Genomic DNA, 67,551 nt, shown 5'->3' on the forward strand with positions numbered 1-67,551 from the left:
CATATTGCAATCAAACCTTCATGTTCCCAGCGTGTTTACTGGTTTTTAATACAGATCTTTTAGTATGCATACTGCACAACCTTAACCAGAGAATCCATTGGGGCGGGAGGTGGTACTTATTGCATGTGCCTTCCCCCCCCCCGCCTCATAACTACAGTCACAACTTAATATCTGCATCAGTTATAAAGTGAAGTTCTTTCAGGGGAACTACCTGTGGTGCAGTGTGCCATTTAGGACAGCTAGGTGATGCCTGTCTACTTGTATCGGGGTCCGCACAGTCTAAGGTTTGCATTCCGTGCGGCTGGTTATTTTACCAACAGATAAGAGCCGATTCCATTCAGCCAATGCTATTACAAAGAAGTTTAATCATTACATTTTCATTATACTGGTTGGTTATTAGCATTCTGCCCAAAACTGTATTGAAACTTATTCCTTTGGCCTTCACCTATAGCCTTGGTAGCCCCCTAATACTTTCATGGAAGGATATCTTCTCCCCAAGCTAGTAGGGGGCCCGCTTCTGGTACATCAGGACGGGTCCTAATTGTCGCATTTTCAATTTGTGGGTGTCTTTCGGAAATTGCTTTTGGGGGCATTCCTTCCGTATTGGGGCAGCCACGGAGGCTACCTGGGTCGGTTTGCCCGATTCCTCGGTGCAGCGTGTTGAGCGTTGGTGCTCGGGGCGTTTTAGGTCTTACGTTCGTTTGGATATGTCTGCTTAATGTTTTCTGTTTTGTAGGTACGGTTCTTCCTCAAGTTTGGCTCATCGGAGACTCATGCGTCTTCTGAGCTAGGGAGAGGACGGGGTTCGCCCGAATGGGGCACAGTTGGGGTTCTCCCCTCTGGGGGTTGAGGTTTGGGAAGCGGGGGATGCGGTGGGTTCATCTCCTTTCCGAACTTATCCAGGCTGTTAGGTTCCCTGTCAGTTCTAGTGATTCACCTCGGGGGGAATGATCTAGGGGTGGTCCTGGTTAGCTCCTTAGGGGATATGATTCTTAGAGATTTGTCTAGGATTCTGGTGTTATTCCCGGAGGTTCAGCTGGTGTGGTCCGAGGTGGTGTCTCAGAATTTCTGGTGTCAGGCGACTAGCCAGCTGGCGTTGGAGCGGTTGCAGATTAAGTTGAATCGTTGAGTATCTAAGTTTGGTGTTAGTGTTAACGATGTGCCAGTTGGGCACAGGGTGTTTGAGAGGGACGCCGCTAATTTGTTTTGGAGCATTGGTGTTCGTCTCAATGATATTGGTTTAGATATTTTGAAATTGGCACTGCAGGAAGCGATCGGTCAGGCCATGGCTTTTGTTGGTGGGGGCCCCCGCTGATTTAAGGGGTTAAACAGCGGGGTTTGTGGCGGTTTGTGTGTCCTTGCCGGTCTGGTTTTGGTAAGTGATGGAGTTTGGATGCTGGTGTGAAGGAAGGCTCAATCCTCCCCTAACCTCTGGTGTTTTTTATTGGACGTGCCCACCGAGCTTATGGTCGGCTGGTGGTTAGCATTAGTTCTGGGACAGCGGAAGTTAGCTGTCAATGTTATTGGACGTGCCCACCGAGCTTATGGTCGGCTGGTGGTTAGCATTAGTTCTGGGACAGCGGAAGTTAGCTGTCAATGTTATTGGACGTGCCCACCGAGCTTATGGTCGGCTGGTGGTTAGCATTAGTTGTGGGACAGCGGAAGGTAGCTGTCATTTTTGTTTGGACGAGGGGGGAGGTGAGTACCTGTGGTCTGGATTGTACAGTGGTGAGCGGCCGGCAAGGACGGGGTTAATTCAGTTCCTGTGTTGGCTATGTTTGAATGTATTATGTGTTATGTATATTTGTATATTTGTATTTAGTATTTATTGTGTGGTTTATTGTGTATTTATGTTTATTGGTTTATGGTGTTTAGGCCAACACAGTGTTTGTGGTTATTCTTAATAAAATATGCTGTGGCCTGTTTTATCCAACTTCAGTCTCTGTGTCGTTAATTGGTGGGGTTTAGGTGGTAGTTGGTTTATGATGCACGGTACACACTACCCACATACAAGGCCCCTGGGAATCAGCGTAGCTAAATGGACAGGGAGCATGTATGTGTGTGGGTGAGTGCATGCTTAGGGGATGTGTGTTTTTGATTGGGGTATGTAAATGTAGGGGCGGGAGTCACTAGGGGATAAAGGGTGCCCTTTGGGTGACCCCGGTCACTGTCATTTTTCCAGAGACAGTCAACAGACTTACCTGCTTCCCACCCTCCCTCCCTATTTTTTGTGTACTAACTTTCTTTCTTTTGTCACAGCTGGCGGTTTATGTGTCCTTGCCGGTCTGGTTTTGGTAAGTGATGGAGTTTGGATGCTGGTGTGAAGGAAGGCTCAATCCTCCCCTAACCTCTGGTGTTTTTTATTGGACGTGCCCACCGAGCTTATGGTCGGCTGGTGGTTAGCATTAGTTCTGGGACAGCGGAAGTTAGCTGTCAATGTTATTGGACGTGCCCACCGAGCTTATGGTCGGCTGGTGGTTAGCATTAGTTCTGGGACAGCGGAAGTTAGCTGTCAATGTTATTGGACGTGCCCACCGAGCTTATGGTCGGCTGGTGGTTAGCATTAGTTGTGGGACAGCGGAAGGTAGCTGTCATTTTTGTTTGGACGAGGGGGGAGGTGAGTACCTGTGGTCTGGATTGTACAGTGGTGAGCGGCCGGCAAGGACGGGGTTAATTCAGTTCCTGTGTTGGCTATGTTTGAATGTATTATGTGTTATGTATATTTGTATATTTGTATTTAGTATTTATTGTGTGGTTTATTGTGTATTTATGTTTATTGGTTTATGGTGTTTAGGCCAACACAGTGTTTGTGGTTATTCTTAATAAAATATGCTGTGGCCTGTTTTATCCAACTTCAGTCTCTGTGTCGTTAATTGGTGGGGTTTAGGTGGTAGTTGGTTTATGATGCACGGTACACACTACCCACATACATGAAAAACTGGTAAAAAAAATAAATAAATAAATAAAAAAAAAAAAAAAGGGAATCTCACCGCATTTCATCATTCCCACTTCAAAGCATTTCCGCAGCCGGCACGCTTGGCAGCTTTTGCGTCTGTTTTTGTCTATCGTGCACTGGTTCGTCGCCGGACAAATGTAGTCGTTGTGCCCTGAAAAAAAAAAAACAACACAATCGCGATGTTCATTTAGAACGGCAAACCTCGCTTCAACAACAGAAAAAGAGCTTTCATCTTCTAGCCAGATCCTTAAAACCTGAGGCAAAAGCAGAAGTCTCACTGAGAAAACATAAATATAACCCCCCAGCGCTGTATACAGTAATATAACCCCCCAGCGCTGTATACAGTAATATAACCCCCCAGCGCTGTATACAGTAATATAACCCCCAGCACTGTATACAGTAATATAACCCCCCAGCGCTGTATACAGTAATATAACCCCCAGCGCTGTATACAGTAATATAACCCCCAGCGCTGTATACAGTAATATAACCCCCCAGCGCTGTATACAGTAATATAACCCCCCAGCGCTGTATACAGTAATATAACCCCCAGCACTGTATACAGTAATATAACCCCCCAGCGCTGTATACAGTAATATAACCCCCAGCGCTGTATACAGTAATATAACCCCCCAGCGCTGTATACAGTAATATAACCCCCCAGCGCTGTATACAGTAATATACCCCCCCAGCGCTGTATACAGTAATATAACCCCCAGCACTGTATACAGTAATATAACCCCCAGCGCTGTATACAGTAATATAACCCCCCAGCGCTGTATACAGTAATATACCCCCCCAGCGCTGTATACAGTAATATACCCCCCCAGCGCTGTATACAGTAATATAACCCCCAGCGCTGTATACAGTAATATAACCCCCAGCGCTGTATACAGTAATATAACCCCAGCGCTGTATACAGTAATATAACCCCCAGCGCTGTATACAGTAATATAACCCCCCAGCACTGTATACAGTAATATAACCCCCAGTGCTGTATACAGTAATATAACCCCCAGCGCTGTATACAGTAATATAACCCCCCAGCGCTGTATACAGTAATATAACCCCCAGCGCTGTATACAGTAATATAACCCCCCAGCGCTGTATACAGTAATATAACCCCCCAGCGCTGTATACAGTAATATAACCCCCAGCACTGTATACAGTAATATAACCCCCCAGCGCTGTATACAGTAATATAACCCCCAGCGCTGTATACAGTAATATAACCCCCAGCGCTGTATACAGTAATATAACCCCCAGCGTTGTATACAGTAATATAACCCCCAGCGTTGTATACAGTAATATAACCCCCAGCGCTGTATACAGTAATATAACCCGCAGCGCTGTATACAGTAATATAACCCCCAGCGCTGTATACAGTAATATAACCCCAGCGCTGTATACAGTAATATAACCCCCAGCACTGTATACAGTAATATAACCCCCAGCGCTGTATACAGTAACATAACCCCCCAGCGCTGTATACAGTAATATAACCCCCAGCGCTGTATACAGTAATATAACCCCCAGCGCTGTATACAGTAATATAACCCCCAGCGCTGTATACAGTAATATAACCCCCCCAGCGCTGTATACAGTAATATAACCCCCCCAGCGCTGTATACAGTAATATAACCCCCCCAGCGCTGTATACAGTAATATAACCCCCAGTGCTGTATACAGCAATATAACCCCCAGCGCTGTATACAGTAATATAACCCCCCAGCGCTGTATACAGTAATATAACCCCCAGCGCTGTATACAGTAATATAACCCCCCAGCGCTGTATACAGTAATATAACCCCCCCAGCGCTGTATACAGTAATATAACCCCCCCAGCGCTGTATACAGTAATATAACCCCCAGCGCTGTATACAGTAATATAACCCCCCAGCGCTGTATACAGTAATATAACCCCCAGCGCTGTATACAGTAATATAACCCCCCAGCGCTGTATACAGTAATATAACCCCCCAGAGCTGTATACAGTAATATAACCCCCCAGCGCTGTATACAGTAATATAACCCCCAGCGCTGTATACAGTAATATAACCCCAGCACTGTATACAGTAATATAACCCCCAGCGCTGTATACAGTAATATATCCCCCAGCGCTGTATACAGTAATATAACCCCCAGCACTGTATACAGTAATATAACCCCCAGCGCTGTATACAGTAATATAACCCCCAGTGCTGTATACAGTAATATAACCCCCAGTGCTGTATACAGTAATATAACCCCCAGCGCTGTATACAGTAATATAACCCCCCAGCGCTGTATACAGTAATATAACCCCCAGCGCTGTATACAGTAATATAACCCCCAGCGCTATACACAATAATGTAGGTCGGTATTGACAAAAAATGGTTTTATCTCATTTTGTTCTAATAAACACCACACCGGGTTGCTTTATGGCGATGCTAATGAAGTCCTCCATAAGTCAGAGAGTCCGGCTGTGTGATTAAGACTGAGCCATTCTGTTGTTTCCCACAGGTAGTATGATAAGGGGTCAGGGTGTCTCGTAGATCGGAGCTCAGATAACGGAGGGATAATTCATACAATTAATAACATGGAGTGTTTGCAAGAAAAGGGAGAAACCAGCAAACCTTGAATGCTTCTCTTGAAGAAAGCCTTGCACCCCTCACAAGACCACACGCCGTAGTGATACCCGGACGCGTAATCGCTGCAGACGGCACAGAAGTGGGTGTCCCTTTTAGATCCCGGATTGCTGACGACGTGACTCTGGCAATCGCCGTTCTGAGATTTTCTTTTCAGGGTTTCTCTGCAACCAAATCGACAGCCAAACTCAAATAAAGCAGCGAGCTACATGTTTAACGTCTACCACTTCTGCTGGGAGTCTGTTTCACTGATCTACCACCTTCTCCGTGAACTAAATAAGTGGTGTGCTCAGTGTTATCCGGAATTCTGAATTTAGAACTAAACGCATCAGTGGAAATTTGCTAAAATTCCAGAGTTTTAGCCTAAAATTTCTCAATCCTACTTTTTTTGACGCATGAATTTTTTTTTTATTATTATTTAATTTTTTTTTTTTTTTTTTTTTTTTTTTTTACACATTTATGAAATTAGCGGTCACGCTGAAGCTTGTGCTGGCGGCAGACCGGTTCATATATAACGCCGTAAGGCAAGTATGCGTTTGTGAGCGTAGCGACGTAGAAAAGCATCCAAATTCTTACATTAAACGCAGACTTTTTCATAAAAGTTTCTTTTTATGCAAATAGAGACCTTTATGAAGCGGTTACTCGGCACCGAAGATAACTCAAACAAATACAATCACTCTCGCTTATATTAAAGGTTTCTCTGTTGTTGCCACGGTTACATGATTTCACAAGAACGTTTAATCTTTTGACCTGAGGCTACGGCCTCGCGTAACTAAAGCTTTTCTGTGTAAAAAGGGGATTATTTTCTACCTGGTTAAAGCGCTATTGGCCTTATTTTGTACGAACCGACCCTGTCCAAAAATTCCACAGATTCTGTTGTATTAAACATAGAAACCCAGAACCTGCCGGCAGATCGGCCCCATCCGGCCCCCGTCTAGTCACCCGTTTCTCCTGCTGTAAAGACTCAAACCTTAATCAGTCGTTGATCTCGTCTTAGATTCAGGAGCCGAATGGCTATCCCATGCATGTTTAATACCCTCACTGTATTACCCTCTACCACCTCTGCCGGGAGGCTGTTCCACTTATTTAACACACTCTCAGTAAAGCTTCTTTACATTACATTTAATCCTCTGACCCTCTAGTTTTAGAGTATGACCTCCTATTTGCAGGACGCATGCGGTTCCATTCTTGGAAGCGTCTGTGATACAATGTTACAGGTCCATAGAACACTTGGGATCCTTCCCCAAACCATGTATTGTTGAACGGCATTGTAGGTGTCATTCTAAAGGAAGTTGTGTATGATTGGATGGCGCGCCTTGCATATTGTTTAGCCGATTATATTGTGTTTCACTATTATTAGGATTATTTTTTATTATTATTATTATTAATAGGGTGTTTGTAGGTGATATCGGGTGGTGATTTGATAAAGTTGGGCTATATTCTTGAGTTTTCTTCAACGAACCCTTGATTTGGGAGAGGTGGGACGTAACATTTACCCACTTGACGTCTAGGTGTGTTCTTACCCTGATGGGGTATATTATTACCTGTGGACAGTGTACTCTATTCTAAGTGGGAGGGGCAGGTGCTATCCCACCGGATTCAGAGACCGGGGTATGTTCTCACCTGTTGAGGGGCAGGATGTGCTCCTCAGCCTTCGCCTCAAACCACGGGCTCCTCGGCGGCTCTGCGTACATCAACGAAGACGGGCAATGCAAAGTCACGGGGGACATATGGTCCTGCGCGGTCCAAAGTAAGCTCGGGCTGACGGTATGCCTCATCACCGGACCCTCCGAGTCGCTGGAGTTTCCAGGAACGGTATAGTTCATGGCCGGCGGGCTATAAAACGCCAACGCCGAGTAGTCGTGCCTGTTGTCCGCGTACGAAGACTGGATGTAGAGCGGGCTCTGGTCCACGGGGGGGGCGCCGGGCTGGTTGGCGCTGTACGGAGCGGGCGGCGTCACGTCGGACGGGGAGCTTTTCATGTCGGCTTTTCCGTGCCCGACGTGCTGCAGCGGCTGCAACTGGGAGAAGTCCTTGTGAATAAATCCAGACATCTCGAGGGACGACGACCGTCTCGATCTCTCAAGCCTCGCGTGGTTTTTCCATTCACTGGGGAGAAAAAAAAAATTAAAAAAAAATTAAAATAAATAAAAAGACAGAAATATGAAAAACTCTCTTAATGGAAATTTTACGAGGAATAAAGACTTCCTTTGGCTTCCGTTCTATGAAAGTTGGATTCCGTTTGCTGCGAATTTCTCCCCCGGGGTTCCGACGAGAATGTTTTGCGGAATTTATTATTTGTCTCTTCTAAATCTTATGTATTCTATACGGATGTCTAGAACGTCACGGAGGTCTACTTACAAAAAAAAAAAAAAAAACTTGGGTTTGGGTTCTTGAGCCAACAGATCCTAAAAATAAACTCAGAGGAGCTCCGTGACCACATCTCACCCGGGTCACATTATTTATAGAGGAGCCCGGCGCGTTCTGCTGGGAAACGCGGGTGATTGAGAGCAACGCTGGGAGAAAATCACACCACTCACTCACCTGTAGCTCACATTTGCCCCTCCTCACACGCCCCCTGGGGTGACTGAGCGCCTCCATAATTCCAAAGACCCCCTTGCGTTCGCCTTCCACTAAGTCTCATCAGAGGGTTCATGCCTATCAACGATATCGGGCCACCAGCCCCCCGGAGCAAGCAGAAGTTCCCGGATCTTCCAAGAGGGTCCGTGTTTTCAGCTCAGTCCCGCTTACATGGGAAACAAAAATAACGTTCAGGGGCAAAAAAAAGCGGCATCGAGAACAATAAACAAAGCAAACATTTCAACACTTAAAACGTAACCATTACCCGGCCTCGTCTTAGATTCAGGAGCCGTATGTCTATCCCATGCATGTTTAATCCCCTCACTGTATTACCCTCTACCACCTCTGCTGGGAGGCTGTTCCACTTATCTACCACCCCCTCAGTAAAGACCCCGTATCCATTCCTGATAAATTTTTTTGCCGCAAACCATTCACCATTTTTCCTAGACACCTGGGTAGTTACGGTACATCCAACGTATAACCAGATCACAACAACGGTAAATTGTACAGGAATCTGTATTTCAACCCGGGTTTAATAAAAAAAATAAAAAAAAATTAAATAAAATTGATTAATTCCTTCTTAATAAAATGATATAATAATGGAACTGAATAACTGAATATATGAATTTATTTTATCCAGATAATTTCAACAACAAAAAATATCCCCTGCTCCTTTTTTCTGTTCATTCTTATCTGACCATTTGTTGGTTAAAAAAAAAACAAAAAAAAAACCATTTGGTAATTAAATAAAAATGAATATAAAACATTACTAAAAAGTCCAGATATCGATTCTTTTCATCAGAACTGAAGAAAAATAAAACAAAAAAAAATAAATAAATGACGGAATCTCTGATTGCAGGGTAGCAATGTTTTTTTTTTTTTTTTTTTTTACGGTCCCGCAGAAAAAGAAAAATCTTTACGCATCCCAAGTTGGAGGGGAAACGAGGTCGCTTGTTATTAAACCAAACTCAATAGGGGCTTGTTTGGTTTCTAAATAAATTCTGACCTTGTGCGCTTTCGCCGACAGTCTGTACCCGACGTTCGGTTGAGCGGAATATGGATCCTTTCATGCATAACAACGAGGTGATTACCGTAACAATTACAAGAAGATCAAGAAACGCGACATTCTATCTCCGAGCGGAACATCCCAGCGCTTCCTTACGGGTCTCTGTGAATAATCTATTTCGATGCGGACTTTGTATCCAGTCCTTGCTTTTCTGACCCCATACGATGGATTGTTTATAGATGGAAGGATACTTTGTTTCTAGGTTTTGTTTGTTGTGTTAAACTCAGGTGTAAAGTTTGTAAACCGAGCGATTTTTCCTGTAAGAAGATGGATTTTATGCGGCCGGCGTTGAAGAAGAAGCGGTTTATGCACCTATTAGAGGCATTTAGAAGAATAGTGGGGTTTATTTACCCCGTTTAATTTATAAAGCCGTTCCTATACACATTATCGGGGCTTTTAGGGCTGTAGAACCCTGCGATCCCCTCATACCCAGCAAACATTCTGACCTCCTAGGAAAGAGGGGCATCGGGGAGGAAAGAGGGGCATCAGGGGAGGAAAGAGATATTTCAGAGGAGGAGCGAAGGGCACGGGAATTTGGGACCCAGAGAGGGACTGGCCAGACTGAACAGGGACACTTGGAACATGTGCCGGATCTACACATTAAGGAATTCCTCATTTTAATTTTCCATGTAGAATTTATTTAATGAAGGCTCATAGAAGTCATTTAAAAATAAACGGGGCATCCTACTTAAACACCTGGGGGGGGTCAGGGGAGGAGAGAGAGGGGTAAAAGATGGCCATCAGGGCATGGGAGGGTTGGGGATCCTAAGAGGGACTGGGCAAACTAAACAGGGACACTTGGGGAGTATGAATCCTGGTGGAAATCCGAGCCACTGACTCAAGCGCGATATTCCTAGATACAATTCAGTTTATTTAACCCCAAATCCCCCACCCCCCTGCAGTGATCGGTAATTATCAGTATAGTATGAATGGACCAATGTTTCCGGTGACGTGGAGGCGCTGAAGGGGTTAAAAATACACCCTATATTAAGGTGGGTTGTAAATGGAATGGTTACTAGACAGTTGACTGTTTGAGTTCTGAGCTGTGGATGAGTTTCTATAAAATTAGGAATGGGCTGGAGCCTTTTCTGTTTCTATGGCAACAACCTATTAGTACCTACTTTTCTGTCATGTGACAATTAAGTGCTCCCAGTAAAAATATGAAATAAAGCGATACTTTACTTGATTCGAGGGATGTTTCTGGGAAGGATTTTCGGGGTTCTTCTGTAGCAGTTATGCTGTTTTTGGGGTAAATTCAGAACTTTGTCCTCGCCCTGAGATATCTGTAATAATAGCGTTACGGAGGGACCTAGAGGCTCCTGAGCCGTCCGCTAAAACAACGCGGGGAGAGAACAGGAAGCGGCTTCCAACTTCCTGCTCGGGCTGACCAACGGGATTCTGATACAGTCTGGACTGAGGGATCATGGGAAACTGACGGGAATTTGCATGAAATGTCCTGGCTGTGCCCGTGTTGGCAGATACAGTGTTAAAAATAAAACTTTACAAAAGTGATACAATGAGTGGAAGCCATCTATCTACTCTGTGGGTGTGAGCGCATGGGAGAGCCTTACAGAATGGGTAAAGAGGGGGCTTTAAGGGCCTCGCCCCCCCCTTTACCATGAATGGACCGCCGGAATTCTAGAATATATAAAGAACCGACGCTTTATTCTAATTAGTGGGCAATAAAGCCCTTACAGGAGCAGGAATGGGGGGCCGTGAGATTCCCTTCCCTCGAAAGCGATGAAAGAAAGGCAAATAATATGAATTATGTTATAAAGAAAGAGCGGAGCGCCGCGCCACGGAGACGCCACGCCGGCTACACACCGAGCGTTAACTTTATGAACGTTGGTTTGACAATGTCTGCCGCTGTGAAGGTTCTATCAATAAACCCCCCCACCAGCCGTATGCACTAAACATCTCTATGTATATCAGGAAGCAGAAACATAAGAGCCATCCGGCCCATTTAGTCTGCTGAAACCTTAATCAGTCGTTGGTCTCGTCTTAGATTCAGGAGCCGTATGTCTATCCCATGAATGTTTAATACCCGCACTGTATTACCATCTACCACTTCTGCTGGGAGGCTGTTCCACTTATCTACCACCCACTCAGTAACGTAAAACTTCCCTATTTCATTCCCTCTCTTCTCTCCTCGTACCTATTGAGATCCCTATTTTTGCCAAGAACTCCCAGATTAGCATGTGACCCAGCAATTAACATTATGAATCACTGAAATACCCGGGAAGTGTTATTCGGAAATCTTGCTGTGCGCGCACTCCTCGCTGCCCCGGTCTTACTATACGGAGGAACAGATTATATATATATATATATTTTCAGGAGTAAACCGTAATTAATTAACTATCCCAAAATGAACAAGATTTATTCCCTTCTGATAACCGGCAGGTTTTTTAGAAGTAAAATGAAAAGTACAAATCCCCTATAGATTGCTGCATTGATTACTTTTTGTTATTTCAGAGTAAAATAATCTTAAAGTTCTACGTGAGTTCTCCTTTTTTACTGGATTACTCTCTTTGCCAACAACATTCTGGAATTCATCACCAAATAGTAAAAATAAATCAAGTCTGTTATACATATTTATCATAATTTGTAGCAAAATAATTGTTATATACATATATATACACACACACATTATATATATATATATATATATATATATATATATATTCTAATACTAAAATGAAACAAAGTCACAGAATCAACCTTTTTTGTCTATTGAAGAAAGATTTTTTTAATATATATTCCAGCGCTACGGAATTTGATGGCGCTATGTAAAATAAAAAATAAAAAAAAATATATATATATATATATATATATATATATATATATATATATATATATATATATATATATATATATATATATATATATATATATATATATATATAAAAACACCAACTCCTGCAAGTTACAAACCTGCACAAAGCAGCTTTAAAATTCCAAACTGGATCAAACAATAAAATCAACTGGAAAGAATTGCCCGAGACCTTTATACGGTCAGATATCAAGTATTTCGTAATACAAGGTGCAGCAATCCCTGCAAAACTCAGCCGTTAACATTAATAGACATTTCCTTCTAAAACGATCGAAGATATTACAAAAGGAGAAAAAACACAGACACACAAAAAAAAGCTAAACCGTAACACAGATTTTTTTTCACCAAATGCCGGTAACTAAAACATTGGATATTCTACATAAAGATTTTCCCCATAAAATCATTAAAGGTCCCGGAGCAATGACCTACCTTATCTGTACGGGGGGGGGGGGGCAGTCGCGTAGAATAAGTCGCCCTTTTTTTAATCTAATTTCCCAGAATTCAGGATTTAAGAATTCTCAGCCGTTCTTCTCGTGGCTCCTGGAGGAATTTTCTCAGCCACCTGTGTATCAGAGTCCATGGCTTCATCTCTTCTGGGTGAGCGAACATATGGGCTCTGATTTTAGAGCAAGTGGCCTGGTCGCCATCTAGTGGTGAAGAGAGGGAAGGACGCTTTCACGGCTGGCACCTGCACAGCGTCAGCTCTTGGAGAAAGAATACAAAATTGGCATGTTTCCTGGAAAAAAAAAAGAGAAAAAAGCATAAAAGTGTTGTCTCGTCCATGATTTAAGGTTTTTTGTTGGCTGTTTGAGTAAAACAAAAGATCTGCAAGTTATATTAAAGCTTATTCTTATTTACGCCCGTTCGGATGTTCTAATGCTGCATAAGAAAATGGAACGTTAAAGAGAAACTAGAACCAAAAAGAACAATTGAAGGACACGATAAAGATTGAAATGTAAGACACTTGATTAGATGTGAGTTTTTCAGCAAGTCGGGGGAAGCGATTATGTGTTGCACCCTTCACTTCCTGTTGTATCTGCAACTTCCTGCTGAGGGAGAACTCAGATGCAAACCTGATTACCCCCTCAGACTTTATAGTCTAGTAAAAAAAAAAAAAAAAAAAAAAAAAGACTATTAAATGCGCTCTATAACATGTTAGTCTAATTAAATTACGTAGATCGGTCATTTCAGATTTTTAATCACATACAAACAGAAAAGAAAGGTTTCAAAAGTGTCTTTTCAGTTTCTATGGCAACCTATCAGTACGTGCTCTTGTATCACATGACAATTAAGCATTCCCTCAGAAAATAGGAATGCAACATGGTTTTACTGCATGGGATCATTAATTAACCTGGAGAAGGTTTGAACGTTTACCAGAATTAGAAATGTTTCTTATTATACACCAAGGCCGCCATCAGAGGGGGTAGAATCAGTATTTGTAAAGGGGGCCCCGGCAAGCAGGGGTAGCTTGGGCTCCCAGATGTGTCATTGACCCCTGTGGCACCGTAATGTTTGGGCTTGTAAGGAGCCCCATCTCTGAAAGCCTATGGTCAACATACCCAGAGAAGCATCTGCCGGTAGAATGCTGATAACGGGGAAGCAATAGGCGACGCACACCCCTGCTGGGAGTAGTTATTCGTATTCTACTAGAAAAGGACCTCCAAAGATTGCTTATTCAAGAGGGACATGCCCCCTCCGGCCCCAAAAACCACCTTTATTCATGCAATACAATATCAACGCCAGTAATTGTGCTTTTTCATGCTTTTCATCAGATGGTTCCAATTTCTGGGCCGTTTTACCAAATCCTTTCATGGTTCGAGTAAAATCCTTTTTTTTTTTTTTCCTTCTTTTTGCCAACGGATACAAATTATCTTCCGCTGATATCCAACGGCAAAAAAACCCACCTTACTGAGAGCACAACATTACTAGATAGCCATCATTCTTATATTAAGCCTTTTGGAGCTCCTTACACCCGAAGAAGAGACCTCTGAGGTTCCAAAAGCTTTTAGTAACCGTATCTACGTTTGGCTTCAATTAAAGAGAATTAGAAGCCAGGACGAGATTGTTTTGCAGTGGTTGACGGATGAGAGGAGAACATATAAAGGATACAGACAGGCAGCGACTCCACGAGGCTGGTTTTAAGGAGACCTTACCTGAGCTCCGCGGCGATTCCGTCCGGCCGAGCCAACCTGGGTCCCAGAAGGAGCCCGAGACCTGTGAAGGGTGGTTAGGTATCGATATACGCTGAAAGGAGACCTAAGGGAGCCTCAAAGCGAGTGGCACTCAAACTAAGGGAGGCAACCAAACACTGATTAAGGCGGAGTATGGAGAGGAAACCTGATTAAGAGAGTACAACGCACCTGGCCTAGGGAACACCTGCTGGTGCTTAATACAAATGACCAGTAGAGGGAGCCCGTGAGGCTGCAAAATACAAATGACCAGCAGGGGGAGCTCTCGAAGGTGAATAAAAGCGACCAGCAGAGGGAGCTAATAACATGAAAGGGGCATTTGGTGCAAACTTTGAAAAGTAGTGTTATCTCCATAGCAACCAATGGAACATCATAAGGATAGCGTGTAACGTTGTACAAGGAAGCAAATGACCTTATACAGTAGGTGGTGGCCTCCAATTGTGTGCTCACCTCTCACAGCAGAGACAACGAATATATTTCATTATATATGGATATGAATATATTTCCATCTGCATTTGCACCCAAAACACTCCAAACATAAACGCGAGTACAGATTCCAACTGAAATTGACTGAAGTTAGAAAAATATAATCGGAGAGAACTTCCATGAGCTGGATATGCCCAGCTGTACTGTACGTGAGACAAAAAACCTAGCGTGCCGCCGCGCATGTCCAGCCGTCAGCCGCCGCGCACGTCCAGCCGTCGGCCGCCACACACACACCCAGCCGTCGGCCGCTCTCATGTCATCAGACAGCTGCTGGCCTTAAAGCTCCAGGGCCGCGGAATCATCGCCATGATCCGTGCCCTCCAATGAGTCCAAGTAAAAAATAACCAGTGCGTAAGAAGGCATTTTATTACAAACAACACACTTTTCAAATAAATACATTGCAGGTAGTCCTATACTGCAGAAAATATCGATTAGAGTGAATAACAGGCAATTTAAATCAGATGATTATCATTAGCACGGCTGCATTCAATCAAAAGCCATGATTTATTATCATCAGCATTGGGTTAATATACAAAAACAACATAAATATACATATATATAATTATATTCATTCAAATGTTGGATCTATTTCCACACTAAAGTTGAAATTTGACTCTTTTTTTTTTAATTTTAGTCTCAAAATTCACCAAAAATCCCTGGATCTGGTTTCTCGTTATTGATAAATATAGGCGGCGTCGGCCGATCTATATATTTTTGAGGATTATTTTAATGAAAAGCTCTCCCGTCCCTGGGGTTTTTATACGATGTTAAATGCTGAACCGTGTACTCGGGTTCTCCGTCGCCTGTCCTGAAACCGTACGGCAACTTGGTCCGATCCATTCTGCCTTCGGGCGCCGCTCCGCTCGTCCGTAAAACGCGCTTCAGTTGCTCGAAGACCTCGTGGTCCGGCACGGCCAAGGTGTTGATGCTAAAACCCATCATCCTGGTGACGGTTTCCCTGAAATCAACCAGCTGTGGAAGACAAAAGGACAAAAAAAAAAAAAAGAAAAAGAAAAACTTGAATTAAAACTTGATAAAAAAAACACCTCTTCACGGTTACTTCATCGTTCTGCCTTAAAAGAAAAAAAAAAACCAATAATTGCATTTTAGGGAAAAAAAAAAAGCACAGTTCCTGTTATGTTCTCTTGTGAAGAGAAATTTAAAGCCCATTCTCCCATGAAGGCAGCTTGCAAATTTATGGCCCAAAAAAACATTTTTTTTTCTCTTTCAGGCTATTGTGCAAAGTCTCTTAACCCCTTAATGACAAAGCCCGTACATGTACGGGCTCAAAATACATAGTTTTCAATGGGTTTAGGGACCGCCCATTGTCCTTAAGGGGTTAAACTTCTCGAGTACCTGCACTGGGAGCCGAGTCGCAACTCCGAACTATTAAATCATTTTTTTTTTTTTTAAGGAGTTGCTAAAAAGATACTAATGAGTCCCTTTAACCCCTTAAGGACAACGGGCGGTCCCTAAACCCGTTGAGAACAATGCATTTGGAGCCCGTGCATGTACGGGCTGTGTCGTTAAGGGGTTAATGGCGAGGAGCGTACCTGCTTCTCCCTCCTTGCGACTTCCTCGAGTGCCCTCTTCGTGGTGTGGAGCTCATTAGCGACTGAATCCACGAGGTGTTGGCTTCGCCGTTTGTCTCCGGCGTGCTCGTGTTCGCTGTAATCCAGCTCCGTCTTCAGGCTCACCACCTTTTTTGCCGCTTTCTCCTTAATTTTCTCGAGTTTTTCTAAAGATCGGCTCAGCTCCTCTATGGTTTTTCGCTGCTGGATGCTCGTCTCCTGAAACGAAGAAGACGATACAATGTGTCCATCGATGGCTTTCGCGCCGACCCCCTAAACCCCACGCATTCTCCCCAAAATAAGACCCATTGGCAAAAAATCTGTCATTTTTAATATTAAAAAATAAATAAAAAATCATAATGAAAAGAAGTAAATGACGCTCTTTGGATAGCAATTTTCTTTCTAGGCTGAAATATTCCTCAATGTCTTCTCCGTCAGCTTCGACGGTTACAACGCAGCAGGCGATTTATTAATTAATGTATCTAAAAAAACCAACAACTTTACTTTCCCATGAGTTTATTCTCACTATTATTTGTCTCGATTTTCGCTTAACCCCTTCATTTTCGCTTAACCCCTTCATGACAAAGTGCTCACAATTCACTTTTTTTTTTTAAATGGGTTGAAGGACAACCCATTGTCCTTAAGGGGTTAATTTCATGTGTTTCACCGCTGGAAAGTCCAGAGAATCTTCCGGCCCTTATAGAGGACGATCCCTGACCGAACCGGAGGCTGAGGTCTCTTCTTCAGGCGCCGTCACAAAGGACCTCTGCAGTCTTTATAGTTTATGTGACTGCATCTTACTTACTATTGTTGACCGGCTAAAAGACATCACGAATCATAGAAACAAAGAACCTGCGGGCAGATCGGCCCCCATCCGGCCCCCGTCTAGTCGCCCGTTTCTCCTGCTGTAAAGACTCAAACCTTAATCAGCCGTTGGTCTCGTCTTAGATTCAGGAGCCGTATGTCTATCCCATGCATGTTTAATACCCTCACTGTATTACCCGCTACCACCTCTGCTGGGAGGCCATTCCATTTATTTACAAACCCCTCAAATCTGTTTGGGACCAATACAAGATATTCATTTTTGTGACTTTAAAACTAGATTGTGTTTGCCATGTAAGCAGACTTGGACTGCTTGGGGCGAGCCGTCCGAATGCCAGGTGGGTCTGAGGCTGATGGCTCTTTCCAAGCACAAAGGTGTAATAATGTATCCATTGGGCATGTCATTTTATTGGCCAATGGCCTTAAAGTGCCAGAGCCGTTTATGAGTCCCAGTCGAGCCATGTCTGTAAGTATGGTTACTTCTGTAACGTAGACAATGGGCCTCATGTGGCATCCAAGGCGATAACACTAAACTCCGACGTACAGACCAGTAAAACCCAAATGAAATACTTCATCGCTCTCTCGGACGCTCTCGCTCTCTCCTCGGCTCTCCTTCTCTCCCGGACGCTCTCATTCTCTCCCCGGCTCTCATTCTCTCCCCGGCTCTCATTCTCTCCCCGGCTCTCATTCTCTCCCCGGCTCTCATTCTCTCCCCGGCTCTCACTCTCTCCTCGGCTCTCGTTCTCTCCCGGACGCTCTCATTCTCTCTTCGGCTCTCATTCTCTCCCCGGCTCTCGTTCTCTCCCGGACGCTCTCATTCTCTTCCCGGCTCTCATTCTCTCCCCGGCTCTCATTCTCTCCCCGGCTCTGGGTTTTTAAATCTTTGTAAACCACTATATCATTTCTTCACTAAACTTCCTAAAGTGCCGCGCTCACCTTTAGCTCGTTCCGATCGACGAGCTGAGCCGTCAGGTTCTGATTAGCAATTTTCATGTCGCCGAGCTGTCCCTGGAGTCTCTCGACCTTCCGCTGTAATTTTTGGGCTGTCAGATTTGCCGGATTCTCGACGCTCGCAAACAGTTGTCGCTCTTTCTCCTTTTCCAGCTCTTTGATTTTTTTCTCAAGTTGCGCGACTTGGGAAGATTTTAACTCCGCTTTCTCCATCAGGGAATTTACCTAAAACCACAAGAAGCATTTAACGGTCATTTAAACAGACGGTCAAACATTCTCATTCTCCGTGGCCGATGATATTAAAGGCAAAATATCTAATAGATAAATAAATAAATAATAATAATAATATAATAATGTGTAAAATCCCAGCCGTAAGGGAAATAATTCTCTTTTTATAAAGTCCAAGACGCCAGATAAAGAGGTGAAGATCTACATGGTCCTACGAGATCAATTCCTACGAGACATGGTCACTATGTCCCCCCAAATATTAATTGTGGTTCACTTTAATCTTAGGCTGCTGTGAGTCCAAATCAAAGTCTCCATTTTTTTCCATTGTTAAATATTTTGGAGAGAATTGCTTTAAATCATGTAATTTAAATAATTTATTTTTTTTTTTTAAATGGTGGCTCTAATTTAGCACTTTTTTTTTTTTGTTCGCCAGTCATACCTAATCTTGTATGCGCTGAGCCAGACCACAATAAAACATCAGCTCCACTCCTGTATAACGAATAAAACTATAAACTGATAATAATAAATAGCTAATAAATCTATGCATGATGTCATCACGTTTTCATTGGTCGGCACATATTTAAGGACAGATTAGGAGGGTTTAATATTCAACATTTAAAATTTTAAATTTAATTGAAATGTTTCATTTTAAATTATTTTTAATGACAAAAAAAAAACTGAGATTTTTCTCTCTCCGTCCGACTCTTTATTCTCCTGCTTTTTAACCCCTTAAGGACAATGGGCGGTCCCTTAACCCATTGAAAACAATGCATTTTGAGGCCGTACATGTAAGGGCTTTGTCATTAAGGGGTTAAACATGTTAGGAGACGTCTTAAAACATACTTCACGTTGAATACTTTGTACCCTTTAGCAGGAACCTGTAAGAATAACGCCGGCGCCGGGATGATTACGTTTCTACTTATCGTCCTTACCTTCTTTTGAAGACTGTAGACGGCGGTTTTGTTCTCGCTCCCAAAATCTTTGTTCCTCTTAAACAGCTCTTCAGCTCTGTTCAAAAGCCGTTCGTATTGAGATCCCAGGCTTTCCGAGGCTACGTCCTCGCTTATTTGCAACGTTTCCGCCAGCTGGGTTAAAAACTTCTTGAGCTGTAAGGACATATTGGACTATATTATTATTATTATTTATTATTATTAATAATAATTTATTATTATTAATAATAATTATTATTATTATTATTACTATTATTATTATTATTATTACTATTATTATTAATACTATTATTGTTATTATTATAATTAATTAATAATAATACTAATAATTATTATTATTATTTATTGTCTCATATAGCGCCGTCATAATCTGTAGCGCTGTACAAGGAGTAGACAGGACATAACAAGTAGTATATAACATAACAATTTGACTTACAGAAACAACAGGTGAAAAGGGCCCTGCTCAAAGAGCTTACAATCCATAAGATTTAGCGATAGTAAGTAGGGGTGATATGATGTAGTCAGTGGGTGGGGCCAGTAATGCATGGGTGGGGTTTGAACAGGAATTTGGGTGAAACCGGACAGGAAGTAGAGTCAACAGTGCAGTGGGAGGAGCCTAAAAGAACAAAAAATGTATCAATCATACCTTCTTTCTTTCCATATTAAAACCATCTTTGATCATCTCTTCCGACGCTAGTTTGCCCTTTAAATGTTTCAGGGTGTCCTGTTCTTTTTGAAGCATTTCTTCCGTTTTGTACGATTTCGTGGCCGCCTCGTGGTACAAATCCCGTTGCTGGTCCAGCTGCTTCGTCAACTTGTTTACCTTCTCCTGAAGCTCGTCGCTTGTCTGCGAACAAAACGCCTTTCATTAAATAAACACCCGCTTTTGTAAGCAAAGAAGAAAGTTCTTCTCCAGAAGAAACGTTAAGTCGGTTAAAAAAGTCACGATCGTGTCATCGTCTCCCGTGACGTGGGATACAAAGTATCTCCGTGGGTCTATGGCATCCATTTTGTGTCGGTTTAGTAAATAATCTCTCTAAGGAGATATTGTGTAGAAGCTGGATTTGTTTCTAGACCTTGAAGAAAAGCTGGAGAAACTTCTACTACAATAAGTTATTATGGTGGCCTTCTCAGCTCATTTAATGCCATGACGTGCCAGGCACGTCATCGGTCGTTAACTGACTGCTTTTCCATGTTGTACCTGGCATGTCATTGGTCATTAATGGGGGATGCTGGGGCTATTCTATTCCAGTCTAAAATATTAGAATGTCCTTTAATTTACTCCCTATCCATACTCACAGACTTCCATTTCTGTTCACGGCCGTAGATCTCCAGGATCCGTTCTTTGATGGCTTCCTCTGTCTCGGGGACGGTTATAAACCCATTGCTCAGTATGGTAGCCAACTGACTGATAAAGTTATGGTGCAGGCTGTGAGAGGCCTTCGCCTCGTAGCCCGAAGTACGTATAGTAAGGTCCAACTCTTTGATTTTCTTGTCTTTCTCCAGCAGCTCCTTGTGGACGCTTCCCCACTCCTTGTGGCTGTCTTTCAGTTTCTCCAGAAGAACCTCCTTCTCTCTCTCGGTGTTTTTCTTGGCCAGTACAGCTTCGTCCCGCTCCTGCATACAACTTAATTTATCAGCCACCGACTCTTAATATTTCTATTTATCCTAATAGTAAACCCCGAGTTTAATTTCTACACTTGGTAAAAAGGGGGAATAATGGAGATTAGTCCTCTGTGGACCGCGGGGTTTGCCCAGCGGTCTAGAATTAGTCTAGAATTAGAATGTTCCGAGACCCCCGTAGCTGAACGCTCCAGTAAATTTTCTCGTTCACCCATAGGGGGCGCTTTTTAGGACCCCTAGTATCAAGTTTTGCCTTGATTACCGTTTGGCTCATCCATTTATTAAGCGTTAAATAAGAAATTGGCTAAATATTAAAAAGAACAATTGCGAATATAAAATAGTTTTCCATGACCGCCCCTATTTCTTATTAAAAATGGATAAATATCACGAGCGACCCGACAAATCAAACTGAAGGCTGCATACGTGGTTTTGCCATAAGATAACGCGGCGGCGGCGTGTAATGCGACCTTGTAAAATAGAGGAAAACAGTAAAATTGGGCATTTATCTGGTGACATCTATAATTCATGCTCCACCGGAGGTTAGACAGACCCTTTGTGTCAATCAATATGTAAACGACACACTGCTTTGCTTTGGGTCGTCGCGCATGGAGTAGTGACTGGTGCTCGTCGGGTTGGTTACGGACAACAAGGATAAAGCAGCCCTCACCCTCTTCAATGACTTCATTTCGGCCGCCATGCCAGCCGCCGTCTTCTTGTTCTTGTCGGATTCCGACACCAGCTGCACGATGGCGTCTCTGCCGGCTTTGGACTCCGCTTCCCGGCCGGCCAAGGCGTCTTCCAGACTTGATACTTTTGTCTTTAGCAGGAAATACCCGTTTACGAGTTTCTCCACCTTGCAAACAGTAGAGACATAAAAAAAAAGTTGGTGGAATGCCAAAGACTTTGGGAAAGAGGTGGTGGCACCACATGAGTATCTTGGAACGTTGGGCACTGATCTACAAGGAGACACTCGTTCCCCGGATTCTGAGATTACTGAGATTACTTCACAATATGTATTTTTTTTCTAAAATGTCTATTATGAAAAGTTGGCCAGAATGCGCTGCTATGTTTACGTAACGGTCACATTTCTTTACGTTAAGATTAATTAACAGTAATTAATAATTAGTCGTACCTTTGGTAGTAAAACGTTTAGGGGGTCTGCCTGGTTCTCAATATTTGTGTTTAAGTAAGAAGCCAGTTTTTCGACGCTCTCCTGCAGTTTTTTCTCCAGACTGCTGCTTTTCTGCTCTGTTTTCTCTCGTTCAATCAGGTGGATCCTGTATACAAAATTCACCATAAATTATAGGAGAAAAAAGCCTTATATATATATAAATCTGAAAATCATACTTTTTCCAATTGGAAGACAAATAGACTTATTTCATAGTTTATTCCATAAAATAATCAGCCAGAGAATTATAGATTATCTTTATGGCAATGTCAGTGAAGTCCATCCCTCCATAGACTTTCATTAGTCAGAGAGTCCGACTTGGTGATTAGGACCGAGCCATTCTTTTGTTGATTTTGTATGATACTGAACCAGGCTTTGAACTAGTAGATAAGAGAACTAGATCACATGCATATACCAGGTATTCACACAACTGTCAAGATATAGTAGTATAGGAAAGCTAGAATTATGTGTGAGTTTGCCTACATCCCTTACTTGAGTCGACTTTCCAGCTCTCGAATTCTTTCGTTCAGCTCTTTATTTTCTGTCCCGAGAGAATAGATCTCCGCTTTAGTTTTCGTCTTCTCCCCATTCACAGATGAGCTCATTCGTTCGTATTCCTGTACGCGGCTCTTCAGGTATTGGACCTGTGCGGCCTGGCGGGCATTCCCCTCCTTGTAATCGGCCAATTCCTCCTTCACTTCTTGCAGGGAAGCGTCTTTTATGGCCAGGCTGCTCTTTAGCTCAGACACCTTTAAAAACACGCGGATCAAAGATAAAAAAAACAGGTCTTTCTGTATAAAATAATAATCTCCCTGTGGGAAACAATAGAATAGCTCAGTCTTAATAACCCAGCCAGACTCTCTGACTAATGAAAGTCTATGGAGGAACAGACTTTTTTAGCATCGCCATAAAGCATCAGCTCAGTGTGGTGTTTGAGCCGGGGAAAGTCACCCAAAATATCACATGACTGACAGCAACGGCGGCTGCAGGTCTGCAGATAAAGGGAGTTTATGGGGACAAAATGAGATAAAACTGGGTCAGTGCAGTGTTTTATTACCCCCTCCCCACTTAAGTTGCTGATTGTAGCTGATTGGTTCGGTAAGCCCTTCATGATGGGGGAGAGAACGTTAGGACGTTAGGAAATTGATTGGATAATGCTAGATAATGTTAGTTGCCTTTGCATTCGCCTGTATGCTTTTTGTATACCTATACCTCGGCTACACGTATCTTTCTGCTATCTATGGAGGCAGAGCCGCGAACGAGTGCCAGAGAGGCACAGGAAGGGGTTAAACGGCCCAATCTTTTTTGTCAGTGTCTATATTGTTCGGCGGGGGGATTAGGCGATGAAGCGACCAGCGTGCAGGCGGGTGCCGGAGACGGGGAAGGGTAAATTTGATTTTTACTTGACATAGTGAAAGTCCATCCGCTTTGCGAACAGCAAAAGGTCAGAAAGATTTTGTTATTGCGGGAAATTGCTCTCGTAATAAGCAGCGCTATCCCAGTCGGCAGAGGGGGCTGGAAATACGACCGGCCACTCTCCCCGACCGGCGCTTCATCTCGGAGCATTAACCCTTTCAGCGCTGGAGAGAGGGGTCAATGCATTGAGCGTTCCTATAGCATCTATAGGCGTAAGTGGGACGTAAGCTATTTAATTTCCATTCCTGTGTATTGATCTACACGGAGCAGCTCCGAGCCCCAGAAATCTGCTTTATGCTTCCGGCATGTGTGCCCTGTGTCCTGCATACTTAAATATGCCTTGTTTTTTTTTTTTTAGGACAACGAAAGGCTAAGAGTACCTGCGCAAGCAAGGAGCTGTTCTTCACCAGTAATGCAGCGTGTTCACTCTTTGCAGACTCTGCAGTCCTGCGGATGCGCAGCAGCTCGTCTCTAGAGCCCGATATTTCCGGCGATGGGTCATACGTGAACTGAAACAAAACGCAAAAATCGGGAAATGAAATGGTTAAATAGCTTCCGTGCAGCATGTAAATACATAACGGGTGACTTTCCAAGCTCAGACACCACACTGAGAGGATGCTTTACGGCAAAGCAAATGAAGTCCCTTCCTCCATAGACTTTCATTAGTCACGGAGTCCCACTGTGTGATTAAGACTGAGCCATTCTATTATTTTCCACAGACAGACAGGATAAGGAGTCGGGGTGTTTGTTTAGTAGATCGGGGCTCAGATAACAGAGCGAGAACTCATACAGACGGCTGAAGACATTATATTATGGGGCAAAATCTACAGCTAGTTCAAAAAAAAACAATTTTTTGAAAAAATATTTTTTTTGCCACTTGAAATAATAATAATGTATTTCCTTGGTTTTTAGGGCATTCTTCAAGAAGCGTTCCGTGAGGCCCCACCACCACAGACTGACCGCTCTGAAAGGCTTGTTATTTGTGCCTCAAATGACGGGGCTGGTAAGGGCTCCATCCAGAAGTCCTCTGCCTCAAGCAAAAAAACCGTTAATCTAAAGAAAAGTACAATACATTCTGTTACCGATAAGAACGAGGACACTTCACGAAGGTCTGATCACATCTAGAGTGTTGCTGTATTCTGCACAAGTGCCCGTTCCTCCGTGTTCCGTGCACCAACTGCGCTATTATTACCCCCAAAAAAGTGGACGTGTTCTGTCATTTCTGTCAGATAGTTACTTCTCGGAAACAGAATTATTTGTCTTCATCCACGCAGCGCAAATAGTTTAATGAAAGATCCGTAGCACCGATCTCGCTCCCCGTCCCTGGGGACGAGAAGCAGCCGAATTGCTGGTGAATTTAAAGCGCATTTGACAGCTGGAGTGTCCCTTTAAACCGGTCCAAAAAAATATCGATATTTCACAAGTTCAAAAAACAAACGCCAAACCTTCTTGCCCCCCCCCACAAAAAGTGGGAACACTGAAGGGAATGTGGGAGCCCTTGGTTTTGTGGGAGTTTTGATATAAACCTCCCCCTGTTGCAATGAATGCAGGAGCCGCCATCTTGTTGCCCCGTCACAGGGTATAAATCGCCCCCTCCCCCTGAGATATCTGTGATAATAGCGTTACGGAGGGACCTGCACGGCTGGAAACAATCTCTAGCGCTAGAGGCTCATGCGCCGTCCGCTAAAACAACGCGGGGAGAGAACAGGAAGCGGCTTCCAACTTCCTGCTTGGGCTGACGGAGGGAGAGAACAGGAAGCTGCTTGGGCCGACCAATGGGATTCCACCGCCGTCTGCAATGTGGGATCATGGGAAATGGGGGGGAGTTTGTATAAAATGAAAACGTTATTACTTTGGTGGTAGACATGATGTCAGAGTTGGAACGCATTTATCTGAATAACTTAAAAACAGAACATTAAATAAGAATAACAACACGAGAAACGGACGGCTTTCAGCGCTGGATTCAGTTTTGGGACAATTCCTTTTTAACGATTCCAAAAATAGTTTTCTCGCCCCACTAGCAACTCCCATCACTCAACATAATAACCGGGTACATCTGAGGTTCTGAGGACACGTCTACCACCCAGTGACTGGCGCTCGGTCCAGGGAATCGGATAAAACCAGGGAAAATCTGCTCTGACTGTTTTTTTTTGTGCAAAACTGGAATATATGAAAGAAAAATGATGTTCATGTTAAATTTAATCTTCGCCTGTATGATTAACCGGGCAGAAGATGTTCTTTCTTCTTCTGTAATAATCCGCCAGACTTAACTGTTGGCCATTATGGCCGCGGTATAACCTTGAGCTGCTGAAAGAGCGATATTTGATGTGCATTTTCCGAGTTGAAAGACTGTGATTTTGTTAAAAGAAAAAAAACATTTCAAATACAGGGGTACCATCTAGTGGCTGAATTTTCCGACTGCGTCTACCATGTAACGTTTCTCTTTGCTGTCGGAGGTTTGGCGCCCCCACACAGGTCTCTAGGGGGTCCCAGGGGCCAGGTGTTTGGAACAGGTTATTTGCCCCCAACTTCACCAAGCAACATGTCCCACAGTGCCACTTTTGCCCCTAAACAGCTTGCAAGTGCTATATTATCCCGCAAACAGCCTACATGTGCCATATTTGTCCTCCGCCCCCCCAAACAGCTTGTCTGTGCCGTCTTTGCCCCCAAACAGCTTGTCTGTGCCGTCTTTGCCCTCAAACAGCTTGTCTGTGCCGTCTTTGCCCCCAAACAGCTTGTCTGTGCCGTCTTTGCCCCCAAACAGCTTGTCTGTGCCGTCTTTGCCCCCAAACAGCTTGCCCATTGTCCCATCCAATATACATGCTGGCACACATGTACACACATTTACACATGCTAACACACATACACATGCTTACACATACTCACTAACACACGCTTACACACACAAAACATACAGTAACGCATTACAACATGAAAAAGAAAATCCAGAAAACCAAAAAGAAAAGCCAATGACATTAACACATAATCCTGTGTCTCGCTTGCTTACCTCGGGTTCCCCGAGGCTGTCGGAGAAGTCATAGGTTGGAATGTGCCTGGGAAAAAAAAAGTCATAATTACAAAATATTAGTTTTGTGTACACAAAACATGAGTTTCTTCCCAGTTTCAAATGGAATGTTTTGGCAACTTAGTAACCATTTGCCTGTTTGTGAACTTTGAAAAAAAATAAACAAAATTGTAACCGTGTTTACCTTTTATTGCCGAATTCTTACCATTAAATCAGCCATGTCCCCGCTTCAATTCATTTTTCCATTATTATTTTTTTCTGGCCCCCAGGTGTTATTCTTTTTTTGGCACCCGGTTACCCATCTCAACGAGACTATGGGTGATGTTTGTGAGCTGGTTATTAGCAACCCCGCACCTTCACCTTTCACCCGCACAACACACGTCGCGATGCTGTTAGTGAGATGGCTTTATTTGCCCGGTACAGACACCGACCCGGTTGCCACACAAACAGAGTTGGATAAACTGGTCGGACAGGTGAAGTCACCTGGACTAGCAGGACTTTACCTGTCATCGCCAAGCTTACAGTGTACTTGGCTTCCCCATTCATGGGATCTTTTCTGGTCTGGGGTGGCAAAGCCAAATGATTTTTCTTTTATTAATATATATCGCCAACAGATTCTGCGGCCCTGTACGATGGGTTGTGCAAATAAAAGCAGGCAGAAGGTGTGAAGGACCCTGGCCGTTGGACTCTACGATCCAGAACGGCCTGCATTGTCCTCAGTGACTCCAATCTAAACCCCGTCTCAGCGCCAAGCCCTTGCCATCACACGATGATATCTCATTATTATCCATCAGCTCCATGATCGGCCATTTTTTTCCTGCTTTGGCAAATTGTAGGCTGTCAGGTGACTTGGTGAAGTTACCCCGCAGCATAACCATGGAACGTTTGTCTTTAGATGGACCTCAGATCTCGTCAGAAGGCAGTACTGGTTGCCTCTACCGCAAGCCCCAGATTGTGTTAGATGTCCATATCTAAGGACATTTCACTGCTTAAGTTATGCATTCTGCAGGGCTAGCTTAGCTCTTACTGCTGGAGAAGCTCACCAAGATAGGCCCTTCATAAAGCATAGTGCATAGGTGAACCGAAATAGTGTACGTGATGCGGGGACTGTCTAGGACAGGGCTGTCCAACCTGCGGCCCTCCAGCTGCTGCAGGACTACATCTCCCATACTCCTCAGCCAGCCCATTAGCTGGAAGAGCATTATGGGAGATGTAGTCCTGCAGCAGCTGGAGGGCCGCAGGTTGGACAGCCCTGGTCTTGGATAAAAACGATGTTCCGGTCCGACATCACATGCAAGTAATTTTGGAGTAAAAAGGTTACTTAACATGCTACCAATTTCCATTACTGTTAAATCTTTCTATATTTTGATTTATCGGCTTCTTCATGCAATAAACTTTATGGTCCACCAGAAAAGGGCTTTCCAGGCAAACTCTGAGTGGACTTTGTTTCCAGCTGGACTGTAACATAGTAACTCCTGGCAGTACGATCCAATATTACTCCACGCTGACTGCCCGCAGCCGCAGGATTTTATTTGCCGGCAGAGAAGATTTCAGAATAGAATCCTGCAGCGAAACCCGAGGAATTGGCTGCTTTATGGCGCAATAATGAAATATTTAAAAAAAATAAATCAACGGTATTGTGCTCAACCGCTGCATTCCCAGCTGGTGTTACCATACATCGGGCCCTATATATATAGCAAGAACTAAGAATATTAACCCTTTACGTGCTACAGAGTAAAACAGAACGCCCACTATTAGGGGCCTTGGTGACATCAGGGACTTGGGTTAATAAATACATATTACAGGGTAGGAATGTGAAAGTTCTATCATTTAAACACCTGTCTATCCCACCCCGAGGGTCTGAGTCCCTTTAATGATTCTGAGTATTGAGTGACGTTTGGCATAGAAACAAGCAGGGTCTGCATGGCTGGCAGCAAATCAACTATTTTTTAGTTATGATATAGAATGAATCAGATTATATATATATATATATAAATAAATATATATATATAATGTCTGCATTTACCTGGTGGATGCCGGGCGTCTCTGCTTCTTTTTAGTATAATTTTCATTGAACTGTTTAAAAAAGAAAAGAAGGAAATCTCACTACTACTGATTTATTAAACGATCGTTTCAATAAAAAGCAATTATCGAACAAAATAAACAAAAATAAACCCATTAAAAACCTGTATAAGCGGAGACCCCAAAACAGGGGCACTAACGAGACAGCAGGCTCTGGGGCTCTCACAATGTACAAGGGGAGCGTGCTTACCTTCAGGTGTGTCTGGGGGTAACGTACTGCCCTCGTTCCACCCATAATGACATTTATTTTGTTACATTTTTACATTTCAACAATTTATGGTTTTTTTGCTAGGTGAAATTAGGGGAACCTGGGCCCAAATATAATTTAAATTGTGACGGTATAAGTCACTTTTTGTAAACTTGCTCGAATATATATCTTAAGCTGGGATAAAATCAGTGGGAATCCAGGTGCTAGAAACCCCCGGGTCCCGTCTACTGGGGCCACACTTCCCAAAGAGATATGTGGCCCCTTCCTTCCCTCCAAGGGGAGAGCCGGATCTTCTTGGTTCCCCCATAATAGAGGGGGGGGGACCACTAGGGTCTTCAAGGGAATGTTGGGAGCCGGAGAGATCAATCCTCATCCTTCTTGATGATTCCACTTCGGAGTTTTCTTAAGACTTCATGCAGGGTCCTAGATCCCGAGGGATCCTGCTGATCTCAATTACCGAGTCCTGGAGAGTTCCAGAGCTGGCACTTTTATACAGCAGGCCACTTTAGCTATAACTCTCACAACGCTCAGCCAATTAAGGCACTTTTAACTATTTCTCGCTAGCTAAAATTCACTGAATATTAAAAAGTGACCCATCTTTTTAATTTTTTAAAACCACAAATCTTCATGGATGGAGCCACAAAGGGTTAATCCATGCCTTAAACCGGTAGAAAATATTAAAGATGTGAAGAATATATAAAGATAAGATGCTCCAGGAATCACCATCATTGAAGAAAAAAAATGGGTAAATGGAAACAAAATGTTTTGTTTGTTTGTTATCGATTGTTACAATTACACAACAATAACAACCGGCCACTTCTCAAACTGTCGCCAACAGGGAGAATCCCCCATGTAATTCCGGGGTGATCTAACCCCCTGGAGAGGGTCTGGGGCAGAAAAGTAAACCCCCCCACCCCTTTCACCAAGGCTTTGCTGAATTATTGCACTAAGGCACTTTAATCCCAGCGGGGATCCCCTAGCAGCTCGGTGCTTCCTGAATATTTAATAGAAATAAGAGACTCAAATGAATTAAAGTCGAAATTTCCGAATTCTACCTGCGATCCGCCCGGAGATCCCCGACCGTCAAAGAGCTTCTCTATCGCGCTTTCGTCATCATGGTGTAGGAAGCCGTACGGACGGGACATGTCTGGGGGGTCCGTATACTTTCTATAGATTCGATACACGAGAAGCTGCCCAGTCCCCAGCCCGCTGCGTCGGATGTGTGTGGGGTTACGGAAAGGAGCGGAGAAGGTGGCCCTCGTTCCCAAGGGGACCGCAAAACATCACGTTATACGGGACTGTTGTAGTAACTCGTTGTCACTAGGATCGTAGCGAGCACTGCGCCCATTCACAAAACACCGACACTGTTTACATGTTACAGGCGTGTGTTCTATGCAGCTCGTGAAGTTATGAACATGATCTCAGGAATTAAAATGCTTATTTAAATTACGCTAGATGGAATTAAGAGGTTTTACTTTACTGAGAGGGTGGAAGATAAGTGGAACAGCCTCCCAGCAGAAGTGGTAGAGGTTAATACAGTAACGGGATGTAAAACCTTGTCTTTTCTCTCTTCTGCGTCTTTTTTTCTCTTTACTTTCCTTTTTTTCTCTAACACCTATTGTACAGCGCTACAGAATTTGATGGTGCTATATAAAACAATAAATAATAATAATAAGAACACCTCCTTTCTCTTTGTTCTCTATCCCATCTCTATTTATTACTATCCTTTCTCTCACTCTCTATATCCTCATCCCTCTTTTATTGAATTTCTCTCCTGTCCTCTCTTCTGTGTCTTCTTTAATGACTAATAAATAATCTTCATATTCGCCCCTCAAAGAGTTAACTTCAAAAACTTCAAAAACTACATTTGAATCACCTGTGTTCAAGGAATCCAACCCAGGCCTGATAGAAAGTAGCTCTTTGAAGAAGCATTACACCATTGCAGCTGCCCAGGGCACACCGTCTGCCCCTGGGAACCTGCCCCTAGCATGCCGTCTGCCCCCGGGAACCTGCCCCTAGGAACCTGCCCCTGGGAGCCTGCCCCCGGCATGCCGTCTGCCCCTGGAAACCAGCCCCTGGGAACCTGCCCCCGGCATGCCGTCTGCCCCTGGGAACCTGCCCCCGGGAACCTGCCCCCGGGAACCTGCCCCCGGCATGCCGTCTGCCCCACGGGAACCTGCCCCTGGCACGCCGTTTGCCCCTGAGTCGCACTTTGCTCTGTAACCATGTGATTCCCTGTTTCTCTAGGGGGCGGAGTTAACATGTACTGACCTCCCATACCCGCCCCCTGTATGCGCATGCGCACAGCCAGCCCTGTCCCAGTCTCGGCCACGAGGGTAAGCAGCAGTCTCTTACCCCGAGCCGCCGGTCTCTCGTACCCGTCCAGTATCGGAGCTGCGTGCATTGTACCGGTCCGGAGCAGCCTGACAGCGGCCAGCATGTCTGCAGAGATCCTCAGCGGAAAAACAGTCTCCGGGTGAGTGCCCCCTGCTGCCAGGAAATGCACCTACCCCCTCAGGGGGTATTTGCAGCTCATGCATGCCTGCGCAGAAGGGCAAAGGGTAGGGGGGCAAGGGGCAGGGGCTGTTAACATGCCACAGCTGCTGTCAGAGCCACCCCCTCTGATCTGGGGCTAAAAATGTGTGTTTTGGGAGTGTAGCTGTAACAGGAGTTATTTTACAAGGAACCCCCTTCTTTAAATCCTGCAGACTGCAGAACTGGGGTGTAAGGGGTTAAGCCGCTGTTGCAATATAATAATAATGACAGCCAGGGCCCTGTACTGAGGGTGAACAACCTTTGGATTGAAGGCTTTTCATACCCCCACTCTCATTATCCTCAGCTCAGCTGGCTTGGAGTAAGTTTTGTTTTGCAGAACTCTTGCCCCTTAGGGGTGTTATTGTGGGCAGCCATGTGGCTTCATTGGTCTCATCTTAGATCCAGGAGCCGTATGTCTATCCCATGCATGTTTAATACCCTCGCTCTATTACCCTCTACCACTTCTGCCGGGAAGCCGTTTAACTTTTTCACGCTTTTAAATCCCCGGGTTAAATCCCCTCTCGTGGTGCCGGTGCTGCCCCCTGCAGGCCGCGGACGGCCGCATAAACCGTCGCTTTGCACCGTCAGCTGATCGTCGGCCTCCCAGTTAGTCTCATTCGTTACGCATTAAACTTTTTTCCCCCTTGATCAGCAGCACGTTGTATCTTTTGATACATTTATCAAGTTATCTAAAGTGTATCATGAGTCCCGAAACCTTTCTGCCCCCGTAGCGAGGAGCGTCGGGGTCGTTACAGGGTTAAAGAAATATGTTTTTCATGTACTGCCACCCAGGGTCGGGCTCCAGAGGCGGATCGGCGCTGTAGTGTGCAGCCTGTCACATCCAGCCCTCGGGCGCACTTATGTCATTAGGCGCCCGCTGGCCTTAAAGCGCCGGAGCCGCCTCTTTATCCCCAGTCCCTGGAATGCGGAACGCGTCGGGCAGCGAGGTCGCTGGGGTCGCGGAGTAACCATCCAGACTCCTAAATGTTCTCTAGACGTATCATGGTGATGGTAATAGGAGATCAGAGCAATTTCTATCATGTCGTTGGAGGATTGTGGGAATTGTAGTCCATTGGCAGCCCCCTGAGCAGCATTCTTTACCCCGTGCATCGTTCCGTCTTACAGACTAGTCAGAGACCGACTGAAGAATGAAGTTGGCGCCATGAAGGAAAAGTACTCCAGCTTTAGCCCCGGACTGGCCATCCTGCAGGTGTGGTAAAGCGTTTAGTGCTGAATTGGGGGGGGGGGGTCACCCAGTCTGTGGGATTTGTACTAAAATACATCTTTTTCTCTTAGGTGGGGGACAGGGACGATTCCAACCTGTACATCAGCGTGAAGCTGAAAGCCGCTGCCGAGGTAATATCCGCTGATACAAAGTATCTTATTTCCTTTACAATAAATGTATCTCTGTGTTGACGAAGCGCGTCCTTTAGAAATCGGGTTATAATATGTTTTATTTACTTTATTTACCGTCTTACATATTTTTCTAAAATAAAATTATTTAAATTCCGCCCTTAGATCGGGATCCACGCCAGCCACATCAAGCTGCCAAAGGCTGCCACGGAAACCGAGGTAAGGAGACCTGTGCGAATATTTCAATTCGTGTATCTCGGTTGTCGTGGGATTGATTTGTAGCCCATACAACCCCCTAACTCCGTGTTCTAAATATCTCTCCAAAGTAAGGGTTAAATGATCGCACGCAATCCGTTTTAGCTAATTAATTTCTCGTTAGCGTTAATTTTCCTCGTGCTCCAAACTCTATTTTTATACGGAATGTTCTTTCGTTTTTACTCCTCAGATTCTGAACAAAATAAAGTCGATCAATGAGGATCCAACGTTCCACGGATTGATTGTTCAGTTGCCCCTAGATTCCGACCACGCCATCAACACGGAAAAAGTCACCAACGCCGTGTCGCCCAGCAAAGACGTGGATGGGTGAGATATGTGTTCAGGTTTTGTGACGTCTCGTGGCTTTAGGTGAAGCGAGGTTCAGTAAGTGAGAACCTGTGAGAGAGAGCGGAAGCTCCTCTGTCATCATGGAGCCCCAGGGATGCAACAAACCCCCAGGTTTTGGTATACCTTGGCACCCCTGTGCTGGGGTGGTTTGTGCGGGGGGCGCATCTCCCCTAAACATTCGCAGGGCTGGTAAGAGCAGGGTCCCTGAGTCCACTATTTGGGGTGAATCCTAGAAGAACCGTCCCTTCCTTAGCTTCGGTCAGGTAGAAAAGGAAGGGTCTGCGTGTCCCGAGAGGGCACTCCCATAATGCAAAGTCTCTCGACACCGCGTGCTTCATTCACGCATCGCCTTGGGAGGTCATATCGGAAATATCAAAAGTAAACATAAATGTTGCGAGTTTATTTTCTTTCTCCGCTGTGACATCACCATTCGTATTCTCCGTTACAGGTTGACCAGTATAAATGCCGGGAAGCTGGCCAGGGGAGATCTGGACGATTGTTTTATTCCTTGTACCCCAAAGGGATGCTTGAACCTTATCAGACAAACAGGTGAAATGATCATATCATTGCCATCGCAAATGCCGCCCCTTTGTTCTAATTCTTGGGTTTTTTTGGGGGGAGGGTTTTCTAGAATCGCTGCTTTTAATATTTTGACCGTTCTGTCTCCAGGGGTTCAGATCGCAGGTAAAAAAGCTGTGGTTATCGGGCGCAGTAAGATAGTCGGGGCTCCGATGCACGACCTCCTCCTGTGGAACCACGCAACGGTGACCACGTGCCACTCCAAGACGGCCACTCTGGCAGATGAGGTACGGGCATCTAATGGGACCTCGCTTTTTATTGCCCGGGGGGGGGCGATTAATTCAGTCATCGCGTGTTGGAAGATGGTAAATGCGCAGGTGGTATTAATTCCCCAAATAACCTCAACAGGTGAGCAAAGCAGACATTCTGGTGGTTGGAGCGGGTAAACCAGAGATGGTGAAAGGGGATTGGATAAAGCCGGGAGCCATCGTGATCGATTGTGGCATTAATTATGTCCCAGGTAAGAAGTTACATTAATACAAATAATATCTACGTGGATACAATGTGTCCAACATTGTAAATACTCTACAGGGCTATGGAAATGCATAAAACTTTACAGATCAGTCCAAAATACCCTCAAACTGATACCCAGGAAGGAGAATATTTTCATTATTTTTCATTTTTTCATAAGGGAATATTTTCTCTGTTTTAAATAGAGTGGGTTCGCGAGAAGTTAAGTTCCAGTAAAGTTTATCTGCAGATCTAGAGGTTGCCAGTGTAGAGAGAGATACAATACAACTGTTACAAAGTGTTGTATGTTCTACGAACCTTTTGTTGAAACAGAAAATGTAATAATATAAAAAAAATAGAGAATAAGGGAGTTCCATTTTACTTCAGGGTTGAGAGTTGATATTAAATCCATCCCTCCTCCCGAAGTTGATGAATGAAGGATTTCATATTCCTTATCATCCCGAGTTAATGTGTTCCAGCTTTTAGTAACATTAAGTAAATCTGAATTACCGTTCAAAGGTGTTTTTTTTATTGAGGAAAGGACAATTTTGTCCATTAAAATAACATGAAATGGATCAGAAATCCAGCACAGACGGGGTTAATGCTGTAAATGACTATTGTAGCTGGAAACGGCTGATTTTTAATGGAATATCTTCATAGGCGTACAGAGACCCTTTATCACTCCCATCACTCCTGTGTCCCAATGGCCCTTTATCACTCCCATCACTCCTGTGTTCCAATGGCCCTTTATCACTCCCATCACTCCTGGGTTCCAATGGCCCTTTATCACTCCCATCACTCCTGGGTTCCAATGGCCCTTTATCACTCCCATCACTCCTGGGTTCCAATGGCCCTTTATCACTCCCATCACTCCTGTGTTCCAATGGCCCTTTATCACTCCCATCACTCCTGGGTTCCAATGGCCCTTTATCACTCCCATCACTCCTGAGCGTAGACTTCTGAGGCGTTTAGGGCAGTGACTGTTTATAAACGCAGCGCCGTTCCAAAGGGCACCAGGTCTGCCGGTATCGTCCTTGACCGTTCTTGTTTTCTGGCGAGTCTGTCGCTCGTATTACCGAGGCAAAGTCCTGCTGTCTGTTAACCCTTCACTGCCTGATGTGTTTTGCACAAGAAGCTTATTATAATATTACGCTGCGGGAAAAGTATGACTCGATGAAATGAGACGGTTAATCTGTAACCAGTCGGGGGCGATGTGAAGAACACGGAGAATGATTGCTTTTCCAAGGCTGGGGTGTTATTCCAAACAACGATCGAGAAACTATTTTAAAAAACATGTTTTCTTTTGTGCGCAAAACATAATAAAATAACTTTATAACACGCAGCGATAGGCAAAAATAACACGTTTAAATAGAGCAGAATCTCCCCCCCTCTTCATCCACTCCATGTTCGTATTTTTTACCGTAAATTAGGAGTATGTGAGTGGCTTTTATAATATAATTATCTTTTTGTTTCCGTATAGCGCCAACAAATTCCACGGTGCTGTACAATTAAGTTACAGCTCAAGATATATAAAAGACAGACGGGGGGGGCTTCCAGAACTCGCTATTTATTTGAAAAAATAAAACGGGTCATTTATGAAAAGAAAACCGAAAAAAGGCTTTTCCTGCATCGCTGATTAAAGGATTTTTGTGACGGATCTCATTTTAAGTGTGGTAATCGGAGCTTCCCGAGGGCAGCATGATAACCGCATGACGCTTCGATAGAAATGTCCTAATTTAATCTTTCCTAACTTAATTTTCTGCCGGTCATCTGCGGAACGGCTTGTACTCAACCCTGCGGATAAAGCAGTACGACTGTATTTCGACCGGTTAGAACGTTGTGCGTGTACACAGGGGATTCAGAACAGACCCCCCCCCGCGCCTATAGCGTTTGCCAGAATGCCCCCATTCTTTTCCAAGGGGACCCTCATGAAAGCTTAAAGGGACAGCGCTACTATTATGTATCAAAGAGCATAGGATGGCTGGAGCGTCCCTTTAACAAGAATTTCAGAACGTTGTGCTGGAATGTGGCGCTTGCAAGAAAACACCACTAGGTGGCGCTGTGTATAGGCGAACACCCAGCCCATTCTAAATTGGTTCCTTCTGATTAGAATTCAGTAACTAATAGGTTAATAAGCACGTGGCCGATAGATCCGTATAAAGCATTCACAAAATACCCATTTAATAAAATTATCACAAGGGCACGAGGCTCAAATTTAAATTGTTGGCCTCCAATTTATTAAAAATTAGACATTTTGGTGATTTTTTTTTTTGATTTTTTTTTTTTTTTTTTTTTGAAGTTTATCAATAATTTGAAGCCTGTAAACCAATTTCCTTTTCAGACGCCACCAAACCATCCGGGAAAAGCATTGTCGGGGATGTCGCGTACAAAGAAGCTACAGAGAGAGCGTCCCACATCACCCCGGTGCCAGGTGGAGTGGGGCCGATGACAGTCGCCATGCTCATGGAGGTGCGTATTAACCAATTAGTGTCCTAAGGATACTGACGCCCCGCGGCATCGTCTATGAAAACCTCATGAGTTGCTAATTGCATTTTTTTTTTTTGTCTTCATTTACGATTCTTTCCTTCAGAATACGGTGGAGAGCGCAAAACGCTACCTCGAGAAATATCGTCCCAACAAATGGAATATCGAGTATAACCCCCTCCAGCTCCGGACCCCAGTTCCCAGGTAAAGTGGGGGTATATATATATATATATATATATATATATATATATATATATACACACTTGTCGTCCTTTGTGCAGCTCCTGCAAGATCACAAACGAATATTAAAAACATAATAAATGGCAGATTTTGGGGGTTATGTTTAGTGATAATGTTGCTTGTTTCATGTTTTTTTTTCTTTTTTTTTATCATTTAAGGGTTAATACACACCTCTGTAGAATCTACAATAAACCAAATTGCCAAATCTTCTTAAATTACAACTAAAGTTTAAATAAATTGAATATATAATATAAATATATAATAAAATATTATTTGGTTATTGTCGCCCTCGTCAGGCGATCGGGTGATAATTTGGGTTTTTTTTTTCTCGTAGCGACATCGAGATCTCCCGGTCCTGTATCCCGAAACCCATCGGAAAGATCGCGGAAGAGATCGGGTTGCTGTCCGACGAGGTGGAGCTGTACGGCCAGACGAAAGCCAAAGTCCTGCTGTCCACCATCAGACGTCTGCAGGGGCAGCAGGACGGGAAATACGTCGTCGTGACCGGGTAATTTAACACGCGCTGATTGGCCATTCCTGCCCACCTATAGTTATGGCAGATAATTGGTTACATTTTGTTACAATATATTTTTCTATTTTATTTAAAATCCATATTTTTATCTCTCCAATTGGCTGTTGGGGCTCTGTGAATGAAGGCTGTAACTGATGATGCGTTACTGATGTCATATTGCAATGAACCTTACAGAATTACCCCTACCCCGCTGGGCGAAGGTAAAAGCACCACTACCATCGGCCTGGTGCAGGCTCTGGGCGCTCATCTCAACCTCAACGTGTTTGCCTGCGTCCGGCAGCCGTCCCAGGGGCCGACGTTTGGAATCAAAGGTACGTTGTAGGCTTTCGTTCTGTGTCCTTCCAGACGTGGCTTTTATTTAGTGCTTTTGGTGCAGCGATATTTATGCGTTTGGTTACATTTTATTAACTTAATGTACGGAATTCAGAAGGGCGCAAACTAATTCCCCGCTGGGCCGGCTCAGCGTCCCGTAATTTATAGAGGTTTCTTGGCAGGTCGCAGATGAGGGTATAATATAATAATATATAACATAATAATTTAATATAATATATAAGCTGGACTGGATATTAAGTATTTAGCCCAAAACCATAAGATCTCACGGATGTTACATTTTCTGTTTCTTAACAGGGGGCGCCGCGGGGGGCGGATACTCTCAGGTCATCCCCATGGAAGAGGTAACCGCTAAATCTTCTAATTTACAAACATTCAAAAGTTTGGGGGTCACTGTTTTCAAGGAAATTTCTGGGGAGTAATGGGAGTGATAAAGGGCCATTGGAACACAGAAGTGATGGGAGTGATAAAGGGCCATTGGAACACAGGAGTGATGGGAGTGATAAAGGGCCATTGGGACACAGGAGTGATGGGAGTGATAAAGGGCCATTGGGACACAGGAGTGATGGGAGTGATAAAGGGCCATTGGGACACAGGAGTGATGGGAGTGATAAAGGGCCATTGGGACACAGGAGTGATGGGAGTGATAAAGGGCCATTGGGACACAGGAGTGATGAGAGTGATAAAGGGCCATTGGGACACAGGAGTGATAGGAGTGATAAGAGCCATTGGAACACAGGAGTGATGGGAGTGATAAAGGGCCATTGGAACACAGGAGTGATGGGAGTGATAAAGGGCCATTGGGACACAGGAGTGATGGGAGTGATAAAGGGGCAATTGGAACACAGGAGTGATGGGAGTGATAAAGGGCCATTGGAACACAGGAGTGATGGGAGTGATAAAGGGCCATTGGGACACAGGAGTGATGGGAGTGATAAAGGGCCATTGGGACACAGGAGTGATGGGAGTGATAAAGGGGCAATTGGAACACAGGAGTGATGGGAGTGATAAAGGGCCATTGGGACACAGGAGTGATGGGAGTGATAAAGGGCCATTGGGACACAGGAGTGATGGGAGTGATAAAGGGCCTCTGTACGCCCGTCTGCGCTTGATTTCTCATCCATTTTATGTTATTTTAATGGACAAAATGTGCTTTTCTTTCAAAAACAAAGATTTCTTCCTAACCCTGTTCTTTTATCTGATTCTTTCCTTTAGTTTAATCTCCATCTTACGGGTGACATCCACGCCATCACGGCCGCTAACAACCTCGTAGCCGCTGCTATCGACGCTCGCATTTTCCACGAGCTGACGCAGTCTGACAAGGTATTAACATCCGCGCATGCAGTGTGGGTTATACAAGCGATTGGGGGGGCGCACCCCAGCGGTGGCTAATCATCTGTATCACTTTCAGGCTCTTTATAACCGCCTGGTTCCATCGAGCAACGGAGTCCGGAAATTTTCAGACATCCAGATAAGAAGACTAAAGGTGAGACACGAAACCGAGAGAGCTACGGGCCAATCCAGCGAGGGTATTAAGCATGCGCGGGGTAGGGATACGGCTCCGGGATCTAAGATGAGACCAACGACTGATTAAGGTTCAAGTCTTTACAGCAGGAGAAATGGGCGACTAGACGGGGGCCGGATGGGGCCGATCTGCTGGCAGGTTCTATGTTTAGACTGCATCATAAGGTCGGCTACTACCCTTAATACCAGCTACAAGCATTGAGCGCCCCTTGACATACAGTGTTAGAATAGTGTTTTAGGATGTTTCCATGGTAACTATTTGATAAATATGCCCTCTTGTGTGGCGCAGTAACGCCGGGGCAGCCAGTTACCTTCCCAGATCTTACAATTCCCGTTACTTTCCGCAGAGACTGGGCATCGAGAAAACAGACCCCACGACCTTAACCGAGGACGAAATCAACAAGTTCGTGAGACTGGATATCGATCCGGACACCATCACATGGCAGAGGGGTACGAAGGGTTAATCCTATACACCGGACCTGGTCTTTAACCCCTTATATATACTGCAAAACTGCACAGCGGGGATGAACATTTTGAGTGCCGACGTATCTGCGTCGCGGCGTTCGTCCCGGCGGCCAATCAGGGATTACTTTACTGCGTATCGCCGCCAGCGCTTGGAGCAGATGGGGGAATTGGCCCCGACTTGTGTTGTTTTTTTTTAAGCATTTTTATTCGCCAAATAATTTCAGTTTATAAATAGGAGGCGCGCAGGGTCTGCGTCTCAGAGCCATATGCCGGGGAATAAACCCAATCCCGCCAAATTACCAGAGAAACCGCGACTCCTGCCGTCCGCCGGGGGGTTTTGGATGCTAGAGAACATATAAATGGCTGTCGCCGTTAGCAACAGACTGGCGTTCTGGCAGATCGGACGTTATAGATAAAGATTTTGTGCCTTTTTTATTTATTTTTTGTCGCTTAACAGTAAGATATAGTAATAACTAGTTTTATTTATTTTTTAATGTTTATTTAAATGTTTTTATTATTTATTTTTATTTTAGTGCTCGATACAAATGACCGCTTCTTAAGAAAGATCACGATTGGTCAGTCCCCGACGGAGAAGGGCTTCTCGCGCACGGTAATCACGGCTCTCTACCAAATATCTGTTTTACGTCTTCAGCGGAAACTTTTCTATATTCATATTTCCAGTTTTGATTTATTTGCTTTATTTCTGTCGCTTGCTGCGTCTAAAATCCCCAATTTTTTATTTTTTTTAATTGAAATACATTTTTTTTATTTAAAATCTTTAAATTGAATGCATCTTTTGGAATATTAATCACCATTCATTCAACTGATTTAGGTAGGTAATAGAAGTTTTGCCCAGTAGTTTCAGTTTACTGAAAGGTTGCAGATAAGTGGAACAGCCTCCCAGCAGAAGTGGTAGAGGGTAATACAGTGAGGGGATTAAACATGCATGGGATAGACATACGGCTCCTGAATCTAAGACGAGACCAACGACTGATTAAGGTTTGAGTCTTTACAGCAGGAGAAACGGGCGACTAGACGGGGGCCGGATGGGGCCGATCTGCCGGCGGGTTCTGTGTCTAGATTTAATTTTCTATGTTAATGTTTTTTGTATCTGCCCCACCCCCCAGACGCAGTTTGACATCGCCGTAGCGAGTGAAATCATGGCGGTTCTGGCGCTCACCGATGGGCTGGACGATATGCGGCAACGCTTGGGGAAAATGGTGGTAGCCTCCAGCAAGAAAGGAGAGCCAATCAGCACGGAGGATTTGGTAAATGCCCGCGGCGTTGTCATGGTTATGGAATTACCGGAGATATAAATGCGTTCCGCGGGCCGGACCCTCCTTCCTGCCGCAATCACTTTCTGGTTTGGAGAGAAGGAACGTGAGGTGCCGGACCGTCCCTTCCACGTTCCGGAGGAGCGCGCTCCGTTTCCTTGGAAACCCTTTTTCTTCTTTCTTTATAAATGTTACGTTCTGATGAGCAGCTCTGTATCTTTTTGATGACGGGGAGACTCCGGTGGCTTCTTTCTCGCAGCCTTCATGTTTGTTTTTGTCTCGCAGGGAGTGAGCGGCGCGTTGGCCGTCCTGATGAAGGATGCCGTCAAACCCAACCTGATGCAGACCCTGGAAGTGAGTGGAGTCTCCGATCTCTTTTTTTGGTTGGATTATTCGTTTCTAATTGTACACAGGAGCCGACGGAATGATTCCAGAGCCAGAACGATACAAAACGTGGTGGAAACAAAAGTTTCTGTGTTATAGAGATAGCCCCCTTGACCCCCCCCATTAGCTGATATATGCACTGGCACTCATATTTACACACACATCATATTTACACAAACTAACGCAAGCACACTCATGCACACGCACATTCATGCTCATGCACACGCACATTCACGCACACGCACATTCATGCTCACGCACATGCACGTTCATGCTCACACACGCACATTCATGCTCACGCACACGCACATTCATGCTCACGCACGCACATTCATGCTCACTATAAACTCACTTGCTGCCTACACCCTGTGAGCGAGCTTACGTGACCTCGCTGGGTTCCTGCTTCCCCAGGCCGGTCCAAAATCGTTTGCAAAGCGCTGGTCCTCCCGGTATAATGAAAATGTTTCTGCTGAACCTCTTTGCTCGGAAAGTGTAATGTAAGGGTTAATTATGCGTTTGGGTCTAAATACGCCAAAACTCCTAAAAATGTTTGTTTTTGCTTCCAGGGGACTCCTGTGTTCGTACACGCCGGGCCTTTTGCCAACATCGCTCATGGCAACTCGTCAATCTTGGCCGATAAGATCGCTCTGAAGCTGGTTGGCCCAGAAGGATTTGTCGGTGAGTCTCCTCGTCCTCCCATAAGCTCTTCGCGTTGATTCGTTTTGATTATTAACCAGATTTGCTTTTTTCCTCCCCAGTGACCGAGGCGGGCTTTGGGGCTGACATCGGAATGGAGAAGTTTTTTGACATCAAGTGCAGGTACTCCGGTCTCCGTCCTCATGTCGTTGTCCTGGTGGCTACAGTAAGAGCTCTGAAGATGCATGGCGGAGGTCCAACCGTGAGTGTCTCCTATCCTTTCACTGCCACACACAGAGTCTGCTGGGAGACTGTTCTACGTATCCACTACCCTCTCAATAAAGTCAAACTTCTTTGCGTTACAGCTGCTTATGTATCTGTAATCGCGCCCTTTCTGTAAATTATTTGGCTTTCCGAGGCCGTGGCGTCCAGATCTAAAAAGCTTCAGACTTCTCCCTGCTGCCTCATCGACAGACTGTCTCATCGACAGACTGTCTCGTTTTACTCGTTGGCCACTTTTACAAGGTTTTACTCGTTATTTTCCTCTCTCTCCCCCCCCCCAGGTAACCGCCGGCGTGCCCTTACCAAGAGAATACACCGCAGAGGTACGTGTGTCACAACGTTCTTATGTCTCGTTTAATAAAGACAGGAGAGACTCTGCTGGGATCCCCGATTGCCTCCCCCTGCTGGCTGATCGCGCACATTGCAATCAGCAATACAAGCCTATGGAGCCCTGCTTGCTGATCACAGTGCGATCGGTGCAGGGGAGATCGGAGGGAAGAGTGGGGAAAAAAATAAAAATAGTGTTTTTTATTATTATTGAAACAGGAATACATTTTTTTAAAAAATACATCAAGTGCTGTGATGTCATTGTGACATCACTGGCATGCATAAGATGTACGAGATCCTAAAGGGATCCCTATCCATACTGCGCTGATAACCGTGAAAAATATAAATAAAATAAAAAGCACATACAGGGCCCCAGCACTACATGAAAAAAAAATTATAAACCCTCCCCCCAAAAATAAAAATTTTAGTAGTAATTTTTTTTTCCATACTATACCTCACAATTATATATATATATTTTTTTTGTATGTTTCTATGGTTTCAAACGAAACCCCTCATTTTCCTGAAGACTAAGAAAAGATGTATAATTATCGCAGGTTGAAGCGGAATCTTAATTAAATCCACAAAATATATATATATTCCTTGGTAAGGAAAGGGTTAACTGTATAGCTATATGCTGGGAGTTTTTTATGGCAGAGGAGGAGAGGGGTCTGGTTTTGTGAGTTTACAATCTACAAGGAGATTAGGAGGGATGGGAGGGGCTGCCTGGCTGAGGATGATTGGCCGTCGTGTTTTGTATAAAGACCGCGCAGAAAAGACTGGCGTCGAAGAGCATTTATTTTCTTTTTAATGCCGTCGCTTGTCGCAGAGACCGATGAGACCTGTTCTCGCACCTATAATACCGCCTTGTTTCACGCTCGCTTGTCTGAAACACCTTTTTTTTTTTTTCGCGCGGTGTTAACCCCGCAGGGCACGGAGAAAATTAACGCGTTCCTTTTTTTTTATTTTTTTTTTATCCGTCTCACAGAATTTGGAGCTGCTGGAGAAAGGCTGCAGCAACCTCAACAAACAGATCCAGAACGCCACGACGTTCGGGGTTCCCGTGGTGGTGGCTGTTAATGCTTTCAAGTAAGAAGAAGCTTGGTCGAAACTGCGCTTATTGGCTCCAAAAATGGCCCTCAGTCCTTGTAAAATAAAAATTTACTCCTAATCACGCTGCGAAGTGCAGGTTCTTTCAGAATCCCCGTCATCTGGTAGTGGCTGTTAATACTTTCGAGTAGCAATGGATTTAGTAAATAAGTGGAACGTACGCTTTAATCAGGTCACAGCGGTCCTCTGTGTGTGAAAGCTCCCTTGGTTATTCTATAAATTGCTCCTAATCACACCCCAAAATGTAGGCACTTTAATGCTATGTAAAGAGTCTCCTGGGGCCAACATCTCTGGGTTTCTGATCACATCTCCAGGTAACCAAGACCTCTATTGTAATTAACCCTTTCCAGGTATTTATTTTTGTGTCCTTTTGCCCGCAGAACAGACACCGAGGCCGAGCTCGAACTCGTCTGCCGCCTGGCAAGAGAGGCCGGAGCCTTCGACGCCGTGAAATGCTCTCACTGGGCGGAAGGTGGGAAGGGGGCCGTGGATCTGGCCCACGCGGTGCAGAGGGCGTCCCACGAACCGAGTGAATTTAAGTTCCTCTACGACGTGGAGGTAATTCTCGGGGCTGAGGGGGGGGTCGGGGGCAGATAATTTCCGAGGCTCAGCGTCTCATTGGTGTTTTGTTTGTTTTCTTAGCTGCCAATCGCTGACAAGATCCGAATTATCGCCCAGAAAATCTACGGCGCCGACGACATCGAGCTACTCCCCGAAGCTCAGAAGAAGGTTGAAGTGTACACCCAGCAGGTGCGGTTTTAGAATTTGTCCAGGTTGCTTACGTGGGATTTCGACAAAACAGACAGGATAGACGGCTTTGGCTTTTCTTAGTTTTAGCATGATGTGTTTTTACTTTGCTGAACGGGTGGTAGATAAATGGAACAGCCTCCCAGCAGAGGTGGTAGAGGGTAATACAGTGAGGGGATTAAACATGCATGGGATAGACATACGGCTCCTGAATCTAAGACGAGACCAACGACTGATTAAGGTTTGAGTCGTTACAGCAGGAGAAACGGGCGACTAGACGGGGGCCGGATGGGGGCCGACCTGCCGGCGGTTGCTTTGTCTCTCTAATGCTTGGGTTCCGTCTCCTGCAGGGCTTCGCGGATCTCCCCATCTGCATGGCCAAGACTCACCTCTCCTTATCTCACAACCCGGAGCTGAAGGGCGTCCCCAAAGGCTTTGTCCTCCCCATCAGAGATATTCGGGCGAGCGTCGGCGCCGGCTTTTTGTATCCTCTAGTAGGAACGGTAAGAGTTAATAGCGACATCGTTTGCCTTCTAGATATATACATTTTTTTTTACAGCCCCGTTTCTTTGAGATTTTCCCCCTAAAAAGTATTCATTCTTCGTGAAATAAAATAATTTACTGATCCGGAGGGAATGTAACGCGGGATTCCGGGGTTCTGTGTAAAGCGTCTCCCTGTGTCCCCCCCCCTCAGATGAGCACCATGCCCGGATTACCCACGAGGCCCTGCTTCTACGACATCGACTTGGACCCCATCACCGAGCAAGTGAACGGATTGTTCTGAAGCCGCCTGCAGGTGATGTTTTTAATTCAGAAAAGTTTCGATTCTTACTTCGGCCCTTAAATCAAATCTTAAGATCGCTCGATGCCCCCCTCCCCCCGAGCCGAGCGATGCTCGGGGGGCTTATTCACTAAACTGTGAATCCATTCTCACGGCTTTGTAGAAATAATTATATTTGATAAACATTTAATGAACCCTATGAGCTAACAATCTTATTTTTTTTTTCTCTCTTTAGCCTCGCGGGATCTCGTGACGAAGCGGGACGATCCGTCCGCCGCCCTCTTGACCGATATTCCGTGGCATCTTTTATTTAGGGAATTAGGAGCCGGTTTTAAATGTATTTTTTTGTTTGTTTTACGAAAGTCTGATCTCAGATTAAAGAAACGTCTAATTTTACCAACGGGTTTTGGCTTTTATTGTTTCATAGCTGGGAATGGTTTTAAAGTTTCTGCCATCATCTGCCATGGTGCGGCTGGCTGAGAGTCGCTACCGCAAGTGGGGGGGGGGTCACGCTCATCCCTCCAACTGCTACGCAGGAACAATAAGGCCCCCCTTTTTATGTTTCTCAGAGAGTGGTAGATAAGTGGAACAGCCTCCCAGCAGAGGTGCTGGGCCATAGAAGACCACGCCCACTCGCTCATAAAGTGTCGCACTGCGTGGGTGGGGCCTCCAACACGATGCCAACTCAGCAATAAAACAATTGTCTAGCTCGGTGGGCGGGGTCCTTTAAGCCCCCCAGTATGAGGAAAAAAAATGGCAAAATTAAATTTTTATTTATTGGCCTGTCCTAATCAAGACTAAAAATCACTTTTGCGATATATAGATAAATAATAATAAATTCTGGTTATGATATTGCAAATGCAGCTAAAGAAAGCCACGCCCACTCGGTCAGAAAGCATTGAGTGGGCGGGGCCTCCTAACACCATGGCAACTCTGCAGCAAAACAACTCGGTGGCCCTCTAAGGCCCCGCCTCCATGATGTCATAAAGCAACCCTGTGAGCACAGAGTGAGAGTGTCAAACCGGTCACAGTTCGTCTGAGCAAGCGATAGCGAAGATGAGCGATGCCGAGGAAGACGTGATTCTGAGCGCCGTGATGATTTTTGGCTGCTTTGGGGTTTTCGGACTCCTTTGTATCAAATTGCTACAAGCGATGGAGCGAAAGCAGAAAGATTCTCCAAGAGGAGATCGCGGATCTGCGCTGGACCAACAGCTTCTGCATTTCCTGGCCGACATGAACAACAAAATGTCGCAAATGGAAATGGAGCGCAAGCGGTCCGTGTCTCGCCTTGCTGACAGAATCTTCACCCTGGAAGAAGAATTAAAGCTGGAAGATGGAGGCCGCAGACAGAGGGATGGAAATGGGCCACCGAGACTTCCCAGAGAAGAGCGAGAGGCCACCTCTAGAAGTGCTTCGGTGTCACTGGACAACGGACCTCTCGCCGGCCGTAAACAAGAGAGCGACCGCGCCGTGTCCGAGGAGGTCCGAAAGCTCAAGGCGGTTATCAGAAAGCTTTGTGCGCGGAACAAAGAGCTGATGAAGAGCCTGGAAGAGAAGAACCAACAGATCAACTTGATTGAGGAACTTGTGGCCTCCAATTATAACGAGATCCAAGCCCTGAAGGAGAGCGTCTTCACCATGGGGAGGTTTGCCTGCGGACAGCGTGAGAGCGCTGATGAAATCTGCATGGAACTGCCCAAACCGCTTGACTCCGAGTAGCAGCTTCTCCTGCGACGGTTCTCCCCTCAAAACCCGGAACGTGGAGAACACGACGACGGACATTCTGATGTTCTAATGAGTTCTGAGGAGCCGTCGGAGCCGTGAAGGACTGTCTAAACTTCTCGCGGTGATGGACCAGCTGGTCGTCGAGAGCCAAAGCTTCAGGAGCCCAGAGAAAGCTGAATTCCGTGGATCTCTGCGAGAGACGCTCCCTTCAAGATCATCAACCGTGATTTTCAACAATCTTCTAATTATTCTCTAATCAAAACTTGTTGTCATTAACCCGTCTGCCAATAAAATTTACTTAAAAAAACCAGCTTGGATTTCAGTATTTATTTAAAAAAAAGTCTTTTCACCTAAAATACCGCGTATTAACGGGAAAATATTATGGTTTCGCAGTTAGGCGACTGTTGCCATTAAATGTCGGATTCCAGTAACGGATACACTTTGATGCATACGGCGCCCGTGATGTTCCTGTGAATGGATTTGGTGTCCTCCAGGCAAACGGCAGACTTAAAAAATATAATGTAACATATCTCATTAACTTCATATAACGGTCACATTTTATTGTTTCACAGCTGGAAATGGTTTTAAAGTCTCCGCCATCCTCTGCCATGGTGCGGCTGGCTGAGAGTGGAAGAGGGGGGTCACGCTCATCCCTCCAACTGCTGCGCAGGAACAATAAGGCCCCCCTTTTTTATGTTTCTCAGAGAGTGGTAGATAAGTGGAACAGCCTCCCAGCAGAGGTGCTGGACCATAGAAGTGTGGCTATAGAAAACCACGCCCACTCGCTCATAAAGTGTCGCACTGAGTGGGCGGGGCCTCCAACGCGATGCCAACTCAGCAATAAAACAATTGTCTGGCTTGGTGGGCGGGGTGCTTTAAGCCCCCCCCCTATGAGAAAAAAATTTGCACAAAAATGGCAAAATGACATTTTTATTTATTGGCCCGACCTAATGAAGATAAAAAATCACTTTTGCGATATATATATATTTCAAATAATAAATTCTGGTTTTAATAATTCAAATGCAGCCAAAGAAAGCCACGCCCACTCGGCTAGAAAGTGTTGAGTGGGCGGGGCCTCCTAACACCATGGCAACTCTGCAGCAAAACAACTCGGTGGCCCTCTAAGGCCCCGCCTCCATGATGTCATAAAGCAACCATGTGAGCACAGAGTGAGAGTGTCAAACCGGTCACAGTTCGTCGGAGCAAGCGATAGCGAAGATGAGCGATGCCGAGGAAGACGTGATTCTGAGCGCCGTGATGATTTTTGGCTGCTTTGGGGTTTTCGTACTCCTTTGTATCAAATTGCTACAAGCGATGGAGCGAAAGCAGAAAGGTTCTCCAAGAGGAGATCGCGGATCTGCGCTGGACCAACAGCTTCTGCATTTCCTGGCCGACATGAACAACAAAATGTCGCAAATGGAAATGGAGCGCAAGCGGTCCGTGTCTCGCCTTGCTGACAGAATCTTCACCCTGGAAGAAGAATTAAAGCTGGAAGATGGAGGCCGCAGACAGAGGGATGGAAATGGGCCACCGAGACTTCCCAGAGAAGAGCGAGAGGCCACCTCTAGAAGTGCTTCGGTGTCACTGGGCAACGGACCTCTCGCCGGCCGTAAACAAGAGAGCGACCGCGCCGTGTCCGAGGAGGTCCGAAAGCTCAAGGCGGTTCTCAGAAAGCTTTGTGCGCGGAACAAAGAGCTGATGAAGAGCCTGGAAGAAAAGAACCAACAGATCAACTTGATTGAAGAACATGTGGTCTCCAATTATAACGAGATCCAAGCCCTGAAGGAGAGCGTCTTCACCATGGGGAGGTTTGCCTGCGGACAGCGTGAGAGCGCCGATGAAATCTGCATGGAACTGCCCAAACCGCTTGACTCCGATTAGCAGCTTCTCCTGCGACGGTTCTCCCCTCCAAACCCGGAACGTGGAGAACACGACGACGGACATTCTGATGTTCTAATGAGTTCTGAGGAGCCGTCGGAGCCGTGAAGGACTGTCTAAACTTCTCGCGGTGATGGACCAGCTGGTCGTCGAGAGCCAAAGCTTCAGGAGCCCAGAGAAAGCTGAATTCCGTGGATCTCTGCGAGAGACGCTCCCTTCAAGATCATCAACCGTGATTTTCAACAATCTTCTAATTATTCTCTAATCAAAACTTGTTGTCATTAACCCGTCTGCCAATAAACTCTGCTTAAAAAACAGCTTAGATTTCAGTTTTTATTTAAAAAAAGTCTTTTCACCTAAAATACCGCGTATTAACGGGAAAATATTATGGTTTCGCAATTAGCCAACTGGTGCCGTTAAATGTAAATGCATATAAAGGGTCGCTTTGATAAATATGGCGCCCGTGATGTCCCTGTAAATGCATTTGGCGTCCTCCATGCAAACTGCAGATTTAAAAATATAATTCAAAATAAAAATTTCACCTTCTGGCACTCAAGGGTTTAGGTCACCCCCAACTCACCTCCCACCCCAGCTCTATAGTTATTCACTGACATCATGAAAACCTATGTGAAATTCTGCCTTTTTGGTTAATTTTACAAGACCTTCCACGTTCCGCTTTCGGTTTGAATATCCGATGGGTTTATGACATCACTTTCTCTTGTCTCGCTCTGATACATCGAGTCCCATTAACAAGGGATCGCTACAAAGTAACTCAATGAATAAGAGGTTAGATATATTATCATATATGGGGGATTATCGTATATTATATAGAGGGTTATTGTATATTATATGGGGGATTGTCGTATATTATATAGAGGGTTATTGTATATTATATGGGGGATTGTCGTATATTATATAGAGGGTTATTGTATATTATATGGAGGATTGTCGTATATTATATAGAGGGTTATTGTATATTATATGGGGGATTATCGTATATTATATAGAGGGTTATTGTATATTATATGGGGGATTGTCGTATATTATATAGAGGGTTATTGTATATTATATGGGGGATTATCGTATATTATATAGAGGGTCATTGTATATTATATGGGGGATTGTCATATATTATATAGAGGGTTATTGTATATTATATGCGGGTTATTGTATATTATATGGGGGATTGTCGTATATTATATAGAGGGTTATTGTATATTATATAGAGGGTTATTGTATATTATATGGAGGGTTATTGTATATTATATGGGGGATTGTCGTATATTATATAGAGGGTTATTGTATATTATATGGGGGATTGTCGTATATTATATAGAGGGTTATTGTATATTATATGGGGGATTGTCGTATATTATATAGAGGGTTATTGTATATTATATGGAGGATTGTCGTATATTATATAGAGGGTTATTGTATATTATATGCGGGTTATTGTATATTATATAGAGGGTTATTGTATATTATATGCGGGTTATTGTATATTATATAGAGGGTTATTGTATATTATATGGGGGATTATTTTATATTATATGAACATTCTCTCCATAACTCTACGATGTCGGAGGTCCAACCCATCAAAGCCCACCTTGACTGCCCCTCCATGACGACTGCCGTGTTTTATTACGACCAGATTTTTTGAGGAATCGGAAGTTCTCTGAGATCGTTAACGCCGAATAAGAATGAATATAACAGCCTTTGTGTAGAAGGCAGGGGGGAGAGCGTCTCACTCGCACGTCTCACTCGCACGTCTCACTCGCACGTCTCACTCGCACGTCTCACTCGCACGTCTCACTCGCACGTCTTCGTAGATGCCCGCGGCGTTCTCCCGCGATGGGATAGGATGGCTAATGAGGTGTCGGCAAAGTGTATCTTCTGGAACGCAGAATACATTTTATATGGGGGGGGAGGCAGGGTCGTTGTTTTTAGGCATGGTAGGGAGGGGGAGACGACTTCCACCCAAAGTCACTTGGATTGTCGGATTCCAAAAGGTACCCGGTGGCTAGAAGTCATCGGGGGGGGCCGCAGGTGGAACGAGTTATGGAAGTGATGGTGGTGGTAACTGAGGCCGCCATGTTCTAGGTGCCCCCATGGGCTTTGATCCAGGCCGAAGACTCTTTATTGGGCATCTAGAAGGAGAGATCTTTGGCACCTTTGATGTTCGTGAGATGAAACCATCGGGCAGAGGGCAGTTTTAGATGTATTGGCGGTTTTTGGTATCCCCTTCAGCTAAAGACTTCTAGAAATATCTGCGTTGGACAAGAAGTCACCGTTTAATATCCTATTATATCCTGAGATTTCCATTTGCCGCCTGCTGCCCCTGCCGCATCACTCTCCTTACTGGCTGCGGGGTTATGATGTCATTTTAAATGTGGCACAAAAACCAAGCACATTGTACTGGGGTTCTGGAACGTTCTCGCCCGGCTCCGGCCCTCCGAGGCGTGGCACTGATCGCGCGCTCCGGTTGTTTCCCGGCTTCGTCCTGAGGAGTCGGATCGTCTCTGTTGAGAGACCCGACGCGTCGCTGATATTTATCTCTTCGGCTCTGTAATGCGCAGCTGAACGCGCGCCAGCTCTCCAAATGGAGCCTCTTTAATTAGTTTTTCTCCTCCAAGGTTGTTGGAAGGTCGCGCGCGCTGAAAGGCTCTGAGGATCGGGCGGCCACCAAGCGACGAGGCTGACGTCAACCTTAAAGAAAATCAATGTGACGAAGCATTTCTATAGATCGCTTTCGAGTATAATTATCGCGTTTCGTGGTTTGAAGAGGACGGGGGGGGGATCTATTAAAGCGGGGGCTCGTTTTATGCATTGAAGGTCAGGTGGATGCACACTGCGTGGTACCTTACAGAGAGGGTAGTAGATAAGTGGAACAAACTCCCATCAGAAGTGTTACAGGCTAATACAATAAGAGAAATGAGGGAAACATAGAACCCGCCGGCAGATCGGCCCCCATTCGGCCCCCGTCTAGTCGCCCGTCTTTCCTGCCATAAAGACTCAAACCTTAATTTCTTGGTCTCGTCTTCAGGAGCCGTATGTCTATCCCATGCATGTTTAATACCCTCGCTGTATTACCCTCTACCGCTTCTGCTGGGAGGCTGTTCCACTCATCTACCACCCTCTCAGTAAAGTAAAATGTTATTAGGACCAGGTGAGGTCTGGCAGCAGCTGGTAAAATGGGCGGACTAGATGGGCCAAATGCTCTGCTCTTCCACCAAAATCTATGATCACTTTTTCTCCAGTTGCCTTCTACAGTCATTGAGCCAGATTGTGTTGGGTTAGCGTACATGCGCAGCTCCTGGTCCCTCACTCCTAGTATTGTGACTTATGGTGGAGAAAGAAGGAAAGTAAAGGAGAAAAGAAAAAAAAAGGGAGAATGAAAGGAAAAAGGAATGAAAGGAGAAAATAATGAAAGAGAATGAAAGGAGAAGAGAATGAAAGAAAATAAAGAGAGAGAGAGAATGAAAAGAGAAAATAAAGAGAATGAAAGGAGAAAAGAAAAAGGGAAGAAAGGAGAAATGAATGAAAGGAGAAAAAGAAGAAAGAGAGAGAGAGAATGAAAAGAGAAAATAAAGAGAATGAAAGGAGAAAAGAAAAAAAGGGAAGAAAGGAGAAATGAATGAAAGGAGAAAAAGAAGAAAGAGAGAGAGAGAATGAAAAAGAGAAAATAAAGAGAATGAAAGGAGAAAAGAAAAAAGGGAAGAAAGGAGAAATGACTGAAAGGAGAAAAATAAGAAAGAGAGAGAGAATGAAAAGAGAAAATAAAGAGAATGAAAGGAGAAAAGAAAAAAGGGAAGAAAGGAGAAATGAATGAAAGGAGAAAAAGAAGAAAGAGAGAGAGAGAATGAAAAGAGAAAATGAAGACAGGAGAAAATAAAGAGAGAATGAAATGAGAAAAGAAAGGAGAAAACAAAGAGAGAGAGAGAATGCTTTGCCTTGAACATCACTTTTCTTGTAACGCGGTGTTTGTTCCGCGGGTCACGTGACTTTGCTCGGATTTGTCTGCCGCCGGCGTGAATCTGCGCAGTCTGCGCGTCGGGCTGCAGAGCGTTCCTCCGCGCGTGACGGGGATCGCGCTGCAAACTGTTGCCAACAGAAACAAGGTAGTTTAACGACATTTCCACGTTTTAATCAGGAATGTCATGTCGGGGGTGGGGTGGGTGGAGGTCGCGTTCCCAACACAATCGCTCCCTTTTAACATGAAAAGGAAATAAAACCAGAAATTCACCAAATATCATTAATATTCTAAAAAATATTCAGAACTTTTGAATAATGACATAGATGCAACAAATCTGATGGTCCTGACGGGGGGTCCCGAAAACCAAGCGAGACCCCTGCGTCATTTAAACGCATCCATTCCCCTACCTACCTGCCGAATTTAACCCTTTTACGCCGCGTTATAAAGACAATTCCTTAGTCGTCATTTTTTTAGCTGCCATAGTAACTGAAAAAAAATTGAAAATTTCGATGTCATTTTAAATGTTTAAAGAATAACATACACCATAAGGAGACCCCTCAAACCCCTATGAGCCTGCGCAGACAGGGCTCCCGGTAATTTCGATGGGAGCACCATTCTGCTACGGATTGGCTGCTTCAAGCCAATCAGTGGCGAGAATCATTGGACCACTGAGAGAGAGAGCTGCAGCTTCTACCGCAGGTCAGTCTCTGCCGGTGACATTAAACGGTCCCGTTATTTATTTACCCAAAAACACGGATCCAAGGGGATATAACCCCCAGCGCTGTATACAATAATAACCCCCTCCCCCAGCGCTGTATACAATAATAACCCCCTCCCCCAGCGCTGTATACAGTAATAACCCCCTCCCCCAGCGCTGTATGCAGTAATATAACCCCCAGCGCTGTATACAGTAATATAACCCCCAGCGCTGTATACAGTAATATAACCCCCCGCGCTGTATACAGTAATAACCCCCTCCCCCAGCGCTGTATGCAGTAATATAACCCCCAGCGCTGTATACAATAATAACCCCCAGCGCTGTATACAGTAATAACCCCCTCCCCCAGCGCTGTATACAGTAATAACCCCCTCATTTGGGGATAATTCCGGTCGGTTGGGTAAATACATTATTTCTAGCGTTTTGTTTTGAAACATCTCGGAAAAAATATTTACACAAACAAGTCAGAAAGTAAAAAAAAAAAAGGTCTTAAAGGGACAGTCATGCGATTTTTCTTTTCTGTGGACCAATGATGGGATCCGCGTTCTGTTTCCCTGCTCCCTGATGTCACAACTTTACGGAGAGGGTGGTAGATGAGTGGAACAGCCTCCCAGCAGAAGTGGTAGAGGGTAATACAGTGAGGATATTAAACACGCATGGGATAGACATACGGCTCCTGAATCTAAGACGATTCAGGTTTAGTGAAATCAGTCAAAGCGGGAGCCGCGCATGCGCTGCGTTTAGTTATTTGAGTCGAATTCATTTCCAGATCTGCATCTAATTTTCTCACATTCCAACCCCCCCCCCGCACACTAAACGCGTTCCGCCGCCCAGCGCTTCCCACTCACCAACCTTTCAGCAAATAAGAGCTGATGTCAAAATACTCGGCTCTATTTAGTATTTCTAAGATTAGGCGGCCGAGGTTTCTCCTGCTGGGGGAAATAAAACGCTTTATGGGCGATGATTCATTCCAATTATGACTTTTTACTAAACCCCCCCCCTTAGAGTACCGGAGGCCGGCCCCAGAGAACCGGCGACAACTAACGGTAAAGCCCATCATCCACAGCGGGGGCTAATACCTAAACCGCATTACCCCTATTCGCTAACAACCCCGCCGATCGAGTTATATCTACAATGTAATTAGCAGCTAGGGAGTAGCCAAATCATTTAGAGTGAAAGGGTAGTACATACATGGAATAGAGTTCCAGTGGAGGTAGCACAGCCAGTACAGAAAGTACAGCAGAAATAGTGTTTTTAATGAAATGTATGGCAACAGGTGGAGTAGTCAGTATGGGGGTATATGTATGGGCATGATGGGCATGAGGGTGGTGGATTAGTGGACTGGCCTCCCAGCAGAAGTGGTAGAGGGAATCTAGACATGCATGGTGGAGGCATTGTGGGTTAGCCCCTGGTAGTCAGTGGCCCACCTGCGAGCTCTGCCTGCCACACTTTCTCCCCCCTCTGCCACTGCAGCCCACTCTGTACGTGGGGGCTCAGAATTCACTAGTTGCCATTGTAAAGGGAAGCTGTCCATCACATAGTTGCCATGGAGATGACCAATAGCAGGCCTCCGAGTGGGCGTTCCCCATCTGCTTCTGAATGCAGCATGACCTGTGCGTAGTGTGAAGGATGCAGGTGCTGAGGAGGGATGCTCCGGGAAGACACCCAGCAGAGGAGGGCAACAAAGTATCAACGTGCCCAGGTAGGGGCAGCTGCGCGGGGCATCCGCGGACCCGAGGGGGGGGGGTCCTGCAGCTTCGCTGCTTCATCTTATTGCACGCGAGGTGTGTGCAGCTGCTGGGAGGCTGCAGTGCACGGGAAGCTTAGGCAGGGGGAGGATGATGGGCATTGCAGTCACCCGGAGCTTGGCTCTCAGACATTTTCAAGGTTACAGCAGCAGAAGGTTACATTTTACCCTTTCGGTGCCAGGCTGGAGATGAGCAAAGCAATGGAGTGCAGCGCTTGGCACATGCAGCTGGCACTGCAAAGGTTAATGAATGAGCAAACAGGAGGTGTAATTGGGAATGAGGGCACTGGGTGATGCCCTGGCAGGGATTTATAGTCTCCATACACACCTGTCTTGTTAGGTGAGCATGATGGGAGTTGTAGTCCACAACAGCAGATGCAAAAAAAAAAAATTGCCGAGCCAGCCATGGGCACAGTGAGCATGATGGGACTTTGCGTCTACAGTAACAGGGAGGCGGATTATTTCCAACTAGGAAAGGGTTAAATAGAGTCTGTATTCAGCATTGGGTTTTTTTCTTCTTTTAATATAAATGTTATGATTTTTATGACTTATTTTCCTGTGGGATTGAAGGGGTTAAAGGGTCGTTCTTCAGATAAGAATCATTTATATACTAATTATTTTAAAATAAATGAATGTTTAAAATTTCTTCTATGACATGATTGACAGCCCTGGGGTTTTTTTTATTTATTGAGTATTTAAATTAAAATAAAAAACCTGCAGGATTTAATGACTAATTAGGGCATATTTTTATATTCCTTTTAGTCTCTCCAAAAGCGGCCCCCTCACCACCGAGCTTGTTTTGTTCTGATGTTGTGTTTGAAAATGACTCATTGTAGCCAACGTGTTCCATTCCTGCTGGGGACTGTCCTACCGAATCAGGACACTTAGCAACTATGACAAGCAAATCTTAACATACCCCAATTTTTGGGGGTTCCCATACTCACCCCCTTTAACCCCTGCTGTGGCTCATAACCGCATCTCATTTTGCCAAGGGCCCCCGAGCCTCATCCTACTAGCTGTTTAACCCCTGCATGACCAAAGCAGAACATTTATAGAAAATATCTATATTAATATATAAATAATATATTATATTAATAGAGCGGCCAATCCCTTAACAGTCCAGCCAATTACAACGTGTCCATGGTATTTTTTTCTGGTTCTAATTTTATATTATTTTATATTGGTATATATATTGGTATTATATATATATATATATATATATATATATATAATATATTATATTATATATATATATATATATATATATATTATATATATATATATATATATATATAATGATTTATATATATATATATAATATATATATATATTATATATATATATAATTATTTTTATATATACCGGTATATATATATATATTTTATATTTTATTATAATTATTATTTATATATATTTATATAATTTTATTATTATTTATATATATTTATATGGCATTTAATACACCTAAAATTATTCAATTCCGTGCAAATCTTCTGAGAATATCTCGAAATAGTTTTGCTACATTTTGTTAAATATTTTGGTTGGTAGCGGCTCCGGCAGGACGGGGGTCGCGTCGTATTAGTCGCACCGACACTAAACGGCTCGTCACGCTAAGAATAAAAATTGTGTCCCTCTGCGGTTTATAAAAAAAAATTATAAAATTCGGCCCAGATGTCTCTGATGATCCGGCCGTCTTATTGGCTTTTAATCGCCGGGTTTAATGTTCTGTCATTTTTATTTTAATGTGAAATGAGCTGTAAAATTCCCAGATGTCCCTCTTTCTGATGGGAAAAACATTTTTTTTTATTATTTTTGTATAAAGTATAAAATGATTACTTTGGGTTGAAAGCAAAGCGTTGGACGGACTCCGGTCACTCAGCGGACTCCATGCAATAGCGAAATAAATGAAATTTAGTGAATCGGCAAAAAAAAAAATGGTAAAAGAAGGAATGGGCGGAGAAGAGGTGTGGATTGGTTGGTATTATCACTAGAAAATACACCTTACTTCAAGGTAGATCTGGAGTAATTCTGGGTCAAAATCCCACTTTGTCCCGGAATATCTCCAATTAACCCTTCACCCGCTGAGCTTGACTGCTCCCCTTGGGTCTCCTGCTGATCCAGGGACACCGACTTATTGGCGGTTCTTGGCTGGCTGTGAGTACTGTGAGTCATATCTTGCAAATGTTGACCGCTGGATGCCAACAGAACTGTTCATAAGTCACTATATTTCTCCCAAGGCTTTTGGGACCCTTTATTATTCGGGGGAGGTCTTGTGGAGACCCTCAATGATTTGAAATTGGGTTAGCACAGAGGGTAAGGATCCCATCCGTCTAGAGATAGGAAGAAGAGAGTAGAATTGGCCCAAATGGCCCACATCTCCCTGATTTCTTCAACAGTTTGAGAAAGAGACCTCCGAGGTCCTGAAAGCTTGTGAGATCTTACATCTTTTTCTAAATTGGCTCAATAAAATGTATCAACTTCCACTAAACGCTGGATCTTCTCTTGGGCCAGTATGGCAGAAGCCTTAGCGATGCCCCCGTCAGGGCAGATAGAGGGGGCTAGGGGTCTCTAGAAGCACCGGCAGGTCTTTGAAGAAGACTTTCAGGGACCTGGCCCCTTCCTTCAACCAATGTGTCTTCTTTATAAGATTTCCTATGGATTCCGTAGCAGCTGCCTTTGGCTTCTAGATCGCATCATCGTCCAATAATGTGTATCTACGCAAGGTAAGACGTCAGAGGAGTTTATTGGCGGGTAATGGAGGGGGGGATATATCCGCCATATGGTGCGCTGATTCACGGAATACGATTACTATACCGGGTAACTATAGTTATACGAACAGAAACAATGTTAATACGTCACCTCTTTACTACCAATCCATTTGTCGCTTTGTCCGCTAATAATTATGTGATTATTAACAATAGCATTATGACATCACTAACGAGCCGGTAGCACCGTGAGCTGATCGAGCCCCGGTTAGAGCGGCCGTAATGATCTGCCCACCTGTAACGATGCGAGTGCCGGGAGCCGCCGGGTATTCAGATATCTAGATCTTTCCGGGGCGCGTTGAGTGGGGCCGGCGCCGCAGGCGGAGGGCCGTAGGAGTCGCAGCGAGTGGGAAGCTGAAGCTGCATCGCTTATGTCTTTATTTAGAACGCTTTTCTCAAGGTTGGATCTCTTGGCAATCTCCCCAAACTTAACTCGTGGCACGGCGCTCGTCTGTAGAACTCCCACAATGTAAGAATCTCATGTTTTCCGGCTCGGTAATACGGACTCCAACTCCTATCACTTAAGACAGGGTCTAGACTCTCATTGGTGAAATAACAAAGGATGCCTATCCTCGCTTCCGCGCCCAGTTATATCTCTCGGCGTTTCTATGGTGAACAAACAATCAGCTGACCTTGAAAATATCATTTTCAGTATTTTTTTCCTCTTTTTTATTGTTAAGGATAATGATTTTTACTTTTTTTTGTGTTGCAGGTGTGGCGTTTTTGCTGGGTTGGCTTTTAATCGGAAGACATTTTTGAAAGCGGTCCTCCGCTGGTTTGGAAGGCAATCGAACATGTCCGGAAGCAGAGCAGGTGCTGCGGAGTTCTCCAAAGAAGGCGACGAGGGCCGTCAGCGCGCAGCGGAGAAGGGGTCGGACGAGCCGGGCGGGGGGTCTTTGAGTGGCTATTCGGCCATGGTGTTCCTCAAGAAAGGCAAAAACAAAAGGAAGCAAAGGAGGAGCAGCCTGCGGAACGTCCCCAAGGAACCGCGAGAAAGCGAGAAGAAGATGCCGCTGGCTGTGAGCGCGGTGGCCAAGAAGTGCGAGGTTCTAGGTTTTGAGGAAGTTTCCAGCGAATTTACGTGCGCCTCGTCTATTTCGGAGGTGTACCAACGCGACGTCAAGAAAGAGTCCCGATACTCCTTCCGGAAACTGGACGACGGAACCTTCGCCATAGAGAGGAAGAGCTCGAACGACCCGGAAAAGAGTGACCCGGGAGCCACAAGGAGGTCCAAGAAGACGACGTGCCACCAGAAGGGACGCTACGCGTACAAGCCCCTGAAAATCTGCTTTAAGAAAAGAAGCAAAGCTCTGAAGAAGACTTCAGATCCAAGCGACGACAACAAAACAAGTCAGCTCGAGAGCGACGCGATCGCGTCGACTGGGAAAACGTGGGCAAATTTTAAACAGATGGTAACAAGGAGAAAAAAAACAGGTTCCTCCAGCAAGAAGGAATCTCACCTCAATTGCCTCGAAGCCAACAACTGCGGCCAATGTGATTCCAACAAAAAAAGGTTCTCTAACCTCATGATTCCATGCATGAATTTCTCAAAAGGAAAGAGGTCTTCAAACGTTCCAACTGAAGGACCACCGCGTGAGGTCCACGTGGAGGACCTGGAAGCTGGGTGTGAGAAGAACGATGAGGCCTTGGCAGCCAAATATAAGCTGCAGAAGTCCCTGAACGCCAAAAACGGGGAGATCGGCTGTGCGCGAAACAGGGATGCCACGGACCCGTCAGGTAGGGTCATCACCGTTGGCTTGGAAGGAAGGGAAAGTGCCTCCCCGTTTGCTGTGTTCAGGGAAGAGGTCAAGGACTTGTCCAAGCCTCCACTTCAGGAGGACTTGCTGGTTGGGTCTACCAAATACTCCGGAAATAAAAGCCCCACACAGAAAACCAACCTCAACGAAGACCGCGATGAACCAAAAACGAGGAGTACGGATATTAGCCACCTAAACGATATCATTTACTACAAAGACAGATTCACGAAAGCATCGTCAATGGATGACGCGTCCAACCAGGCCACCGAGACGTCGGATTCCTACGAAAGCCTGCTGGTGGCGACCGCGGCTTCGCTGGTGAAGAAAGTCATTCAGGCGTCGATCCAGCAGCTGGTCGACGAGGGAGCTTTTCTGAGCCGGGTTCCGATTTAGGTCTCGACGAAAGGGTCCCTCAACGAGAAACGGAGGCCGGCGTCCTCGAGGTTCCCAAACAACGAAACAATTCTCTTTGTTGAGACTACGGAACGTCGGGACTTCTAGGAAACGACGTTTATTTTAGGAGCGTTGCGGGCGTTATGTCGAAATTTGACAAACTCTTGACTTACTTGGAATGTAAACCGATCGGTAACCGAAATTAACCCCTTAACGACAAAGCCCGTACATGTACAGGCTCAAAATGCATTGTTTTCAATGAGTTTAGGGACCGCCCAAGGGGTTAAAATGTAACAAATGAAAAAAAACCACACTGAAATGTCGATAAGATGTGATATATTATTGTAACGCGTTTATTATATGACGTTCTAAGAATCCCGACTCGTCCGAGGAGCTTTTTTGGGTACGCGAGGAATGAGGTTACATTTTTTAAGTGGACCTTTCAACCCAAATGCATAGAATTCCTCAGAATTTTTTAACCTGATCCATCACTTTCACCAAATCCTACATTTATTTATTAAGTAATAATTCTTCAAACCATTAAAATCACGTGAATCCTGTAAATATTTAAAGTTCACCCCTAAAACTATTGGGTGGACCATAAACTTACAGGGTCGTCCACAGGTGCCGGGGCAATATAATCATATATAAAAACCGACGGGTTCTCAGCTGGGATGTACTAATTAAGAAACATAGCATTTGCTGGCCCCATTCGGCCCCCGTCTAGTCGCCCGTTTCTCCTGCTGTAAAGACTCGTCTTAGATTCAGGAGCTGTATGCCTATCGCGCGCATGTTTAATCCCCTCACTGTATTACCCTCTACCACCTCTGCTGGGAGGCTGTTCCATTTATCTGCCACCCTCTCAGTAAAGTGGATTGTGGGTACTCGCAAAGCATGCACAACTCACTGACCCACAGGCCCAGAAATAAGACTCTTTCATCAACATAAGATATATTTCATTATAAACCACAGGACCGCTTAGAAAAATATTAAGCAGAAAATAACTTAAATTCTAAAATCCAACCTACATAATGTAACATATAGAACAATAAAAAAAAATAAAATAAAGTTTAAATATTCTATCTTTTACCTTTATTTGAAGGTTTTGCTTGTTTATATATCTGATTTTATTTTCTCCAAGCCATTAAAGTCAGGTGAATCCTGTAAATAGTCAAAGTTCTTGAATACATTAAAGATTTTCCCAAACCCTCGCAAGCTTCGTCATTTATTTCTGAATTCTGCACCGAAATGGACGAGCTGCTCGGAAGGACGTGACATCACACGGAAAAGCAAAGTGTTCACCAACATATTTCAGGGGATATGGCTGAATTTAGGAACGGACAGCTGCTTCGTAGCCTTCTGGGAGAAGTTAAATGCCAATTAACCCCTTCATGACAAGGCCCGTACATGCATGCGCTCACAATGCATTGTTTTTAATGGGTTTAAGGACAACCCATGGTCCTTAATGGGTTAAATTAAATCATTGACAATGAAAATAAAGCTAGGTAATCCACAAGGTTGGATAGGGCTGTCCTTAGATTGCATCAAGAAATAGAGTTGGATGTTTAACCCCTTCATAACACAGCCTGAGCATGTACGAGCTCACAATGCATTGTTTTTAATGGGTTTAAGGACAACCCGTTGTCCATAAGGGGTTAAAAGTACCTTGAACTTATATACTTATAACTTTACCTAGAGTTACCTGGTTAATCAGGCCATGGAATACTTTTGATCAGCAATAGATACCCACCAAACGGTATCTCACCGTAAAGAAAGACCTCCAGCTTTACCAGCGAGTGGAATTATTCACAGAATACAAAGAAAAACGAATTCTTTGGGATCTTCTTAAAAAAAAAAAAAAAAAAAAAGTTAAAAAGTAACTTCAGTTGGAATGCCGAACGACCAATCACGTTTAAGGTCCCCTCCATCGACGAAAAGTACTATAAAAAAAAAAGTCAGAAATCGATCCGCAGCCAAACCTTGGAACTTTTAATACAAACATAACGTCACCAATCCGTCACATTCGCATGAAATAAAGCGGTCAGTTTAAAAGAAATAGTACAATAAATAATGTATTTACATTTCAGCTCTGCTTTATTTTAATGGTATTTCCCTCTGAACCAATTTTCTCCCCAAATTATTATTATTATTTTTTTAGAAAAGTGTATTTTGGAAGCAATGTATTCCTTTTCTAACCAATTCTAGTTTGGTCAGACCCTTTGAATGTAGGGACTGTAAGAAGCGCTGCAGGAATTGTTGGCGGGATATAAATAAAAGATAATACTGAATTTTAGAAGGACGGCTGTGGAGATTTGGATGAGGCTTTCAGCAAGAGAGAAAACAGAAATAAGAGAATAGAGATAAACGAGAGGAGAGAGAAAAGATAAACGAGGAGAGACACAAAGGAGACTGGAGAAGAGGGAGAGACAGGAGGTAAAAGATAGAAAAGGGGAGAGAAAATATAGAAGAGAGAGAGGAGGGGATATGGAGAAAATAGAAAAAAAAAATGAGAGAAGGGAAAAGATCTCGCAGAAGAGATGATAGAGAAAGAAAGAGAAAAATAGAGAGGAGAAAAAGGAGGGTAAAGAGAGGAGAGTGAAGGAGAGAAAAAATAATAAAGAGAATGGACAGAGAAGAGAGGGAGGAGAGGGAAGGAAAGAAGAAAAAGATAGTAAATAAAGAAACAGGATCCTCTCCGCACTCTACGCAGAGCCGGTTAACGTATATGATGAGTATGGACTTGGAGTCTACCTCAGAGGACTATTTTTCCACCTGAAAGCTGCTGAGATGTCCCGGTCACGATAGAAAAAACAGCTTGTGTAAAAAAAAAACTACATTTCCTGAATTTTTTTTCTGCGGCAAAAAAAAATAAAAAAATAGCAACTTGGCCACTCCGAATAACGGCAGGTAGCCCTGCGGAAGGTCCTGATGGCTGGTATTACATACATGCGCTGGAGGCTGGACAAGGGGGGGTCTCTAAATCTCCCAGAATCGATGTTTATGTCTTCTATCGCACCTTTTACTAAACTATCTCCGGCTGTGACGTCTGTCATGCGGAGCGTGCGATCGTTATACGATTATTCCAACCTACGGGAAACGTACGTCACGATAAACAACATACACAAGCTTCCTACACAACGTGCACAAAAAAACACGCTCATTCCACTTAAAATGTGTGCAATGATGTCACGCCGCATGCCATGGGTAGTAAAAGCATTATATAAAGTCAGGGATCTTCTCCACCCTCGGATGGTCCCGTGTTCTACACGATGGGATGTTACAGGAGGGACCTCTCTCTACGTTTTGGTAGATTACCTATTAAGTTGGGGCTGGTGGTCGCAGGGAGTCCATTAGGAACCGACCTAAACCGACCCCCCCCAGATCAGTGGAGGAAAACGATACAACAGATCATGGTGGGATTTGTTGCATCTCCTGACCCAACCGACCAAGGGCGAGGGTGGTTAGCGACGCCGGGTGGCTTGCGTTGAGGGCAGATAACAGCCTCGTTACTCCACCAAAACGGACTCCACGGATCCCTGTTGGGGGGTGGGCTCTGTTTCTCCGGGGAATTCTGGGTGGTCTTGTGACGCGTCCGAAGATCTTTCGTTGTAATCCGTCAGGTCGTTGCCGTAAGACTCCAACGTCTGCTCCGCCCGGTGACCGAACCTCGGGGACCGGTTGACCTTGAGCGGCTTGGTTTTGTGGGCGCACGGGTGTTCCAGCAGCTGGTTCCGCCTCGTAAATTTGTGTCCGCACGACACGCAGCTGAATTTCCTTTTCCTCAGGAACGAGAAGTTGCAGTTTAATTCTAAGGGGTCGGCATCTTTCGACAAAAAAGACAGGTTCGACGACTGGAGCGGCTCGTCGTTCCTGTTGAGAAGGAGGCTTCCAAGCCGGTAACTTTCCGCGTCCTCCATGGTGTCCGGCACGGGGCGGACCTCGCCCAGGTCGTCGCCCTCTAGAATGGACGAAGGGACCCCGAACGGAAGAGACTGAGATACGTGGATGTGTAGGTGGTCTCGTAAGCTAAGACGGGACTGGAAGTTTTCACCGCAGTAGTGGCACGAGTGCGCCCGACTCCCGTCCTTCAGAAAGCCTGCTTCTGAACCTTCCGGAGACGAAACGGATCGTTCCGGTGAGGAAACCGCTTCGGGTTCTGGAGCCTCCTGCTTGATGGACGCCGTCGTCTTCTGGATCTCCTCCATGGACTTCACGGCAGCCGGACCGGGAAAAGGGGAGCTCTGTTGTTCCGGCCCGACGCCTTCCAGCCCAATGGCGAGAGACAGCTGCAGATGGGGGTGCTCCCCTTGCATGGTGGACCGTGCCGCGTTTGAAGGGTGGTCCCTGATATCGATCGACTCCTTTGGTAATTTCTGGGTCGTCGAGATCTGAATGCCATATAAATTGGAGGAATGTAGCGTTTCCGACGGTTTCGCTCGACGCGGCTCTTTGGGCGACGCCGGAAAGAGGTTTGCGTGGAGAAATCGGACTCCTTCCTCCAGTCGGAACTGATCCACCATTTGCTTCGGGGTCTTTCCGGTGTACATAACATGCAGAAGATAGCTGAAGACGTCGGGCTGAATATCTGTCGGCTGGATTTTTATACATTCACTAAAAAAAACAAAACCCAAACAGTTGAATAAGTCGTTAGCACTCCAGGTAATTAGCAGTCAACACAAAGACCAAGGGTCTATTCATGAAGGGTGAAGTCGGCACAATGACAGCTCTAAGAACTTTCATTCCAGGGTATTCCGGACAACACATTTGAAGTCTCCCCGAGATGTTCAACTCATTGGAAGCTCTAGAGCAGGAGCGTCCAACCTGCGGCCCTCCAGCTGCTGCAGGACTACATCTCCCAGAATGCTCTTTCAGCGAAGGAGCTGGTTGAGGAGTATGGGAGATGTAGTCCTGCAGCAGCTGGTGGGCCGCCGGTTGGACACGCCTGCTCTAGAGCTTCATATCTAGAAATTCTGTGTCCAGAATGTTCAGATAAGATGTTTTTGGTTTCTCAGTTATTTGTTGAAGAACGTGACAATGGGTTTTGTTCGAATGACGGACCAACAAAGCGGCATCAGATAAACCTGCGATCAGACCTAGACTGGTGAATGAAGATCATCTTGAAGTAGCTTGAGAAGGCCGCGAGCACCGCTCTGTGGGCTTTGAAATAGACGTCCCCGATGGCCACCGTGCAGTCGCAGAGGAAGCCAAACTCTCGCTGCAGGTTCAGCTGCTGAAGCAACGCAAGGCTGTGGCTGGAAGCGTCCATCCTTCCTGAAAACAACGCAACAGAACCTCGTCACAAAACCCTTCAATCTCAAACAGCGAGATTTTGTTTCAGGGGAGGGGGGTTCAGGTGGAACACGGAATCGCTGGCATCACGGGGACCTTTATAAACTTTCTGACCCGGAGACTCTTATATTAACCGTTTAATAGCCCATCAAAAAAAAGTCCTATGCCCGTGACTTGTTGTTACGACGAAGCCCGGACAGGCAGAAGAATCATTATCTGGACTGATTTGTTGCACTACGGAATATGACGGCGCTATATAAAACAATAAATGATAGAAAGTCCGGTCGTACAATACGTGTCGTAATCTGTTATGATAACTAAACATTTACATTTAAAATAAAGGCTACGGATCCTATCACGTGAATGACACAGGGTCAGCTTTTTAGGGTTTCCCCTACGTTCGGGTTTTTTATACAGAAGGATCGAATTCCGTGACGTGCAGATCCCAAACGCCGAGATTAACTCAGATCGGAATCTCTGGAATCAACGGGAAGATTCTGAAAGTAAACGTTGATTGCGTGGATTCCAAAATCTCATTCAGCTCCAGGATGGGGCAATCGGGGAACTCCGCGTACGATGGGGCAATCGGATGGGGCACTCGGGACAAGATGGGGTACTCAGTGCAGGATGGGGTACTCGGATGGGGCACTTGGTGCAAGATAGGGCACTCATCATCACACTGATGCCCCCACTTTAAACACCCTGAGGCTGCTCTATTGCCCGGACCCCATTCCCTGGCGCTGTATTTATGAGGCTCGCAGGTCTGGGTATCGGGCCCCCAAATTACACGCTCGGGGGGCTCTTCACTCATCGCGCACTCGTTTGCCCCGTTCTGCCACCCCTACGCCCCGCGTCACTGACGGTGTCGCCAGGCTGCCGTGCTCTCAATGGAAGGGCTGCCCCCTACCGGCCCTGCTGCATCAGTGCACCCAGCGCTCCCCACCCCCCCTACACAGAAAATCCCAAACGCCACCGAGGAGGCCGCGGCCCGACGGCTCCCTGCGCTTACCCACAATGCCCCGCTGCCGGCTGTGCGTTCGGAGGCGGGGGTGCGCACGCTCAGAGAGACGAAGCGTGGGCAGCGTCACGTGACTTCTGTCGGCCACCGTAAGGATGGGGGGGATGCCCTGCGTGAAGCAGCCGACTGCCCACAACCTGGCACATAGTTCGCGGGCTGAGGGGCCCTGGAAGCTGGGTGTGTAGGACCTGTGGCTTCCAAGTGGATGTGGAGCTGGAAGTAACTGGGCCCTTACAGGTTATCTGACCCTGAAACAAATATTCACCCTTTTTATAGCCAATCACACAGATCCTTTCGCAATGATTGGCCGATGGCAGCAGCCATAAGGCTCCAATAACAGTTCCTATAGAAATTGTAAAGGTACCCAGAATGAAGTCACCTGTATTCAAGCAGGGGTTCCGTAACGATATAGCAGGGAGAAAAGCACCATACGGGACGCTCAGATATTAAATGACTGCGTGACCCCCACGATCTGCCCATTCCCCCCGAGACCCTGACACATAGGGGCAAATCCTGCCAGGTTCCAGGTATGCATTCCAGCCTTTAGACATCTTCTTTATCCCCCTTTCCTCTCTGATTTCTGCCGTTAAAGGGCTTTTTTCCTTCCGTTCTCTTCTTTCTTCTACCTCTTTTTTATGCACGCCACTTGCTTCTATCTTTCCTCGCTTTTTTCTATCTTCTTTCCCTTTTGCCTTGTATCTCGCTTGTCTGCCTTTTATATTTTTCATTCTCTAACTTCTACCCCCCCACACGTACATATACACACATACATATTATACACATACAGTATATACACATACACGTATACACACACAGATATATATATACACATACAGTATACACAAACATACATCAACACACTGATACACACACGTAT

At 45.0% G+C, this 67,551-nt stretch overlaps 5 protein-coding genes and 1 long non-coding RNA gene across 7 annotated transcripts in view; 2 read left to right on the forward strand and 4 right to left on the reverse strand.

The window, feature by feature from the left end:
* Positions 1-7,637, reverse strand: part of ESR2 (estrogen receptor 2) — a 16,932-nt gene extending 9,295 nt beyond the window's left edge. Inside the window, exons 1-3 of the mRNA XM_053475354.1 lie at positions 7,207-7,637; positions 5,572-5,747; positions 2,991-3,107 (exon numbers count right to left, since the gene is read on the reverse strand). Coding sequence (XP_053331329.1) covers positions 2,991-3,107; positions 5,572-5,747; positions 7,207-7,637 — 724 coding nt within the window. The remainder of the gene's footprint in view (positions 1-2,990; positions 3,108-5,571; positions 5,748-7,206) is intronic.
* Positions 7,638-15,274: 7,637 nt separating this feature from the next.
* On the reverse strand, positions 15,275-29,994 carry LOC128505234 (coiled-coil domain-containing protein 170-like). The gene is made up of 13 exons (XM_053475544.1): positions 29,834-29,994; positions 28,515-28,564; positions 26,471-26,516; positions 23,844-23,972; positions 22,540-22,796; positions 22,012-22,156; positions 21,547-21,732; positions 20,556-20,873; positions 19,903-20,103; positions 19,239-19,412; positions 18,064-18,303; positions 16,288-16,524; positions 15,275-15,706 (listed from the first exon to the last, which is right to left on the reverse strand). The coding sequence occupies exons 1-13, from the start codon at positions 29,921-29,923 to the stop codon at positions 15,461-15,463; spliced, it is 2,319 nt and encodes a 772-aa protein (XP_053331519.1). The 5' UTR covers positions 29,924-29,994; the 3' UTR covers positions 15,275-15,460.
* A 540-nt stretch (positions 29,995-30,534) lies between these two features.
* Positions 30,535-30,917, reverse strand: LOC128505265 (uncharacterized). Of its 2 annotated transcripts, none has more exons than XR_008355560.1 (2): positions 30,894-30,917; positions 30,535-30,755 (listed from the first exon to the last, which is right to left on the reverse strand). It is a non-coding gene; the product is annotated as an uncharacterized LOC128505265 (long non-coding RNA). The 2 variants fall into 2 exon arrangements; XR_008355559.1 differs by lacking the exon at positions 30,894-30,917 and adding an exon at positions 30,802-30,841.
* Positions 30,918-31,093: 176 nt separating this feature from the next.
* On the forward strand, positions 31,094-45,807 carry MTHFD1 (methylenetetrahydrofolate dehydrogenase, cyclohydrolase and formyltetrahydrofolate synthetase 1). The gene is made up of 28 exons (XM_053475182.1): positions 31,094-31,254; positions 32,439-32,523; positions 32,610-32,669; positions 32,832-32,885; positions 33,112-33,248; positions 33,718-33,818; positions 33,939-34,075; positions 34,197-34,308; positions 36,640-36,767; positions 36,889-36,986; positions 37,357-37,530; positions 37,729-37,865; positions 38,182-38,228; positions 39,100-39,207; positions 39,296-39,370; positions 39,756-39,858; positions 40,407-40,483; positions 41,001-41,141; positions 41,433-41,501; positions 42,098-42,209; positions 42,290-42,429; positions 42,731-42,772; positions 43,762-43,862; positions 44,264-44,441; positions 44,526-44,633; positions 44,981-45,133; positions 45,325-45,426; positions 45,647-45,807. The coding sequence occupies exons 1-27, from the start codon at positions 31,217-31,219 to the stop codon at positions 45,412-45,414; spliced, it is 2,805 nt and encodes a 934-aa protein (XP_053331157.1). The 5' UTR covers positions 31,094-31,216; the 3' UTR covers positions 45,415-45,426; positions 45,647-45,807.
* Positions 45,808-58,158: 12,351 nt separating this feature from the next.
* Positions 58,159-60,402, forward strand: AKAP5 (A-kinase anchoring protein 5). The gene is made up of 2 exons (XM_053475443.1): positions 58,159-58,175; positions 58,930-60,402. Exons 1-2 carry the CDS (start codon positions 58,159-58,161, stop codon positions 60,365-60,367), a joined length of 1,455 nt encoding a protein of 484 aa, XP_053331418.1. The 3' UTR covers positions 60,368-60,402.
* A 3,467-nt stretch (positions 60,403-63,869) lies between these two features.
* Positions 63,870-65,667, reverse strand: ZBTB25 (zinc finger and BTB domain containing 25). Its single transcript, XM_053475347.1, has 2 exons — positions 65,461-65,667; positions 63,870-64,978 (listed from the first exon to the last, which is right to left on the reverse strand). Exons 1-2 carry the CDS (start codon positions 65,631-65,633, stop codon positions 63,874-63,876), a joined length of 1,278 nt encoding a protein of 425 aa, XP_053331322.1. The 5' UTR covers positions 65,634-65,667; the 3' UTR covers positions 63,870-63,873.
* Between the last annotated feature and the right edge of the window lie 1,884 nt (positions 65,668-67,551).

The sequence above is a fragment of the Spea bombifrons genome, chromosome 9 (genome assembly GCF_027358695.1).
Source record: "Spea bombifrons isolate aSpeBom1 chromosome 9, aSpeBom1.2.pri, whole genome shotgun sequence".
In the NCBI taxonomy this organism is placed as follows: domain Eukaryota; kingdom Metazoa; phylum Chordata; class Amphibia; order Anura; family Pelobatidae; genus Spea; species Spea bombifrons.

What these genes read in the sequence shown, in the direction of transcription:
- ZBTB25 (XM_053475347.1), bottom strand. Translation starts at nt 65,633, where the DNA reads ATGGACGCTTCCAGCCACAGCCTTGCGTTGCTTCAGCAGCTGAACCTG. An exon ending in ATCTTCATTCACCAGTCTAG is followed by an intron (nt 64,979 to 65,460) that starts GTCTGATCGCAG and finishes TGTTTTTTTTAG; the next exon opens with TGAATGTATAAAAATCCAGC.
- LOC128505234 (XM_053475544.1), bottom strand. Translation starts at nt 29,923, where the DNA reads ATGTCCCGTCCGTACGGCTTCCTACACCATGATGACGAAAGCGCGATA. An exon ending in TAAACGTTTTACTACCAAAG is followed by an intron (nt 21,733 to 22,011) that starts GTACGACTAATT and finishes ACTGTTTGCAAG; the next exon opens with GTGGAGAAACTCGTAAACGG. An exon ending in AAATGAAGTCATTGAAGAGG is followed by an intron (nt 20,874 to 21,546) that starts GTGAGGGCTGCT and finishes AGTTGTATGCAG; the next exon opens with GAGCGGGACGAAGCTGTACT.
- MTHFD1 (XM_053475182.1), top strand. Translation starts at nt 31,217, where the DNA reads ATGTCTGCAGAGATCCTCAGCGGAAAAACAGTCTCCGG. An exon ending in CCGGACTGGCCATCCTGCAG is followed by an intron (nt 32,524 to 32,609) that starts GTGTGGTAAAGC and finishes TTTTTCTCTTAG; the next exon opens with GTGGGGGACAGGGACGATTC. An exon ending in GCCGACGTTTGGAATCAAAG is followed by an intron (nt 37,866 to 38,181) that starts GTACGTTGTAGG and finishes GTTTCTTAACAG; the next exon opens with GGGGCGCCGCGGGGGGCGGA.